Source organism: Spinacia oleracea, chromosome 6 (assembly GCF_020520425.1).
Source record: "Spinacia oleracea cultivar Varoflay chromosome 6, BTI_SOV_V1, whole genome shotgun sequence".
NCBI classification, from domain to species: domain Eukaryota; kingdom Viridiplantae; phylum Streptophyta; class Magnoliopsida; order Caryophyllales; family Amaranthaceae; genus Spinacia; species Spinacia oleracea.
In genome coordinates this window covers 37855832-37927920 of record NC_079492.1, presented here as the reverse complement: position 1 = coordinate 37927920, position 72089 = coordinate 37855832, and the positions used below count along the sequence as shown (strand labels likewise).

At 39.1% G+C, this 72089-nt stretch overlaps 2 protein-coding genes and 1 long non-coding RNA gene across 3 annotated transcripts in view; 1 reads left to right on the top strand and 2 right to left on the bottom strand.

The window, feature by feature from the left end:
* Positions 1 to 7525: 7525 nt before the first annotated feature.
* LOC130463076 (uncharacterized) lies at positions 7526 to 10229 on the bottom strand. The gene is made up of 3 exons (XM_056832107.1): positions 9802 to 10229; positions 8355 to 9378; positions 7526 to 8245 (listed from the first exon to the last, which is right to left on the bottom strand). Exons 1-3 carry the CDS (start codon positions 10227 to 10229, stop codon positions 7526 to 7528), a joined length of 2172 nt encoding a protein of 723 aa, XP_056688085.1.
* Positions 10230 to 43180: 32951 nt separating this feature from the next.
* On the top strand, positions 43181 to 46904 carry LOC110799444 (serine/threonine/tyrosine-protein kinase HT1). Its single transcript, XM_022004715.2, has 4 exons — positions 43181 to 43416; positions 43768 to 44826; positions 45227 to 45682; positions 46348 to 46904. Exons 2-4 carry the CDS (start codon positions 44044 to 44046, stop codon positions 46618 to 46620), a joined length of 1512 nt encoding a protein of 503 aa, XP_021860407.2. The 5' UTR covers positions 43181 to 43416; positions 43768 to 44043; the 3' UTR covers positions 46621 to 46904.
* A 21164-nt stretch (positions 46905 to 68068) lies between these two features.
* LOC130463812 (uncharacterized) overlaps positions 68069 to 72089 on the bottom strand; it is a 5263-nt gene continuing 1242 nt past the window's right edge. The window contains exons 2-3 of the long non-coding RNA XR_008923975.1: positions 70956 to 72089; positions 68069 to 68324 (exon numbers count right to left, since the gene is read on the bottom strand). The exon at positions 70956 to 72089 is cut by the window's right edge and continues 1065 nt beyond it. This is a non-coding gene — a long non-coding RNA (uncharacterized lncRNA). The remainder of the gene's footprint in view (positions 68325 to 70955) is intronic.

The window sequence follows — 72089 nt, the reverse complement described above, 5'->3', positions numbered from 1 at the left end:
CTAACTCGGCGGCATGACGAGGAGTGTGTCATGCGGCAAAGGTTCGGGCGGCATCACCGGTGATTCTTGGGATAGGCGTCTGCTAATGCTCAGAGGGCATCTCCCTTTCTCGGGGTGGCCGCTCCTCTCGAACAGGCCGCCCAGGCTCATTCTCAGGTCGTTGCTCCTCCATACTACCGTACCTCCCCACAGACAGCGCCAAATGTTGTGGGGTTTTTCTGATCAGGTGATGGCTTGGAGGTTACTGGTACAATACGGCATGATCTCTACTCCGACCTGCAAAACAAGAATATTCCTCTCGGAATATTCCTTCTGATGCCTAAGTAAATATATGTTTTTAGAGAGAGAAGGCAGAGCATAATATACTTGTAGTTGTTGGGAATTGAATGTCCTTGTCCTTGGGATTTGGTGCTTTATATAGTATTAGGTTTACAAGGAATGACCTAGAACTCCTCCATGTGATTGGCTGAGTTTGTAGGAGAAGACATGCATGTGTCCTTCTCCTTTTGCATTCATGTAGATTAAGGACATAAATGGGCTTTTTGGGCCTTTGTGCCTGGTGAAAGAGTCCAAAAGACATACATCATTTATAGGATGCAAATAGGGAAGTATTTATCCACGTGTAAAGCAATGAGTGGGATATATTGTTTTTCTCCCGTGGACTGAAGACTGCATACGAGGCATGAATTGTGCCACGTGTTGCCATCTTACTGGTACAAGATGGCACGGTAATTTTGCCTACAACAATTGGTCCTATTTAGTGGTATTGGTAAATTAATACCACACTATTTAGTACTAATACAAAATTAACACGGTTGGTGTCCGTAACCTTACTTACTTTAAAGCATTCCTCGTAAAAGACCGAAAATACCCTTATAGTATTTTCCTTTCTCCTGAAATTGAAACTCTCTCTGAAATTTAAAACTTCCGATATTTTCAACTTCAATTTCATTCTTCAAATTATATAGCAATTACATAGCAATCAGGCGCAAGGTGTGTTTTCCAATCCATCTCTAATTTCAGTCACAAAATTTAGGCGCAAGGTCTGATTATATGAAATTAATAATTATGTTTTGCTCAATTTGTGCGAAATACTTAATGTTGTTATGTTCAATCTATATAAAATGGTTAATTATATTTGCAGAATCAGAATTCAAGCTCTAATAATCAACAAGCTAAGAAAAATCCCAAGCAACAACCTTAGAAGAAAACGGTGGAGACTAGACCAAGAAAACTATAGCGCGTGAGCGCAACTTTCATTTCCTCTTTGATTAAGAGCCGTTTCAAATTCCTGAATAGTGGTTATGACTCAATCTTGACGAAATAGTTAGTCCGATATGTTCAATCTGTACAAAAAAAAATTATGCTATGTTCAATATGTATAAAATGGAAGCATTAATTTCATACAAATTGCATGAAAAGGCTCGAAAAAACAAGAAAAAAACAAAAAATTACCTCAATTCCAAGTTTCCCATTCAAATGTATTCTAATTTGATTAAATGCACGTGACACTAAAAAAATCAAATTATTTAAAGCAAAATGATATAAAAAGGTTGAGAGAAAATAATAAAAGTGAGAACTAGATTTTTTGAGAATGAGAATAATGAAAATAAAAAGGATTGCGTCAAGAAAAATCAGACTGCGTTTAGCACCCAAAAATATTGAGTAAACAAGAGTCACTTGCGCGTATTTTCACGCAAGCCACTTTTTTTTTTGAAGGGAATAGGGAACTTGTCATTAATAAATCGCCATACGGCATCTACAATAATAATTAGCCCTAAATAAAATATAATCTAAAACATCAATATGAAATTCTTCAACCTTTGGAACCGCTTCTTTGATATAGTAGTATTCCAACCATATTCGACTTTCGATGACTCAACATCTTTAATGCCTGATGTTAGCAATTGAAATCTGATCTTCGTCTTGATGTTCTTGATCTTCAACCAATAATGTTTTTCCCTCATACACACGGATCTACGAAATAACCTAAAAACAAATTTCCCTGAAAGAAAAAAAAAAGCTCTGTTTTTCAAGGGAGAAAGATCCTCACACAAGGAGGCACGTTATTATAACCTAAAAACAAGCAGAATTAAATGAATAATCAACGAAAGAACAAAGATTGGGACTTTCCACTAATAAAAATCGATGGAACCCCCTACAATATTTGCTAAAGGAGGCTAGGGTTTGATTGAGAGAGGGGGGAGGCGTGAGGAAAAGGTTTTACTCCGTATGTTAGTTCTGTACATAGTATTGACGCAAGCCACTTTTGATATAAGACTTTCTCGTCAATTGGGCATGCTCTTTACGAAATGGTGTCACGGCCCAACAACTCTTGGTATTTCTGCGAGATTAACTTTGTCTATGCTGGACTAGTGCATCAGATTGGTCAAGTATTCGTTTTACACCCCATGGCCCATGGGCCTGCTTCTAACAGTTAAGCACTTTTACTAGAGGTTTGTTTGATCAATTTAAACATCTATCTATACTAATATATTAAAAGGCGTTTATAAGAACGTATATGTGTCACGTAGGTCTCTCCTTATTACGCCACGTCACTATTAACAAGCATCATGACATGTCATTGACAACCAAAAAGCATGTAGCAAGGTTCGAACACCGCACCTCATGAATTAAAAGTTACTATTCTTACCATCTCAGCTAGATACAATGTATGTTATATATTTCCATGTAAATACAAAATATAATCTTTTTAAATGAATAGTTATAAATTAAATAAAAATGAATTCGAAAAAACAAAAGGGAATAAATTATTGAACTTATAGATGTACAAATTCTTCCGATCCCTTTCCATCTTATGCTTTAAAAACTTGTGGGAATACAGTGTACTTCGTAATTATTAGTGCAGAAGAGAGAAACATTGATGTAGGTATAATAATCAAACTAACCACGACGAAAAGGAATCAACTTTTTTTAAAAAATATTTTTTTCGGATATGAGGCATAGATTGTAAGGTTGTTTATCGGTTGTTGATCTCGCACCACCACCGCAATCCGTTAATGACACCACCTATACGGACACATATTTACAAAAACTAAACCCCATTAAGATAAAATCCGGAGCAACGCCCGGGCCACACACTAGTACTATATATTAAAAGGCGTCTATAAGAAAGCATACGTGACATGTGGCGCTCTGTTTATGGGTCATTCGCTCCATGTAATCTGCATATACATTAAAAAAAATGTCAAACATGATTAGCGTAAGGTTTGAACCACTGACCTTGAGTTTAAACAATAGAGCTTCTACCACTAAGCTATTACATGTTTCATGTTATCATTGCAAAATATATATATATAACTAAATGTGAATGTTGTTAATGTAGTAACCCGGGGCATCGCCCGGGCCCAAAAACTAGTTTGTTTATTTATTCCAAGACTTTCATCAACTAAGATAGTTGGTCATCATTTACTTTGTGGCTCTCTACATAAAAGACAAAAGATTCAATCTTGTCTACATTATTGCTCGTATGGTTCTCTGAGTGTCCGTACCAAAACAAAAAAAAACAATTACAATATTTATGGGGCTTGTTCTTTATCAATTTTCAGTTTTTGGTTTTATAATTTACAAAGTCATATAATTTAGATTGAACTAGTTTTTACCCTGTGCGATGCACAAGTTTATTAAATTTTTTATCCCTATCATGGCCATGTAAAGTTAGAAAATTGACAACAGAAAACTAAAATTTACTTTTTGTGATTTTCCAATTTTCATTTTTAGTTTTTTAAATACAAAAAAGTTTAAACAAAAACAATTATAAACGAGCCATAAACTTTTACTCCTATGATGCATATGCCTAAAAACAAATTGTGAACTTTCCCCCCAACCAACCCTACGTTTGGGCCAAAAGAATTGAACTATTGAAAACAATCTTAATCAAAACATTGTTGGTCCAATAACAACCTTAATACTTTCTCCCTCCAAACCTTTAACAATTGATTATGTGGTGGGATCACATACACATTACTTTGACCCTATAAGTTAAAGTATATTATGAAATTACATAAAACAAAATGGAGTAAACGATTATGCTCTTTTTATTGGTTCATGGTAAAAGTTTGTAAAGTTTGACCTAAAAACGTGAATATGTTGTATTTCTGTTGGGAATTGTAGATTGGTTGAATAAGAGGTGAGTGATAGGGTATATAATCTATGAAGTATTAATTTATTACTATATATATTAAAAGAGACACCAGTAATGATATGAGTCAATTCCTGGTGCGATTTTTTCCCGCCAAAAAACACTTTTCCGAAAAAGTGTATCTGTTGTATTTTATTTTATTCTCTTTCTTTTTATATAAACTATTTATGTATGGAAACAAAATTTAGTTTCTAAATTATGGCAATAATAGATACGACGTAATAATAATTATTCTAAATTGTTAATAATTTAGTCAAATCGCTATATTAAAATGAAAATACATCATTCAATATTTTGGTCAAATTACCAAATTAGCATTTTAATATGTACATTACATGAATAAATTTAAACGAGTATATTAAAAATGTTATAACTATGCAGTAGTTTGGGAGATAATCCGTTAAATATTTTGTGAAAAAAATTATCAAAATCCGTGCGTGCACGAGATCTAATCTAGTTATTAATATATTGGACAATTTTTAGAATTAATTGTGAACGTGAAAGCAGGAGTATATCGATCACTACATCTATATTAATATCAATAATAATGTCTTGGCTTTATAGTTACGGTTAAAGGTCTATATAAAATAGATTATATATATTCAAATTTCTAACCTTTTATCAATTGTCTGTTGGTTCAGTGGTGATTGAGGCTGAACTTGGTAAAAGAACTTGTGTTCGATTTCCCGCAGCAATAATTGGGAGGGGACTGGAACCTATCCACTCAGAACTCGCCCCGAATCCAAATTAGCCCTAAGGATAAACCGATGGTACAACAACAAAAAAAAAAAATCTAACCTTTTACTTATACTTGTAATTCGTATCACCCTTGTAGTTTTAAAGAGCTTTGCCAACTTTATACGAAGAGAAAATTTTAATACACTTATGAGAATGACATAAAGTAAAACAATACGTCCTTAAAAGATTATTACATAGAGAAAACTCCACTTATTAATATTTGGGTATATCTTACATATATGGGTACGTTAGTCAGGACCGGTCCTGACATTTTGAAGGTCCTAGGCGAAATATGGGATTTGGGCCCCTTCCAATAATATCTTTTTTTTTTTTGTGAAATCCATTATATTGTTGAATTCAAATCAATAAAAACTTACTATATCTCCTTTGCATGATCCTAGAATTTCAAAATCCGGATTTAGTCGATTTCTTGAATATTTCAATAAAATAAATACTCATTTAATTACAAGATAATTAATATGCGTAAAGAAATATTTTTTAAAAATAAAGGTTCATTTTGAGCATATAAAAATATTAATTTAAAGAGTTAGTAAGGGGAGTCGAACCCTAGACCTCTAGTAGATATCAAAACTTTAAAAGCTACTTTCTACCAATGAGCCAAGGAAATAACATGGGTATTTAATGCATTGTTCATTACTAGTACTAAATTACTGGATAGATAATTATTTTGGGTCCCTTTCCGCCTTGGGCCCTAGGCGGTCGCACCTCTCGCCTACCCCCTAGGGCCGGGTCTGGCGTTAGTTAATCGGCCCATGAGAAGAAACATGGAGAGAGAGAAAGCAAGTAGAAAAGTTACTATTTAAAGTAGACGGACAAACGTGTTGTGTTTGGTCGCATTCGTGTAATCGTGTTTGTGTTGAATATAAACGAGATAAAAATCTCAACACTAACCCGACCCATTTAATTAAATGTGACGTGTAATGTGTACCCGTTTAATTAATTGTGTTTGGAATCCTTGAACTAACCCGCTTTTTCATATTTGGTTCGTGTCGTGTTTGCTCGTTAATGTTGGCCAGCCTCATTCTATAGGTTATCGTCAAATACATTAAATTACTAGTTGTTTTTTCTTAGGCGGGTGGAGTTATGTCGGCTTCGTGTTGGAAATCTCAATATTAACCCGACCCGTTTAATTAAATGTGTCTTGTCGTGTTGACTCGTTTAATTAAATGTGTCGTAAGCTCTTGACACTACCCGCTCATTTCGTATCCGATTTGTGTTGTGTTGTCGTGTGGTATCAAATTTTGTCACATCTTACTTAAAGTCTATAAAAAATTAAACACAACACCCAAACAAATACTGCATCTGTTTTGAAATAATGGGACACTTACATATTTCACAACAATTAAGATAAATGATTGGAAAGTAAGAAATATGTATGGAAAAGTGGAATGTTGTAAGACAATAATAATAATAATAAAAAATTAGGTTGAGTGGAGTAGCGTAAGAAAAAAAGAGTAGAAAAATAGATTGAGTAGAAAATTATGATAAAAAATAGAATCTCTATTATATAAGGAAAGGACTGAGATTATTTTAGTAATCCACTTTTGGTGTCCCACTTGGATTATTAAAATACCCTCCACTTTATTGAATAGAGAATATAATGACAACCTACCCAATAGGAAAGCTCAAATAAACATTTTAATCAATCTAGCTTCTTAAATAATTTGTTATCATTTTAATCAATCTGTTTATATCTGTTCGGCTCTATCTAACTTATATTTTTCTTATATTCGCACGCATCGCATTTATATTATACTTTTTACATTTATTTCGAGTTTAAATGTAATATTGTAACACAAATCTGTTTCTTATATTTGCACGCATCGCGTGCATATATGACTAGTATAAAAAATAGATTAAGTGAATCGTTGTAAGCAAAGTGGGAAAAAAAATATAACTGCATTAAATATGATGAGTGATCCACCAAAAATAGAATAAAGCACATTATTACTATTATTATGAAATAACTATTTAATTATTTCGAATTCGAAACGAAGGGAAAACCGGATAATTTTTTAGGGTCAGAGGTGGTAGATGTTTATTGCAACATTTATACATACATTAATTCCATGACAACGACATAATCTTGAATCATGATTCACGGAATTTAGAAGAATTGGAATTATTAGAATGCAAGCATTTATACGTCTTTTTCTCCAACTTCATATCTAGGCCTTAGCTTTTTTTGGGGACCGCTTTTCCACTAGTGAATGCCTTTATGGATGAATACATGCAATCGTACAATTGGATATCCCTCTATATCCCCGTTTTTATTTTGTGACATAAATTCCTTAATACGAGAGATAATAATCGGCATATACTTATATAGTTATATCGTCATATACTTATATAGTTTTTTTTTTTTTTTGGGCAATCAAGCAAGAGAAATATATTAATCAAACAGTCAAGCAGTACAACCTAGCTAAGGGGAGAAGTCTTTCACCCCAAAGCATCAGTAAGGCCTAAGTCTAAACAGACAAACTGAAAAAAATAAGCTAAGGGGGAGAAGTCTTTCACCCCAAAGCAACAACAAGACTCAACACTTTGAGTCTGAAAGAAACTAGACTAGCTATAAAGAGTATAACCAGTCCCTATTTTCACTATTTAGTTTATTTCACAGACTTGCTGGATTCTATGCTTTACATCACTTTTTAGAGCTTGAATTATAACAGAAGCTGCAGGTACAGCTCCCTCCCAGACTGAGTTGTTCCTTGCTCTCCAAATTTGGTAAACTAGACCAGCAACAGCAGCAAATATGACTTTCCTCTTGAAAGCATTTCTGCAGTATCTCCTTGTCCAATTAAGAACTTGCAACACATTTTTCCTGGTGTGCTTGATACCTAACCAAGTTAACACCTCAGTCAAACAGTCATAACTGTAAGAACATTCAAAGAATAAGTGGCCATTGGTTTCAGGACGACCACCACAGATAGCACACAGGTTGTCAACCCGTATGCCATACTGGAATAACCTAGCTTTAGTTTTGTGTCTGTCAAGCAAACCTAGCCAAAGAGAAAATCTGTGTTTAGGCATGGTCAGTCTGTTCCAGATGAAGCTGGACCAATGAGTGACATCAGGTTGAGTACACAGTCTAGTGTAGGTGCTTTTGATAGAGTAAGTGGAAGAAGTAAGCCAAGCAGACCCCTGGAACTTGTCATTGCATACACTCTTGACCTTGCAAATAAATTTGACAGGCCAACTAGCAGCTAAAGAAGGGACAAAAAGCTGCCAGTTTTTATTCTTCACATAAAGAGCATGGATCCATTTCACCCACAGATTGTCTTGTTTTTGTTCAATAGCCCAAGCCAGCTTACCAACTGCTGCCTGATTCCAAAGAGCAAGGTTCCTAAAGCCAAGACCACCTTGCTCCTTAGTATTAAACAATTTATCCTAGTTGACACTCCCTTGTCTAGCATAATCATAAGCACCAAACCAAAGAAAAGATCTGCATATTGCATTGATTTTGTTTGATAATGATGGCTGGAATAAGGAACAGCTGAGACCAATAGACACTAATGCTCATAAGCACAAAATTCACCAGTTGCATCCTCCCTGCAAAGGAAAGATGTCTGGAACTCCAAATTTTGATTATTGAAACCATTTTTTCCACCAACAGGTTACAGTCACCTGCTTGAATTTTCTTGGAGATGATTGATACCCCTAAGTATTTAAAAGGAAGACAATCTATAGTGTAACCGTAGAGAGTAGCAAGACAGTTTTTGGTGTGAGTATCTAACCCACTGCAGTAGATAGAGGACTTGCTAGGGTTTATCTGCAGACCAGTGGTAGAAGAGAACAACTTTAAGCCCTCTAACATCAACTGAAAAGAGGTCACATCCCCATTACAGAATAGAAGAAGATCATCTGCAAAGCAGAGATGATTAAGTTTCAGTGTTTTGCATCTGGAATGGAATCTGAAGTTGGGGTGTGAAGCAACCAGTTTCATTGTTCTGGAGAAGTACTCCATGCATGGAGTGAACAGGAGAGGGGAGAGAGGGTCCCCTTGCCTTAGCCCTCTCTTAGGTTGGATAAGTGGAGAAGGAACTCCATTAATGAGAAGAGAGTACTGAGTGGTGGTAAGGCAAGTCATTACCAGTTGGATGAAATGAGAAGGGAAGCCAAATTCATCCATTACTTCTTCAATAAACTTCCATTCTACAGTGCCATAAGCTTTCTTGAGATCTAATTTCATCATACAGCTTGGCCTAGAATTCCCTCTATTATATAACTTAATGATATCTTGACAAATCATCACATTGTGTAGAATAGATCTGCCTGCAACGAAGGCCCCTTGAGTAGGAGAGATTATATCTGGAAGGATTTGGCTGAGTTTAGAGCACATAATCTTGGAGATACACTTGTAAATCACAGAGCAACATGCTATGGGTCTGAAGTCACTCACAAAGTTTGCCACTGTCAGTTTGGGAACAAGAGAGATAGAAGTTACATTCACTTCCCTAAGAATTTTCCCAGTTTTGAAAAAATCAACAATAGCCAAGCATAGATAATCTTTGATAATTGGCCAGGTAGCTTTGAAAAATTGATTGTTGAATCCATCCAGACCAGGAGCCTTGTTATTGGAAATGGTGTTGAGTACTCTTTTAATGTCTTTTTATTCCATGGGAGCTCTTAGTATAGCCAAGTGATCTTCAGTTAATCTAGCCCCTTGATTAATCGCAACTGGTTTTACTACTGTCCTGTTCTCCATGGCTACACCAAAGAGTGAGGTGTAAAACTGAGTGAAAGATTGTTGGACCGCATCACTGGTTTAGACCCAATTCCCTTCTTGGTCATGAATAGAATTGATTTTGTTTTGTTTCCTTCTTTTTTTTATGCTTAGGTGAAAGAGTCTAGAGTTCTCATCCCCCAACTCAAGCCACTTGAGCTTGGCTGTTTGATGAAGATAAGAGAGGTAATTCTGATGAGCCCTTTGATAAGCTTCATTGGCTTCCTTTTCCACAGTGGCTAGATGACTGTCACCAGGTGTTGCATGAAGGGCATTCTGAGCCATGAGGAGATCAGAGTGGGTCTTGATGTCAGTAGCTTCAACTGAATGAAAACATGTTTTATTCAGAAGCTTGAATTCAGCCTTGATCCATTTTAGCCTCTGCAGAACTCTAAACATATGGCATCCATGTACAGGTTTGTTCCAATTTGTCTCAACGAGGGGAATAAAACACTCAGAGTCGATCCACATGTTGTAGAATCTGAATGGTTTCTTCTGTTGAACATTGTAGCAGCTCATAATCATTGGACAGTGATCCAGTTCTCCTTCTGGTAAGTAAGCAGCTTCAGTAGTTAGGAACATGTCTTCCCATTGACTATTGGCAAGTACTCAATCAATTCTGGTGAAAACTCTAGCTGGACCATCTTGTTTGTTGGTCCAGGTACAGTGTCTCCCCACAGTCTTGATTTCATTGAGTTGACAAGTTGCCATACAGGACCTCATTGGTTGGATTTCAGCCATTCTAACAGTTGAACCAATCCTGTCTTCAATTGCCATGAGGGCATTAAAGTCACCCATGATCACCCATGCTGAGGAGATCAAGCTTGCAAGAGAGCACAACTCCTGCCACAAAGACTCCCTCCCCTTTTTATCTGAATGGCCATAGATGAAGGTACAAAAGAAACTATTGCCATTGGGTTTTGCAGTAATATGACAATGAATCAGTTGGGGGCTCATAAAAATAATGTCCACATCAAAGTCATCTGGATCCCAACCTACTATTATTCTCCCATTTTTATGTTGACTAATATTAGTGGTGAAACACCACCCAGGACTCATGTTAAGGTATAGAGAACCCATCTTAGGACCTCTAACCCTAGTTTCAAGGAAACTGAACAACTTTATTTGGTGATAGAGAAGGAACTTCTTCACCTTGTTTTGCTTATCAACGCTGTTCAGTCCCCTCACATTCCAACAAAGGATATTATCCATTAGGCAAAGGGGATCTCACCCCCTGGCCTAATGAACCATCCCCTTCCATCACTTCAGAGTTCACACTATTCAGCTCATGTAAAGCTGCAAAGTTGTTCTTGGTCTGAACTGGTCTTAATTCTTGTCACTTCTTCCAACTGAAACCTGTGGCCTGAATGAAACCTTAATCATGTGTATCAGTAGCTTCATCATGAACAACAACGTACTGCTTCAGTGATGGTCACAGTTAGTGGGGGTGAAGGCTTAATAACTGGTTGCTTAGGAACCCATATTTTCTTTGTGGTAGGCTGTTTGGTGTGGACATTGCAAGCACTAGCCGAATGCCCCATGCCCTTACATTTTGAACAAGTCAGGGGTAGCCAATCATAAGTCACATGTTGGTCAGTTAATACACCTCTTTCATTCAAAAACTGAATGGTGGTAGGGAAAGACTGGTCTAGTTGCACCTCAACCAAAACTTTTGCAAACATGAGCTTATCCCTCTTAAGTGTAGCCTGGTCTACTCTAATCACTTGGCCAATCTGACCAGCAATCTTATTTAAACTCTTCTCACCCCAGTACTTTACATCTAGAGCTGGTAACTTGATCCATATGGGCAAAGTTTTCACAGGTTCTTTAGCAAGGTTGCTATCAGGAGACCATTGCTTAATGATCAAGGGTTTTGAGTCAAAAAATTGGGCATTTCCCTGTAACCCCTTACTACAATTCTCCATTGTAGTAAATCTAACTGTGAGGGGGTCGAAAAAGCACGAGGCTAATGCGTGACCTCGTCCCTCGTGGGCGTGACGTTTCTTTTTGTCAAATCAAGTGTAATTGGATTTCCTGTGAATTTACACCCAATTGACTAGTAATATAGGAGTCGCCATTAAGTTTTTAACGACAATGAGAAAAACTGACAAAACCCGGTTATCGTGACATAAAGGGAGTGCAATTATGTTTGACCACGACGGCCATAGGTTCCCTTGTGATCCCTGGTGTGGGGATCTCTCAACGTACACCCGCAAGGTAGAGATTGAGGGTTCGGGGGACTGTAACTACCGAGAGGAGTACTCGCTCTTCGATAACTCCAGAGGCAGGATATCCTTACTAGCTCAGCATAAATAATTGAAGGGACATGCATTAACTATTAAACTAATCTGAATTGATTTTAACAATATGCAACACATAGTACTAGATCGATCGTGATTATCTTGTTTAGATTGATTTAAGGGACCTAGCATGATAGTTTAATTTCCCAAGATATTATCTTTGTTAGGCGTGATAGAACAATCAGATTTAATAGTTTAACAGTTTTATAAAAGGGCGAGGAAAGCGATTAAATCATGCGAAGGGACACATTACGACGCACCCTTGAGAGGTGTGTCACGGTTCTCAGAAAACTAACCACTTTGGCTTTGCTATTTCTCCTTTTATTTAACGAATCTCAAGTTTTCGAGCTTAATTCTTCAGCTACAAGGGACAGGATACGTTCTGTTCGATTTTTGGATCGATTGCGACAGAACGCGGGATCAATTTCGCAGCGTGAGGCTTAGGCTTAGGGGTTGGAGTCAATACTCAGAATATGAATTGTGTGTTTTCACGTCGAATTCGGGGCTGTATTTATAGGGAAGAGTTTGTGGAAAGATAGAATTTTAGAGCTCTAATCCAAGAAGAATTAGGAGAGAACACGTACCCAGGTAATGTCACCGCCCAGGGCTGGGCGTTAAAGATTTCGGCGCCCAGCTCTGGGCGCTGAAAATGGGATCCAGGCAATTTCAGCACCCAGGGCTGGGCGTTGAAAATGATGTTTGGGCCAAGTTCTTTGTCAGATTTGGACTCTTAGAATCCGGAGTGTTTGAGACTTATCCGAGTCTTTTAGTGCGTATTAACTTTATGAGGGAATGCGTCTGGGCCCGTTACAAACTCTAGATTCGTTAGGATTTTAATCAATACGTAACTCTTATTTTCGAATTATAATAGGAATAGGATTCCTCTTGCAAATTCTATCTCTTTTAGGATTTATGTTGGAGTGCAACACCTAATTCTGACAGGTTTCTATCTTTTATGACTTTCCACTTTTAACAACTACCTATTATGGCAGTTCCTATTTTTAGCAGGTTTCTATAAATAGCAGGTTCGGGTGAAATGAAAAGAGTGATTGAGATTCGTTATTTTATAGGAGATGCGTTGCCAAGTGGAGATTTATGTTCTCATCATCGAACCTTCCCTTTCGGGAATGGGGACAAAAGTAGGTGTCTACAGTTAGCCCCCACTTTGACTGAGTCTCGGGATGAGACGATGGTCAAAGTACTGGACGGAGTGCGTCATACAAGCCATAGTGTAGGTGACTTGTTTTGCGAGGGTCTCACGAGCCCCCGAGTGATAACATTTGACTTAAGGGTCATCACTTGAAGTGTCGACATATCCCTCACGTGTCATTGGGATTTGTCAACGGATAGTATAGAAACTCCCTCACTTTGTCATTGGAAGTATCTAAAGAGGCGTAGAAACTCCCTCACTTTGTCATTGGGAGTAGCTACAGATGTTTTCGAAATCAAAGCTATAAAGTGTAATTGGGCCTGGCCAAGCCCAATCACGAGGTAAAAATGTATTTAAAGATTCTCATTTTCAGGGTTAGCTAAACGAGAAAACCCCCTTGTTTTTTTTGGGACGTAAAACGAAGGAAAATCCAGCACATCGTTCTTTTTTGGAAAAACAGAAAACCAATCCTTTTATTTTTGGAGAAAGGGAAAACTACTCACATCGCTATTTTTTGGAAAAAAACGGAAAACCAATCCTTTAATTTTTGGAAAAAGGGAAAACTACTCACATCGCTCTTTTTTGGGAAAACGGAAAACCAATCCTTTAATATTTGGAAAAAAGGAAAACTACTCACATCGCTCTTTTTTGGAAAAACGGAAAACCAATCCTTTAATTTTTGGAAAAAAGGAAAACTACTCATATCGCTCTTTTTTGGAAAAACGGAAAACCAATCCTTTAATTTTTGGAAAAGGGAAAACCAGAAAAAGTTATAATGCAGCGACTAAGGACCTGCGCGGTTAGTGGCGCAGACCCCACCAGCTAAAGATGGCGAGCTTGTCCGCTAAGGGTGGACGCCCCGTCCGAAAGAAGTGGACGAATCTGTTTTGAAGTTTATTTGCTTTTTTTTTGAAAATAAGGACCTACGCGGTTTGTGACGTAGACCCCGCCGGCTAAAGATGGCGAGCCTATTTTGAATTTGAAGATTTTATTTTTCGAAAACTGAGGACCTGCGCGGCTAGTGACGCAGACCCCACCCGCTGAAGGTGGGTGAGCCCTGTCCGCTGAGCGTGGACGTCCCTGAATTCGTTTTTTTGATTTGGAACTCGCGTGGTTTGTGGCGCGATCTTGCCCGATTGAGGTGGGCAAGTCCCTATCGTGATTTCTTTTGAGAATTTCTTTTATTCATTCTTGTAATAGCGAATTCTTTCGCGGGATGCTCGGATTTAGTTGTAACCTGAATGTGGAATGACAACGTTCTTAGACGGACCATTATTTTGTGGTCATCTTCCTTCATGGTTTTGAGTTAGTTTTTACGGCTCGATTTTGCCACCACTTGGTTTTTTATCAGAGGACCATGTACAAGTATCAACGGCGACCTTTACTCTGAGGTCGAAATCCGTTTTTTCTTTGAGATTATCCAAACATGGGACCGTGTATAGCGTAGTCCGGGAATATGATTTTAACTTCGCACACTCTTCGTTGGAGTATATATTTTCTTTCGAGCCCCCAAGCACTCGTGCTCGACGGTCATTTCTTGCCAAGAGAGGTACGTATTTTATAACATCTTTTAATCATGTTTGGGATCGTGCTCGTATGTGCGAGCGACCTTTATAGTGGTATGCTAGTTTGACGAAGTCGTGGAGTGCGACTTCGTTTTCCGGGCGACAAAGTTTTTTTTTTCAATAATATCAGATTTAGCTTGGCCCGGATTAATCTTTTGACAAACAAACACTTTTTTTTTTGAGAAACCAACGACTTAATAATATTTTTTGGTGTTTCGAAGAATGACCTTGATATTTATTTTGCTTATATTTGTTTTGAAAAAATGTACACGTATATTCTTTGAGACGAGTCTAAGTTTCGACAAGTTTTAACATTTATTTTCACTATTTGGGTGCTAAAGGTGCTTTTGGGCTTGATCTTGATTTCAATAGGGCCTCGTGTCTACCAACACGGTTTTAAGTCCTTTCATGTTCCGCGTTTCGCGAGATCCGGGGCTTGGGCTGCATTTTCGGCGCCCAAGGCTAGGCGTTAATCATTTAGGCGCCCAGCCGTGGGCGCTAAAAGTTTTATCCTGGCAATTTTCGGTTTTCGGATTTCTTAACGCGTTTCCGAATGGGATCAGGATGTCACTTGATGTCTTCAGGTATATATAGGGGTTAGATACGTCCTTCTTTTCCATCACTCTCAATCTTCCTTTCTCTCGTAATTACTTAGCTTTAATTCTTCCTTGCTTTTGTCATGTCGATTCCTCCCTTCTCCCTCCAACGAGCTGTTAGGCGTTGGCTAAGAGCCCTCACTCCTACAGAAAAGGCTTTGTTGAAAGAATACCACTTAGAGGTACTTTTAGACTTACAACAAATTAATATTGATTATAACTTTCTGTATGCAGCCCTGAGCTTTTGGGATTCCGATCACCATGTTTTTGTCTTTCGGGGCAATGAAATATGTCCTTTGCCAGATGAATTTGCTGCGATCCTTGGTTATCCTACTAATGCTACTCCTGCCACCCCTGGCACCATTGAAGAGGGTAAAACAACCATAGGGGCTTTCCTAGGACTAGATGCTAACATGCTTGCTGAGATTGTTGTGGGTGATGAGGTTAATTTGGCAAAGCTTGTAAAACATCACTTTAGACCTAGTAAAAATATGACCGAACAGAAATTGAACATTCGAGCCCTTGTATTTTTCTTGTTGAATCATTATTTGCCGTCGAATAACAATGGCGAGTTCGGTGACATAAGGTTGATCCCCTTGATTAGCCAGATGGAAAGTTGCTATTCTATTATGCCGGTGGTTGTTGCCGAGACTTTGCTGAGTGCGGATGAGTTGAAGAAGGATGCCAAATCTGAATATTTTAAGGGGAGCCCCCTATTGCTGCAGGTAATCGATCTTTCTTTTGTGCACACATATTTTTTATATTTTTTCGTTCGTCCTGCCTGGAGCTGATTTTCAGCGCCCAGGGCTGGGCGTTAGAATTTTTGGTGCCTGGTCCTGGGCGTTGAAACTGCGCCCCAGGTTTCGTTTGCTTATTTGTTATTCTTTGATTTGATCATACCCGTTTTTTGCAGATTTGGCTCATGGAACGACTTAGGCTTTTAGAAATTCCTGCCGATCCTAAACATTATCGCCCTATAGCCTTGGGTAATCGAAAGTATTTGCACCGAGGCCAGGACGAGGCCGAGTGGACCTCCTTTTTCACTCATGGTATTTGTTCTATTAAGTGGGTGGTACCGTGGTGGGGTTTGACTACTATGACGGGGGGTTCTGATGTGTTAGTTTATGTTTCTTTGTTGGGGCTATCTCGGCCCATTTATGTCTTTCCTGACTGAGTCATGCGTCAATACGGCTTAAGGCAGACTATCCCATTTTCTGATACAGTACCACCTAAAGTAGCGGCCTTTTCACAAGCACGGGTTCAGGCATGGGCTAAGTATTATGATGGTCTCCCGCGTTGGGCCGTGGCTACAGATGGCTTTGTGGGTCTTTCTGAAAACTACAAGTTGTGGATGAGTTCCGATGATAAAGCTGTGAGGACCGAGGCTCGAAATGGGGAGCCGGCTGAGCTTTTGATACCTCGTATTCGGGTTAGGTATGAGGGCCGTGACTCTGCCAATCCTCGCACCCATGGTATTAAGACTGTGAAAGCTCGCCCTGATCGAAAGCGAAAGGAAATTCCTCCCCGTTCCAGTTCTAGGCCTAAGAAGATGCCTAACATGAAGGGGCCTGCCGTTGCTAAAAGAAATACAAGCTCTCGCGGAGATCGTCGCCGGAACAATGTATGGGTTAGGAAAGCTCAGCCGCTAGTTGAACCAGTGACTAATCCAGTTGATGTTGATACTCCTTCCCCCACCATTGTTTGTGCCCTCGAGGCTGAGCGGGCTATGACTGTTCAAACTGAGAATGTTTCTGAAGCCTTGGCATCTTTGGAAGTTAGTTTCCAGGAGCCGGTTCTTATGGAGATTGATATAGAGGCAGCGTAGAAACTTGTGGGGGTGGACCTCGCGAACATTGCCCTCTACAAGACTTTATTTGACGATCCGGAACAACTAGAGTAGTGTAGTTCTTGCTAGGTGTAGGTGCCCTTTATTTATTTCAGTTGTGTTTGTTTTTTATTCCTTAGCACTTTTGTTTTCCTTCTTATCATTTTTTAATAAAGGCGTATTTTATTTTTACTTTCATTTTTTGCTTCTCCTCTTTTTTTTTTTTTTTGCTCATGTCTTAACACTTTTGCACAACGTATACATATTTTTTACTTGATTGGACCGAATCCATAAATAGGATTGCCTACGTATCTTTGTTAAATAATTTTAACTTAGAATCAGGTCGCGCGTAGTTCTAGCTAGAATAAATTCTAGGATACCGACTTTTAATAGATACGCTCTGAGGTGGAAACATATTATTTAATCAGTGAAATGAGTGAAGTATTATCATTATTTTAATCTGCTGTTTTTGCCGTAAGCCGTGTATCTGCACACGGAATTCCATGTGTTTTTTTTTCGTTTTTTGTATGGCTATTTTTCGGTACGCATATCTGAATACGTGCTGTACCCCCCCCCCCCCCAAGTGTTCGTTATTTTTCCGTTATGTGCGGATAAAATGACGAGCACTTCTGGAAAAATTAGGCAGGCAGAGAGTTTCAACGCCCAGGCTGGGGCGTCAAAGATTTCGGCGCCCAGCCCTGCATTTATTTCTTTTCTCTTTTTTTTTGTTTTACTTTTTTACTCGTATTGAAATCGATTTTGACGCTATTTCGGAGGCTTTTTTGATTGTTAGCGTGAGACGCATTTTTGTCCGGATTAATTTTTTCTATTCATGACTTGAAACGGTTTTGGGAATGGGGTTAGTGTGCGGAAGATATGAAGATCTTTGTGTAGGCTTTTTGAGTGGGTTGAGGTGCGCGTTGACGTGGGGGGCGGTGTTTATTTTTTTTTGAGCAAAATTTGCATTGTTTGGATTTGATTTCTTTGAGTTGCATGGGTTAGACCCTTATGTTTTGGCAATATGATAGTGTGGTTCATTTTGGGTTTTTTTTTTTTTTTTTTTTTGAATTTCAATGTCACGATTCAAGGCCGAGTTGGCCTTGTTTATTGGGCCTAGAGTGGGCCGCTTCTTTGTGTTTTTTGTATTTGCAAGTACGTTTAGTGCTTATTTAGTGTTAGAATAAAAGTTTTTAGGAGAAATCTTACGCCTTTATTAATTTGGAAAGTAAGGAAAACACACTGAAATAAAATTTGCCTATATTCTAAGGGGTCTTAGGACCATCTAAAACCTTTATTATTATTTTTTCTATCAATCTAAAGAACTACTAGGCGCTTTTTTTTACTAAGGTGCTCTATATGGCTCAAGCCTTGGGTTTAGTCTCGTAAAATTTTGGTCCTTCGCCGGTGCTCATCTTGAATTCCATTCCCTTTGTGTTGACCCACTGACATGTCTTCACCTATGCGTTCTCGGCCTCTTCTAGTGTCGATGCAGGAGAGATTAACCGGGTTGGATCGAAACTTTCATCTTGTAAAGCTAGGGTAGTCATCACAGTCTCGTCCTCCATAGGCCTCGGTTCGTTAAACAATGCCCATAGAGCCTGGTTGTCCAATATTTCAGCTATTTCAGTCTTGGCGAGGTGGGGTGCCTCATCTAAAGTATGACAGTCACGGAAAATTCCAGATCTGGGCCAAGTTTCAGTAAAGAGGTCCTGGCCCGATACTTGAGACAGGTAGACATCTTCAGCATCATCATCCCACACACTGCACACTTCTCTCTCGATTTGATCCATAGGGACCATGGCGAGTGGTGCACCTTGGGGCGTAATATACGTCGTAGGGTCAAAGTTCATATTTTCTGGTTGGTCAAGAGAGATGTGACAAGAACCGAGTGGGCTCTTGTTGTTGTTGGGTTTGCCAACGTTGGGGAGAGGTGTTATTTCATCCTCTATCATGTCCTGGATTGTGTTTTTTAGACTCCAGCAATTTTCAGTGTCATGCTTATTTCCTTGATGGAACTTGCAGTAAGTACCTTCGACCCAATATTTACTTTTGACAGGAGGGTCACGGGTGGGGCCTATAGGCCTCAACTTTCCTTGATTGGTTAGTCTTTCGAAGGCTTGCACCAAAGTCGACCCGAGTGGGGCAAACTTTCGATCTCGGACCCATCTTCCAGGGCTTCTCCGGGCTGGGGTTTCTTCCACAGCATGGACCTCTTGGGCTTGGGGCGTGGGGCCCCTGTAGTAAGTGCTACTCTTGTATGCAGGTTTGCTTTGTACTGTTTGTGTGAGGTTATCCTCGATCTTTATTCCTACATCATAAACCCTCTTGAAGGTATCAAGGCCCAAGTATCTAAGATGTTGTTTGTAAATTGGGTCCAGGTTGTCAATGAATTTTTGGACTAATTCGGTTTCAGGAGGCCACATGACCAGTAATGCAAAATGTTTGGCTTGCGCAGCCGCTAAGGATTCGTTTTCCATTTTCAGTTGGTTCATGAGTAGGGTCATTTGGGCCATCTGGTCTCGCAATTCTTTGATGGACATGTTTGAGGGTGCGAATCGAGGTTGGGGGAGCGGAGATCCTTGAAAGGGGGAATGACGGACGGAGCTTGGAGTTGCTAAACCTTGCGTTGGTGATGTATCTTCGAGACGCACTAACCTTTGATTTTCAGATCGGCACCAAGTGGCAGGACCAGCCCTACGCATAAGATAAGCTAAAGTTTAGGCCCCAAAGTTTTAAGCGTTACTTAGTCTAGACTTTTGACTCTCTCTATTGGGTTTTTTTTTATTCTCTCCATTGTTGGTACACTTTTTGGTTTTTTTTCTTGGTCATTCTTTGGATTTTCGAAACACTTGCCCGTGTGACATTCATAGTTATTAGCACGCTTGGTTTTGGTGCCGAACATTGTCGTCGTAGGAGGCCTATCAAAGACGTAAAGAGTTATATATTATAATTTTTTTAGTAGCTTTTAGAATCGAGTGCCTTTTCAAACGCCCTCGCAACAATTTTTTTACGAAAAGTTTTTTTTTTTGCTACGTATTTTCTCTATGCGCGGGCACCGAGGCTGCTGTGCCTGACCAAAAGGCCAGGCAGCAACTTCAGCGCCCAGCGAAGGGCGTGAGAATTATTGGCGCCCACCCAGGGGCGCTGAAAATGCGTCCCTGACTGGTACTCGTTTTTTTGTTCGCATATATTTTTTGTACATGCGACTTAATTTTGCGTGCTTGCCTAATAACGTCCTTTACGCGTTGTGCAGCGTTTGTGGGATTCGTTACGGGCCATCCCGAGCGTCGCTTTTTTGTGGCGATCGTTCGGGGTTGCAGAACACGTATTTTGGTATAACTCTTTGGCCAATTGGTTTGTGAATGTTTGGGCAGTTTTTAAGGTCGTTGGTTTTCTAGCATTATTTGTCACACACAATCATATAATTCGCTACACATAACTAACATTAGAACATGAGGCAAAATAATAATATGTCATGTAGTTTATGATAGGCTTCTATGGGTAGTATTTGCGCCGGCTTGGTACCGCTTCTATCGCAGATCCAACACATGCCCCGGTCGAGGTAGTGCCTTCAACAGACGAATTTCGCCCAAGAGGCCAATCACGATGTAAGCCAAGGCGGCATGCACCAATGAGAGGGACCTAGTGGGCGAGCGATTGGGTTTGGGAAGGGTGTACTACTAGCGAAAGTGCCGAGTGGACAACATTCAAAGCGTATGCACCCCCCGGTTGGCGATGGGTATCCTTAGTCCCAACTCCCGAGATGAAACATCCAAGGGAGCCAAGATGCGTTATGCAGTTCTGTCCGTTCACATTAATATGATGATTTTCAGGTCGTCCCAACTTGATGGGGAAATAAACGCGGGGTAGGATCGTTTCACCCTTCGGCTATTTTGATTACCTACGAGCACGAGTATTTCCTTCACTATCCCCAGTGGAGTCGCCACTGTGAGGGGGTCGAAAAAGCACGAGGCTAATGCGTGACCTCGTCCCTCGTGGGCGTGACGTTTCTTTTTGTCAAATCAAGTGTAATTGGATTTCCTGTGAATTTACACCCAATTGACTAGTAATATAGGAGTCGCCATTAAGTTTTTAACGACAATGAGAAAAACTGACAAAACCCGGTTATCGTGACATAAAGGGAGTGCAATTATGTTTGACCACGACGGCCATAGGTTCCCTTGTGATCCCTGGTGTGGGGATCTCTCAATGTACACCCGCAAGGTAGAGATTGAGGGTTCGGGGGACTGTAACTACCGAGAGGAGTACTCGCTCTTCGATAACTCCAGAGGCAAGATATCCTTACTAGCTTAGCATAAATAATTGAAGGGACATGCGTTAACTATTAAACTAATCTGAATTAATTTTAACAATATGCAACACATAGTACTAGATCGATCGTGATTATCTTGTTTAGATTGATTTAAGGGATCTAGCATGATAGTTCAATTTCCCAAGATATTATCTTTGTTAGGCGTGATAGAACAATCAGATTTAATAGTTTAACAGTTTTATAAAAGGGCGAGGAAAGCGATTAAATCATGCGAAGGGACACATTACGACGCACCCTTGAGAGGTGCGTCACGGTTCCCAGAAAACTAACCACTTTGGCTTTGCTATTTCTCCTTTTATTTAACGAATCTCAAGTTTCCAGGCTTAATTCTTCAGCTACAAGGGACAGGATACGTTCTGTTCGATTTTTGGATCGATTGCGACAGAACACGGGATCAATTTCGCAGCGTGAGGCTTAGGCTTAGGGGTTGGAGTCAATACTCAGAATATGAATTGTGTGTTTTCACGTCGAATTTGGGGCTGTATTTATAGGGAAGAGTTCGTGGAAAGATAGAATTTTAGAGCTCTAATCCAAGAAGAATTAGGAGAGAACACGTACCCAGGTAATGTCAGCGCCCAGGGCTGGGCGTTAAAGATTTCGGCGCCCAGCTCTGGGCGCTAAAAATGGGATCCAGGCAATTTCAGCGCCCAGGGCTGGGCGTTGAAAATGATGTTTGGGTCGAGTTCTTTGTCAGATTTGGACTCTTAGAATCCGGAGTGTTTGAGACTTATCCGAGTCTTTTAGTGCGTATTAACTTTATGACGGAATGCGTCTGGGCCCGTTACAAACTCTAGGTTCGTTAGGATTTTAATCAATACGTAACTCTTATTTTCGAATTATAATAGGAATAGGATTCCTCTTGCAAATTCTATCTCTTTTAGGATTTATGTTGGAGTGCAACACCTAATTCTGACAGGTTTCTATCTTTTATGACTTGCCACTTTTAACAACTACCTATTATGGCAGTTACTATTTTTAGCAGGTTTCTATAAATAGCAGGTTCAGACGAAATGAAAAGAGTGATCGAGATTCGTTATTTTATAGGTGATGCGTTGCCAAGTGGAGATTTATGTTCTCATCATCGAACCTTCCCTTTCGGGAATGGGGACAAAAGTAGGTGTCTACACTAACTAGGAAGATACCCTTTCCCACAAGTGAGACTTTGTCAACCCCCATTATACTTATATTGTTATATCGTCATATATATTTCCTTCGTTCCGAAATACTCGTACCGTTTTAACTGAACACGCTTGTCAATGCACAACTTTGACCACCAATATCTTTAAATACGTATTATAAAAACTTATAAAATATTAATATTTTGATAAATATATTACGATGAAGCCAACAATATACTTCCTCCGATTTATTTTAGTTTCAACACTTTGTTTTTCACGCTTGCCAATGCATATCTTAAATAATTAATATATTTAATTACGGTAAGTAAAAATTATAAAAAATTGATTTTTGAAAAATATACATCAAGACTAATCTAAAAGATCCTACATGAATATGTTTTTCCTAAAATATAGATTATCAAAAATAAACAAAATAGATTATGTGAACAGCGCAAAAAACAAAGTGTTGCAACTATTTTGAATCAGAAGAAATATTATATTTTAGCATTTGTTTTCATATACTAAAAATAAAATAGGGTCAAAGTGAATTGCATGAATAGTGCAAAAGTAAAAAAGGTGCGAGTATTCCGGAACGCTGGGACTACTTGTATAGTTATACGTGAGTATGTGGCTATAATGTAACAGGTTCGACCCATGTACAGATGATAACCCGGACTTGAGGGTGCAAAAGGTCCCTATATGGCTACACCTTCACCTACGTCTATATGTGAGGTGTATCTAGACCTTAAAAAACTGATACGGACAGCGAGTGTGAGGGGGTCGAAAAAGCACGAGGCTAATGCGTGACCTCGTCCCTCGTGGGTGTGACGCTTCTTTTTGTCAAATCAAGTGTAATTGGATTTCCTGTGAGTTTACACCCAATTGACTAGTAATATAGGAGTCGCCATTCAGTTTTTAACGACAATGAGAAAAACTGACAAAACCCGGTTATCGTGACATAAAGGGAGTGCAATTATGTTTGACCACGACGGCCGTAGGTTCCCTTGTGATCCCTGGTGGTGGGGATCGCTCAACGTACACCCGCAGGGTAGAGATTGAGGGTTCGGGGGACTGTCACTACCGAGAGGAGTACTCGCTCTTCGATAACTCCAGAGGCAGGATATCCTTACTAGCTCAGCATAAATAATTGAAGGGACATGCGTTAACTATTAAACTAATCTGAGTTGATTTTAATAATATGCAACATATAGTACTAGATCGAACGCGATTATCTGATTTAGATTGTTTTAAGGGACCTAGCATGATAATCCAATTTCCCAAAATATCATATTTATTAAGCGTGATCGAACAATCAGATTTTAGTTAGTTTAACAGTTCATAAAAGGGCGAGGAAAGCAATTAAACCATGGAAAAGGGACACATTACGACGCACCCTTGAGAGGTGCGTCACGGTTCTCAGAAAACTAACCACTTTGACTTTGCTATTTCTCCTTTTATTTAACGAATCTCAAACTATGGGACAGGATACGTTCTGTTCGATTTATGGATCGATTGCGACAGAACGCATGATCAGTTTTGCAGCGCGAGGCTTAGGCTTAGGGGTTTAGAGTCAATACTCATAATATAATTGTATGTTGTTGTCGTTGTTGTTGTTCTTTTCACGTCGAACTTAAGGGTCTATATATAGGAAAGAGTTTGTGGAAAGATAGAATTCCAGAACTCTAATCCACCAGGAATTAGGAAAAAACACGTACCAGGTATTTTCAGCGCCCAGGCCTGGGCGCCGAAGATTTCGGCGCCCAAAGCCAGGCGTTGAAAATAGGGTCTGGGCTGTTTTCCTTAGTCAGATTCGGATTCCTAAAATCCGGAGTATTTGAGATTTAATTGAGTCCTTTAGTGCGTATTAACCTTGTGACGGGATGCGTCTGGGCCCGTTACGAACTCTAGGCTCGTTAGGATTTTAATTAATACGTGACTCTTACTTTCGAATCATATTAGGAATAGGATTCTCTCGCAATTTCTATCTCATTTAGGATTTATGTTGGAGTGCAACACCTAATTCTGTCAGGTTTCTATCTTTTATGACTTGCCAATTTTAACAACTACCTATTACGGCAATTACTATTTTTAGCAGGTTTCCATAAATAGCAGAAGTCGGGTGAAATGAAAAGGGGATTTGAGATTCATTATTTTATAGGAGATGTGTTGTCAAGTGGAGATTTATGTTTTCATCATCGAACCTTTCCCTTTCGGGAATGGGGACAAAAGTAGGTGTCTACAGTTAGCCCCCACTTTGACTGAGTCTCGGGATGAGACGATGGTCAAAGTACTGGACGGAGTGCGCCACACAAGCCATGGTGTATGTGACATGTTTTGCGAGGGTCTCACGAGCCCCCGAGTGATAACATTTGACTTAAGGGTCATCACTTGAAATGTCGACATATCCCTCACGTGTCATTGGGATTTGTCAATGGATAGTATAGAATACTCCCTCACTTTGTCATTGGAAGTATCTAAAGAGGCGTAGAAACTCCCTCACTTTGTCATTGGGAGTAGCTACAGATGTTTTCGAAATCAAAGCTATAAAGTGTAATTGGGCCTGGCCAAGCCCAACCACGAGGTAAAAATATTTTTTTTAAAGATTCTCATTTTCAAGGCTAGTTAAACGAGAAAACCCCCTTGTTTTTATGGGACGTAAAACGAAGGAAAATCCAGCACATCGTTCTTTTTTGAAAAAACGGAAAACCAATCCTTTAATTTTTGGAAAAAAAGGGAAAACCAATTTCATCGTTCTTTTTTGGAAAAACGAAAAACCGATCCTTTAATTTTTGGAAAAAGGGAAAACCGATCCTTTAATTTTTGGAAAAAGGGAAAACCGATCCTTTAATTTTTGGAAAAAGGGAAAACTGATCCTTTAATTTTTTGAAAAAGGGAAAACCGAGAAAGGTTATCGCTGCAGCGACTAAGGACCTGCGCGGTTAGTGACGCAGACCCCGCCGGCTAAAGATGGCGAGCCTGTCCGCTAAGGGTGGACACCCCGTCCGATAGAAGTGGACGAATCTGTTTTGAAGTTTGTTTGCTTTTTTTTTTAAAATAAGGACCTACGCGGCTTGTGACGTAGACCCCGCCGGCTAAAGATGGCGAACCTGTCCGCTAAGGGTGGACACCCTGTCCGATAGAAGTGGACGAATCTATTTTGAAATTTGTTTGCGCTTTTTGAAAATAAGGACCTACGTGGTTTGTGACGTAGACCCCGCCGGCTGAAGATGGCGAGCCTATTTTGAAGACTTTATTTTTCGAAAACTGAGGACCTGCGCGGCTAGTGACACAGACCCCGCCCGCTGAAGGTGGGCGAGCCTTGTCCGCTAAGGGTGGACGCCCCGCTCGCTGGAGGTGAACGAACCTGAATTCGTCTTTTTGATTTGGGATTCGCGTGCCGCGGTCTTGCCTGATTGAGGTGGACAAGTCCCTATTTCATTGTTTTCTTGTGATTTCTCTTGAGAATTTCTTTTCATTCATTCTTGCAGGAGCGAATTCATTCGAGGGATGCTCGGATTTAGTTGCAACCTGAATGTGGGTTGACAACGTGCTTAGACGGACCATTGTCTTGTGGTCATCTTCTTTCATGGTTTTGAGCTAGTCTTTATGGCTCAATTTTGCCATTACCTGGGTCCTTGATTAGGGGAGTATGTATAAGTATCAACAGCGACCTTTGTCTTGAGGTCGTAATCCGGTTTTATCTTTTGAGGTTATCCAAACACGGGACTTCGTACAATGTAGTCTGGGAATACCGTTTTAACTTTGCACACTTTCTTTTGAAATATATATTTTCTTTCGAGCCCCCAAGCACTCGTGCTTGACGGTCATTTTTTATCAAAGAGGTTCCTACGCATTTTGTAATGTCTTTGATCGTGTTTGGGATCGTGCTCGTAAGTGCGAGCGATCTTTGTAGTGGTGTGCTACTTTGACAAAGTCGTGAGGTGCGACTTTCGGCAATTTTCAAGTCGAATGAGTATGGCAGGGCCCACTAGAAGTTAGGGCCTTTTTTGAGCCTGGGTACATTTTCGGCGCCCAGGCCTGGGCGTTGAAATAATTCACGCCCAGGTGGGGCGTTGAAAGTGTTGTTTGGGCTGGCCTTTTGATGACACAGTTGGCCTTTTGTTCATTCGTTTATTTCACTTGGAAGTTCTATGTATTCTCTTTTCTTTTTTTTTTTTTCTTTTTTTTAGAACGTGATGATTTTCTTGAGAAGCCGTAGTCGATTGGTGGACTACGGTGCTTGTCGCTTTGGGGCGATTATTTTAAGGAAATGTTGCTTTTAAGGCGTACAGTTATTGTGATAGTTGGGCGAGTCTATATGGCCCGAGGAACATACCTTGAGGCGTAAGACTTTGACCGCTCTTGTTGTTGTATATTTTTCCTTTTGAACGCGTTCGTGAATGTTCGATACTTAGAATGATGATATGTATGTGCGAACGAGCGTTCATAGAATGGCCGTTGCGTAAGGTCCATTAATCAGTTTGCTTGAACCATTTTTTTTGAGCAATGACTGATTTTGAATAGTTTCTTAGAAGCTTGATAGGGTTCAGGCCCATTCATGAAGTGGGCTCAAACATCGTACCCTTTCGATTGTTCAAACATTTGCTTCGAGATTTTTTTTATTTTGCTATGGTTGTTTCGTAGCTTGGAGCCCCCAAGTATGCATGTTGGGATGCTTCCTTGGCGTACGATTTTTGTAGGTTCTTTCGAGAAAGATGCCTTGGGGTTCCGCTCGTGTAGGTGCGAGCTATCCCTTTCATGGTAGGTAATATTTTGCTACCTTTAATCCTTAATGTAGAAGTAGTGTGGCTTGCATTTTGAATTTGGGCGATAAGTAGTTTTTTGCCTCTTTTACACATGCTCTTGGTCGTGCCTACATTAGTGCAATATGCCTTACTCTCCTTTTTTAGACTTGTACCATGGGATGGTTGAACTTATGGTGCGACGAAGGCTTGTGTGGCCTAACCGCATGTATTAGAACATTTCTCCAGGTGTTGAGATATAACATTTTTTTTTTTGCATTGGAGTATTTCGTCATGCCTCGTTCAGGTGTCCGAACAAGTGTAGCACTTTCTGCGTGGGTGTTCATGGCTTATTACTTCGTTCGATGCGAGGATTCATAGATGTTTCTTTCTTATTTTTATATCTGGGCAAAACTTGGCTAGCAGAAATATTCAGCGCCCAGGCTGGGGCGTTAAAGATATCGGCGCCCAGCTCTGGGCGTTGAAAATGATTTCTGGGTATATTTTGACGGTTCTTATCCTTGATTTTTTCTTTCGCTTTTGCTTTGGAACGAGGTAGACTGTGTAACGGGCGCTTGTAGGGCGAGCGTTACGTGCAGTAGTTTGATCGGAGTTTTGGTGACTCGCGATTTTCAGTTACCCTTGTTAGTGGGGTGACTTTATATATTCTAAGTAGTGCTTAGAATTTGGGAGGGGTTGTAGCCATTCTAAGGTCCGTTTCACACGATTAAAGCTTATGATTGTGCCCCTATGATGTATGTACAGCATTAGCGTCGAGAATTTGCGATAAAATCGTCATTTCGGGCATTTTTAGAGTGTTTTTCTCAAGCCCCCAATTGTAGCTACGGGATTGGCTTGGTGCTATAATGCTTGGCATACGTTTTTATGCATTCATGGTGACACGGATCATGAATAGTTTGAACAAGACTTGTTTGGTGCGAGGTACGTTCGAGTAGTGATTTTGCTACTTCTCTTGTAAATGTCGTATTATGCGACATCGACGTGGTCAAGGTATTCACATGTTGAAGTGTGCCTTGACCAAAAGCTAGGTGCCCTTCTTTACCCATAATCATATTTAGAAATCTTTTGACTCACTTGCAACATTGAGATAAACGCATACTTAGCTTAAACCAACGACACTTTATTATGTTCGAAAAGGTCTTTGAAAATTATTTGAAAATTATTTAAAATCCGAATCCTACTGTGTACAATCCGAGGTGTCCTAAGTAGGTTGACTTATAGAAGGGTTCGTACAGGATTACATGAGTGAATCAAAATACTGTTACGATTTTTGGAATGCTGTCTAAGGATTTGCTGGAAGCCAGGGTGCAGGCGTCAAGATATACTTGTGCCCGTTCGGCATATGCTTTAGGCTTTTAGGGCCGTCTTTTCCAGAATTGCGGGAATATAAACCGTTTTCAAATTGACTTAGATTTACTTGGCGTATTTCTGTACAAAAGGTCAAGGTATACTTAGTTCTCTCCCTAGCTCTTCCATTTCAATTTTTTAAGCCCCCAGTTGCTATTATGTCTTCCCATTAATGATGCTTTCAGATTTCGATTTTAGATGTCCGTGTCATATGTCTGAGTAGGGTGAGCCTTGGTTAAGTGCCTAGGAGTGTGAGTGCTCCTTCTGACAAGGGTACGTGCCCTTATTATTTTTCGATGTGTGCTCATTTTGGCATCTTGATGACTTGGATTCTTCTTCGTGCTTTCAATTTTTCTTCCGACTTGGATTGCAAGTAATTAAATTTCAATAAGAGACCTCTATTTTTATTCTTGTTTTTCTATAGGCTTTAATATTGGTTGGACCGAATCATGGATTGCCTACGTATCCGCCTTAAATAGATTTAATTTGGAATCAGGTCTTGCGTAGTTCTTAGCCTAAAAAATGGTTTCTTAGAATGCCGATTTTAAACAAGTACGTTCTGAGGTGGAAACATATTATTTGAAACGGTAGAATAAGTGAAGTTTATTATTATTTCAATCTACTGCTTTGCCGTAAGCCAAAAATTTGTTTTATATATTTTTTGAGTACATGTATTTTTTGGTGGTACGTATATCTGAATACGTGCTGTACCCCTCCAAGTGTTCGTTATTTTTCCGTGCATGTGCGGATAAAATGACGAGCACTTCTGGACAAATTTTAGCAAGCAGAGAGATTCAGCGCCCAGGCTGGGGCGCTAAAGATTTCGGCGCCCAGCTGTGGGCGTTGAAAATTATTTCTGGGCGGATTTTTTGGTGCGCTAAATGCTTCTTTTCCTTTTAGACCAACTTTAGAGGCGCTTTTGCAAAGTTTGCTTTTTTATTATTTATTATTTTTTTGTATTTTTCATTTGTTTTCTTTTTTATTCGTGACTTAAGACGGTTTGAAAGATGGGTTGAATGAGATAGGATAATTTGTATAGGTAAGCACGAGGATTATATCTGCTAGGACTCACAATTTGCAGCCTCAAGCTAGTGTCATGAGTTTACATCAATCAAGGCCAATGAGTAGCATAGGGACGGCTCAAGGGTATATCAACAAGACGTATCCAAACCAGTTATATGGTCATTATGCTAATGGTGGTGTAAGAGCAGGTTTGGACTTTGGAAATGATGGGCATGACGCACGTGTCAATGGCCGTGCGGGGTTTGCGGTTGATAACAAGTTCAAAAACAAGAGTTGAGGTAATGGTTTCTTGGGTTATGGCAATGAGAACATGGAGGGGTTAAATGAGCTGCACAGGGACCCCAGAGCGAAGGCGTCTAAGAGCATAAGGATTGGAAAGGGTAGACATCGTAGAATTTTATGATTTGGATTGGTTGACTCAATTCTTTTCCTTCGTTTACTTGGGTAGATTTCGCACTTTGGGAGGTACGGGCTAAGTATTTCATGGCACTTTTCGCTCTCCCTTTTCTTTTTCTCTTTTTTTCTTTTTGCTTGGGATTTCTCCCCAACATAAATCCTTCAATCAATTTTTTTGGTTTGGGCTAAAAGGTAGATGGTTGTGGTCTTTGAGTCACGAGGCGAGACTGAGTGAGCCTCGTTTGGTAGGCCTATAGTGGACCTTTAATTTTAGTAGGCCTAGGGTGGACCTTTAATTTTGTCTTACTTTGCAAGCGTATTTAGTCGTTTCTTAAAATGTGCAAATAGCGTAGATTCAAAATGTTGTTTTTACCTTATTGAAATTTAACGAAAGAATTACATCGAAAATAATTTTTTTGTTTCTTGTCAGACTCCAGTTTTTGGGATTTAATTGGGAGTTGTGATTTGGACTCGAACTTTCATTAATCTTTATGATTATAACCCGTGTATGAATACAAGGAAGTGGCCTAGACTCAAAATAATGACGTGGTGTAAGCCCATAATACTTGACCAAGCAATTCTCAGACTTAGGCTAATTGGACCATAACTTTCGTTGGTTGACACTTTAGATTATTAACCCTTGGGTGTTCATTTGTCATGCGCCATTTTGCTTAATGTTGGCAAGGTAGTTAGTTGGGGAGATCGAATTTTTATTTTTGCGAGACTAGAATCATTAGTGCGGCTTCCCTCTTAGCGTGTATTGCTTTGCCCCAATGGTAGCCTTACGGTATGCCGATTTGGGTATTTTCATGGTTGGTCATGTTGCATTCATGGAAAATCTTTTAGTCTGTACTTAGTAGTATTTCAAGGAGTGAGTGACTCGAGAGGATTATGATAGTCGTGACCCAACGTGATCATAAGCCTTGAGGCCATTAATTCTTGCTAATGGTATTGACACCTTAGGTTCACTTTGGGGGTTGTGCGACTATGGGGGAATGATTTCCAGAATGTGACTGTTTCTATTTTGCAAATACTATAATATATTATTTTTATTGGTGAGAGAGAGTATTGAGACCGTAGATTCTTAGCAAGGGATGACAATTACATATGGGTGCTTATTGATTTAAATGTTAGGAAGGGAGACTCAATATGTTTTAACCTTTTTATTTGCAGAATGACACCAAGCATTAGGACCGATTCTATAGATAAGACAACTAAGACTTAGGATTTAGATTGTACTTTGGCATAGCCTAGTCTAGACTCGGATTTATTTATTTTTTTGAACATTATTTTTTCTTGAAGACTTTATTCGAAAATCATTTTTTGAATTCTTTGCCCATGTGACATTCAAAGTTTTTTTTTTAAAATTAGCATGCTCGGTTTTGGTGCCGAACATTGTCGTCATAGGAGGCCTAACAACGACACAAAGAGTTATTTTTTTTTGAGTCGCTTTTGAAATCGAGTGCTTTTCTTACACCCTCGTAGCAATTCTTTTTTACGAACGCTTTTTTGTGCTACGTATTTTCCTTTTGTGCGGGCACCGAGGCTGCTGCGCCTGACCAGAAGGCCAAGCAGCAACTTCAGCGCCCAACCTAGGGCGTGAGAAATTCTGGCGCCCAGCCAGGGGCGTTGAAAATGCATCCCTGGCTGGTTCTCGTTTTCTGTTTGCGTCTACTTTTGTTTACGCGACTTCGATTTTGCGTGCTTGCCTAATAACGTCCTTTACGCGTTGTGCAGCGTTTGTGGGATTCGTTACAGGCCATCCCGAGCGTCGCTTATTTTTGTGGCGATCGTTTGGGTTTGCGGAACACGTGTTTCGGTATAACTCTTTGGCAAATTGGTTTATGAATGTTTGGGCAATTTTTAAGTTCGTTGGTTTTTCTAGGACAGTTTGTCACACACAATCATATATTTCGCTACACATAACTAACATTCCATCATGAGGCAATAATAATATGTCATGTAGTTTATGATAGGCTTCTATTGGTAGTTATTCGCGCCTGGCTTGGTACTGCTTCTATAGCAGATCCAACACATGCCCCGGTCGAGGTAGTGTCTTCAGCAGACGAATTTCGCTCAAGAGGCCAACCCGCAAGTGCAAGCCAAGGGGGCATGCAGGCGAGAGGGACCTAATGGGCGAGCGATTGGGTTTGGGACGGGTGTACTACTAGCGAAAGTGCCGAGTGGACAACATTCGAAGCGTATGCACCCCCCGGTTGGCGATGGGTATCCTTAGTCCCAACTCCTAAGATGAAACACCAAGGGAGCCAAGATTCGTTATGCGGTTCTGTCCGTTCACATTAATATGCTGATTTTCAGGTCGTCCCAACTTGATTGGGAAATAAACGCGGGGTAGGATCGTTTCACCCTTCGGCTATTTTGATTACCTACAAGCACGAGTATTTCCTTCACTATCCCCAGTGGAGTCGCCACTGTGAGGGGGTCGAAAAAGCACGAGGCTAATGCGTGACCTCGTCCCTCGTGGGTGTGACGCTTCTTTTTGTCAAATCAAGTGTAATTGGATTTCCTGTGAGTTTACACCCAATTGACTAGTAATATAGGAGTCGCCATTCAGTTTTTAACGACAATGAGAAAAACTGACAAAACCCGGTTATCGTGACATAAAGGGAGTGCAATTATGTTTGACCACGACGGCCGTAGGTTCCCTTGTGATCCCTGGTGGTGGGGATCGCTCAACGTACACCCGCAGGGTAGAGATTGAGGGTTCGGGGGACTATAACTACCGAGAGGAGTACTCGCTCTTCGATAACTCCAGAGGCAGGATATCCTTACTAGCTCAGCATAAATAATTGAAGGGACATGCGTTAACTATTAAACTAATCTAAGTTGATTTTAATAATATGCAACATATAGTACTAGATCGAACGCGATTATCTGATTTAGATTGTTTTAAGGGACCTAGCATGATAATCCAATTTCCCAAAAATATCATATTTATTAAGCATGATCGAACAATCAGATTTTAGTTAGTTTAACAGTTCATAAAAGGGCGAGGAAAGCAATTAAACCATGGAAAAGGGACACATTACGACGCACCCTTGAGAGGTGCGTCACGGTTCTCAGAAAACTAACCACTTTGACTTTGCTATTTCTCCTTTTATTTAACGAATCTCAAACTATGGGACAGGATACGTTCTGTTCGATTTATGGATCGATTGCGACAGAACGCGTGATCAGTTTTGCAGCGTGAGGCTTAGGCTTAGGGGTTTAGAGTCAATACTCAGAATATAATTGTATGTTGTTGTCGTTGTTGTTGTTCTTTTCACGTCGAACTTAAGGGTCTATTTATAGGAAAGAGTTCGTGGAAAGATAGAATTGCAGAACTCTAATCCACCAGGAATTAGGAAAAAACACGTACCAGGTATTTTCAGCGCCCAGGCCTGGGCGCCGAAGATTTCGTCGCCCAGAGCCAGGCGTTGAAAATAGGGTCTGGGCTGTTTTCCTTAGTCAGATTCGGATTCCTAGAATCTGGAGTATTTGAGATTTAATTGAGTCCTTTAGTGCGTATTAACCTTGTGACGGGATGCGTCTGGGCCCGTTACGAACTCTAAGCTCGTTAGGATTTTAATTAATACGTGACTCTTACTTTCGAATCATATTAGGAATAGGATTCTCTCGCAATTTCTATCTCATTTAGGATTTATATTGGAGTGCAACACCTAATTCTGACAGGTTTCTATCTTTTATGACTTGCCACTTTTAACAACTACCTATTACGGCAGTTACTATTTTTAGCAGGTTTCCATAAATAGCAGGTTTCGGGTGAAATGAAAAGGGGATTTGAGATTCATTATTTTATAGGAGATGCGTTGTCAAGTGGAGATTTATGTTTTCATCATCGAACCTTTCCCTTTCGGGAATGGGGACAAAAGTAGGTGTCTACAGCGAGGCCCAAGGCCCACAGCTGCGTGTGGCTGCGCGCATGCTTGTGGGCTTGTGCGAGATGCTGGCCGGCTTAAGGCCTTGTGCTTTGGCCGGTTGTGTTATAACCTTAGGGTTATAACACCACCTCTCCTATTATGTTTTTCCAACTTACAACTTTACGTAATTCAGTTTAACCAAAATCAAAAGAGAAACCCTAATCTCTTTTGAGCCTCCGTTCAAACTGTTCTTCCCTAAATGCTAAAATATCTTGAGTGACTTCTAAGCCATTAATCTCAAGACGGATCTGAATGTGTCGGTGAACTAAGTAGAGGAACGACATCTGGAGTTCTTGTTCGTGTTCGTGGTACGTTGAATCTAGGGAAAACACGCTACAAACGTAAGTCTGCTTGATCTGTACTTTATGCATGGTTCCTGGACAACTTTTTTCAAGCAAATTAGCTTGGCCAAGCTAATTTTTTTAGTCAAACTAATTTTTTTAAATCACTCAAATGGTTAAATAAGTAGGTAGAAACTTTTGCAAATTGCATGACTTCTATGTCTTGGCGGCCACTGTGTCGCTAACACATTTTATGTGCGGCAACACCATGTTGGCCGCAAAATTGTTTTGCGACACCGTGCATTCAAAAATTAAATAAAAAAACACCTTCTCTTTCACCGTTCACCACGAAGGAAGGTCGCATAATTTAAGCAGAGATCGCCATATTCTTCCAAGGGAATGCTGAAGAGAGGGGATGGGGGGAGGGGGGTTGATTTTTCGTTTAGAAGGTTAAAATATTATTTTTTATGATATATGTGAACGATTTTAGCTAATACAGGAGTTAAGCAAATAAATGGGGTCTAACCTTTTGAACTTTTCACCGTTTAGGACCTATACCTTTTTTTTTCACCGTTTGGGACCTCATTTCTCTTTTCCGGCCAAATTTAACTAGAGTCATTAAAAGGTTAGGTACTTGGGTTAAAAGGTTAAAGTAAATCAAAAGTTTGAGGACTAACCTTTTCGTTTTTTCACCTTTCAGGACCTGAACTTTCTTTTTTCACCTTTTGAGACCTCATTCAAGTTTTCATGTAATTCCAATTCAATTATTAAAATTTCTAACCATTAACATATAATAAGCTCAAATTAAAATAATATGTAACGTAATTCATAAACTTAGACCATATATAAATTGATTTGGGTATCAAATAATCTAATGAATAAAGAAGCAAATAATTACTTACAAGCTGATCATATTTTATACATTCGGTTATGGTGTCCAATGACAATAGAAGAGTTAAGCAATTTATATAGTAGAGTACGATATTCATACAATTATACTCAAAAGTTTACGGGGATGGTGGAACTAAAAATACACTACAGAATTTTTCGCCCGGGACCCAAGTTGTTAGGAAGATCTGCCATTGATGGTATATCCTCACAATTGTTTGTGGTTTGTTTGAAGAACATTAATAATGTCCACACAAAAACGTAAAATTAATAAAAATAGGTTATTTTTAAACGAATTTTGATTTTGATCACAAGTTAATATATCATACTAGTTCTTGATTATTTTATGAGAGTAAAGACAATTGGTTTATTGATGCTCATATTTGATGAGGTACTTAAATGATTTATGCTTAACTCGATCAAAATTAATCAGCAATCTCCGAATTAAAATTTACGACCTCAAATTTTCTATAAACATATTTAAATAAGTTGTTATTGGATTACGTAAATTAAGTTTCAACTATTAAAGGTCTTATGAATGAGTAAATATTATCTATGATGTTTGGAGAAGAGTACTATGTAGTTTTAATTGTATGATGGGGTTTGGAAAAGATGAATTATTATTATTATTATTATTATTATTATGAGAAAACACCGAAATGCTACAAGCTTAACAAGCTCCAAAGATCAAGTGAACTACAAGAAGTTGGAGGGTAGCCGAGATACAATCTGGGCCCCCACTCCTCTAGCTATGGCGAACCCGATCCTGCTGAAAATGTGGGCAGCTGCCCGCGCCCCAATGTCTTGAGCCCTGGAGTACGTCTGGACCCGCTTCAGGAAAGAAACAGCCCCTTTCTCTAATTCCCCAAAAGAAGAGAAGGAAAAAGGAAAGAAACCGTAACCCAAAGCCCTACAACGTGCCGCATACTTATCCACCTTCCGCTGCGCTGCAACCGCCACACCCGACCCGGAACGAAGCCTGACAACCCCGATTGCGTCATAGGGGAAGACCCAGTCAAGTCAACACACACATCTAGGCCGCCATCCCATGAATAAAGCAATATATCTGCAGGACGAAGAGCTCCTCACCCTCACTAGTCAGCCCAACATCAACCTCCTTGCGAGCAGAAATCCCCGACCGATAGCAAATATCCAAAAGGGTATCACGAACAACATTATGTCGATGTTTGATACCCACAATCCCAGCACAAGACACGGCATGATCCCCATAAATGTCCCCATCAAAAACCCGAGAGCAAGCAGAACACGGCGTCGAATCAGAGAACAACGGAATACCCAACCGATAGCAAAGAACCGAACGATAAGTCTTACCGTTCATAGTCTGGCCTAAACCTGAGATGGGGACTGCCCGCAACCAAGCTGAGGAGTGATCCCCCTGCTGCGATTTCCATAAGGCAACATGACGCGAAGATAAGGAGTAGGCGGATACCGCATCAGCAGTAACCTTCGTGAAATATATGTCTGCCAATTTCTTCATGAGTGTGGGGGCAGCGATCTCACTAGGGCTACTCATAAGGTCGGTATCCACGGTCCTATTGAAAAGACCAAAAGCATCATCAAAGGCCGATCCCCGACCATCAACACCTGAAAGCCGAAGAAGCGAATCCTGCAAACCAGAAGACTGCAAACGGGATGCAAGAAAAGCATAATGCCGAACATCACCAGCTGAATAAACACCCAATCCTCCATAAGAATAAGGCAAGGTGGCAAGACGCCATTGCCAGTCACCGAACCCAGGTCCCGAAGCAGTCACGATACGCTCTAAAGAAGCCCGAAGAGCCACATCAAAGGATAATTGGGCTGCTTCGAAAAGATGAGGCGGACAAGTGCGCATAGCAAAGTAGAGTTTAGAGACTCCAGTACACGCACGAAGAAGCAACAACTCACACTGGGGATCATTGAGCTTAGCTACAGCATCCATCAACACAACAGTCTTTGACACACGCTGCGAAACCAACTCCTTACAAAAAGAGGAATCCGTACTGACTGGACCACCAAGCAACTTAACACCAAGCGCAGGACGAGCAATATCTGAAGGAAAGACACCCTCTAGATGACTGCGTGGGTCCTCCGAAGGCCAGAAAACCTCTGTCTTCTCAACATTAACATGGAGACCTAAATGAGGACCCTCCTCCAAAATCAACTCCAAGACCTCTCCAACCACCAAAGTGTCACCAACAATAGTGCCATCGTCCAAGTACCAAGCCTGAAGAGATAGATCAAAAGAGTCTCTGATTCGACACACCAGAGGATGTAGAACCAGAGAGAAAAGCAAAGGGCCGAGAGGATCCCCTTGCTGCACACCTTGACAAGACCACAAGGTATGCTCCCCATAATACAGCCGCGCTGGAGAAGAGTAGCAGAATTCAACCCAACGCGAAAGAGCAGGACAATGTAGCCTAACCTCACGCAACAAAGCCGATCGATCAACTAAATTGAACGCATTCCGAAAATCCACCAATAACATAGAGAGGCCAACATCAGCCCCATGAGCCTCAACCAAGCGATTGACAGCATGGAGAATAGCCTCACCACCTGCTGGAACCCCAACTCCAAACTGAAGCCCTCCGAAGTAGTTTCCTAAACGCGGACCAATCAAAGCAGCCCCGACCTTAGAAACAAGGCGCCTCCAAATAGTGCCCACAGCAATAGGCCGAATACCACCACCAGGCTTAACAAGTGGCGTAAGAGGAGCACTAGCAATATATCCCCCAAGCTCACCAGGACACTTGCCAGCAAGAAAGAGATTAACTACCTGAGTAATAGCATCCACCAACTCATCAGAAACAGCTACAGCAGCACCACCCAAGCAATCCAAAAGGTGTTGAGCACGCAAGCCATCTCTACCGCACGAAGTACCCCGCGGAAAGCCCCTAATCTGCTCCAACACAACAACGGAGGTAGCAGTCAGGTGATGATCAACAGGGATATCCGGTAAGGTAGGGACCGGAAAGGAAGGGTGTTTTGCTTGCAAATCTGCCAGAGTAGCATCACTGTAAGGGGCAAGACCTGAGGACGAAAGAATTCTAACCGCAGCAGTGTAGTGACCGTCAGAAATCTTTCTCTTGCATTGCTTAATATTACGCTCCGCCAAATCATGGTCTTCGTCAACATCCAATGGAGACACGCTGGCCAATGTGTCGATAACAAGTTGCTCAGAACCACCAGGATCACCCCAAGAACGAATAGCAGAGGTGATACTCTCTTCTTGTCGTCGCCGCCTAACACCAGAGGAACACTCACGATTACTTCGCGGAGAAAAAGTCGAGAGCACACAAAGAGGCAACACGAGCAACTGAACCCAACAAGCGATGTCATCTGGTCTGCAAATCACCTTATCAAGCGCCCCTTTTAGAACTCGCGAAAAACCCAAACGACATTTGGGAGGGATGGATTTCACAGAACGCAACCGCTTAGACAATAAAGTGTCTAGAAGAGCAACATCAAATGAAAAATGATGTTCTCGAGGCGCATCAGAAGAAGACAGCTCGACAGTAGGAACTTGAGGCTTTTGAATACCGTAGAGAATAAAACGAATAATACCATCCCCAGAATTAGGTGGGTCCACAAATACAGTACTAGAACCACTGCCATGTCGACACCTAGTACGATGAGTATGTGTCTTGAAACAATCTCCACACAGCCAAATTCCCATACGACGAAAGGTCACCTCAGCCGTAGAAAAAACCTGCGGATTGGTAGTAAGGGAATGACGGGTTACATCCCGCACACCAGAGCAACAATGACGATCCCGTAAGTGAGTGATCAGAGAACTCCTTACCATACCACGCCCACCTCCATCCTGGCACCCGCTAAGACCCACAAAAGGGCAATGAAATTTCTCCACGGACGCTGCCATATGAAGGCACTTCAACCGCACTGAACCTGAAACCTCCACCAAGAAACGCAACCTCACAACGCACCAACCACACAATGCCAACAAACACAATGCCAACAAACACAATGCGGCACTAAAATAACACTGAAACAATACACCCTCTGACCTCAACAATATCAACAGACCACCACGCTGAAACGAACATCAACAATCACACTGCCTTGAACACTGCCGCAACAATCACACCAAACACGAACAGTCAACCCCAGCACCAATATGAAATCCACAAAATCTACACCACACTGCCTGAAAACGAACACGAAAACGGACACTGTTTGCAACACGCCGCCACAAACTCTACGCCACGCCACCGGAAACCGATCAACAACCACCCAAATAATTCACCTGAAACCTCCCTGAAATGGACACAATTATGCCGTCTTAATCCGGCTGTTGAACGACCGGGAAAACGCCTGAAAGCTGACCCAATAACGCTGAGAAAACAGACCCAATACTTCCACCAAAAACTACCGAAAACCGCACCTATAAAACGGATTAACCGCCTGTGACCAACCTGAAATACCTCCTGAAAAACACTAGAACCATCGACGCCGGAAAACTGCACCAGAAACACCGGGAAAACCGACCAGAAATTGCACCAAAACGTCGAGTTAACTGCCTGAAAAACCACCTGAAACCACCGCTTGAACACCAACTGCCCAGACCCGCCGCGGAGACTACGCCGTCGTGCCTTAAAACGCCGGAAAAACCACCGGAATCAAACGTCGAGCCTGCCCTAAACGGCCATAAACCTGGTCGCCCCTTTCGAGATATTATTATTATTATTATTATTATTATTATTATGAGAAAACACCGAAATGCTACAAGCTTAACAAGCTCCAAAGATCAAGTGAACTACAAGAAGTTGGAGGGTAGCCGAGATACAATCTGGGCCCCCACTCCTCTAGCTATGGCGAACCCGATCCTGCTGAAAATGTGGGCAGCTGCCCGCGCCCCAATGTCTTGAGCCCTGGAGTACGTCTGGACCCGCTTCAGCAAAGAAACAGCCCCTTTCTCTAATTCCCCAAAAGAAGAGAAGGAAAAAGGAAAGAAACCGTAACCCAAAGCCCTACAACGTGCCGCATACTTATCCACCTTCCGCTGCGCTGCAACCGCCACAACCCGACCCGGAACGAAGCCTGACAACCCCGATTGCGTCATAGGGGAAGACCCAGTCAAGTCAACACACACATCTAGGCCGCCATCCCATGAATAAAGCAATATATCTGCAGGACGAAGAGCTCCATCACCCTCACTAGTCAGCCCAACATCAACCTCCTTGCGAGCAGAAATCCCCGACCGATAGCAAATATCCAAAAGGGTATCACGAACAACATTATGTCGATGTTTGATACCCACAATCCCAGCACAAGACACGGCATGATCCCCATAAATGTCCCCATCAAAAACCCGAGAGCAAGCAGAACACGGCGTCGAATCAGAGAACAACGGAATACCCAACCGATAGCAAAGAACCGAACGATAAGTCTTACCGTTCATAGTCTGGCCTAAACCTGAGATGGGGACTGCCCGCAACCAAGCTGAGGAGTGATCCCCCTGCTGCGATTTCCATAAGGCAACATGACGCGAAGATAAGGAGTAGGCGGATACCGGATCAGCAGTAACCTTCGTGAAATATATGTCTGCCAATTTCTTCATGAGTGTGGGGGCAGCGATCTCACTAGGGCTACTCATAAGGTCGGTATCCACGGTCCTATTGAAAAGACCAAGAGCATCATCAAAGGCCGATCCCCGACCATCAACACCTGAAAGCCGAAGAAGCGAATCCTGCAAACCAGAAGACTGCAAACGGGATGCAAGAAAAGCATAATGCCGAACATCACCAGCTGAATAAACACCCAATCCTCCATAAGAATAAGGCAAGGTGGCAAGACGCCATTGCCAGTCACCGAACCCAGGTCCCGAAGCAGTCACGATACGCTCTAAAGAAGCCCGAAGAGCCACATCAAAGGATAATTGAGCTGCTTCGAAAAGATGAGGCGGACAAGTGCGCATAGCAAAGTAGAGTTTAGAGACTCCAGTACACGCACGAAGAAGCAACAACTCACACTGGGGATCATTGAGCTTAGCTACAGCATCCATCAACACAACAGTCTTCGACACACGCTGCGAAACCAACTCCTTACAAAAAGAGGAATCCGTACTGACTGGACCACCAAGCAACTTAACACCAAGCGCAGGACGAGCAATATCTGAAGGAAAGACACCCTCTAGATGACTGCGTGGGTCCTCCGAAGGCCAGAAAACCTCTGTCTTCTCAACATTAACATGGAGACCTAAATGAGGACCCTCCTCCAAAATCAACTCCAAGACCTCTCCAACCACCAAAGTGTCACCAACAATAGTGCCATCGTCCAAGTACCAAGCCTGAAGAGATAGATCAAAAGAGTCTCTGATTCGACACACCAGAGGATGTAGAACCAGAGAGAAAAGCAAAGGGCCGAGAGGATCCCCTTGCTGCACACCTTGACAAGACCACAAGGTATGCTCCCCATAATACAGCCGCGCTGGAGAAGAGTAGCAGAATTCAACCCAACGCGAAAGAGCAGGACAATGTAGCCTAACCTCACGCAACAAAGCCGATCGATCAACTAAATTGAACGCATTCCGAAAATCCACCAATAACATAGAGAGGCCAACATCAGCCCCATGAGCCTCAACCAAGCGATTGACAGCATGGAGAATAGCCTCACCACCTGCTGGAACCCCAACTCCAAACTGAAGCCCTCCGAAGTAGTTTCCTAAACGCGGACCAATCAAAGCAGCCCCGACCTTAGAAACAAGGCGCCTCCAAATAGTGCCCACAGCAATAGGCCGAATACCACCACCAGGCTTAACAAGTGGCGTAAGAGGAGCACTAGCAATATATCCCCCAAGCTCACCAGGACACTTGCCAGCAAGAAAGAGATTAACTACCTGAGTAATAGCATCCACCAACTCATCAGAAACAGCTACAGCAGCACCACCCAAGCAATCCAAAAGGTGTTGAGCACGCAAGCCATCTCTACCGCACGAAGTACCCCGCGGAAAGCCCCTAATCTGCTCCAACACAACAACGGAGGTAGCAGTCAGGTGATGATCAACAGGGATATCCGGTAAGGTAGGGACCGGAAAGGAAGGGTGTTTTGCTTGCAAATCTGCCAGAGTAGCATCACTGTAAGGGGCAAGACCTGAGGACGAAAGAATTCTAACCGCAGCAGTGTAGTGACCGTCAGAAATCTTTCTCTTGCATTGCTTAATATTACGCTCCGCCAAATCATGGTCTTCGTCAACATCCAATGGAGACACGCTGGCCAATGTGTCGATAACAAGTTGCTCAGAACCACCAGGCTCACCCCAAGAACGAATAGCAGAGGTGATACTCTCTTCTTGTCGTCGCCGCCTAACACCAGAGGAACACTCACGATTACTTCGCGGAGAAAAAGTCGAGAGCACACAAAGAGGCAACACGAGCAACTGAACCCAATAATTATATTATTATTGTTAAATATATTAATAACAATTATTACATAATAATTAATAAAAATAAAAATATTAATAACTATTATTATAATTGTTAATTTGAGCGCTAACTTTTTTTTTTGCATTTTCTGATTTTGTTTTTTTATAGTAAATAATGTTGGTATACAAAAAATGGATATGAGGTCCCAAAAGGTGAAAAAAATATTCGGGTTCTAAACGGTGAAAAAATCAAAAAGTTGGACCCTAACCTTTGTCTTAATTTATTATTTGAGTGATAGTATGGTTAACGGTGAATTAAACTATGGTTAACTGGCCGGAAAATAAATATGAGTCCCCAAAAGGTGAAAAAAAAAAGTTGAGGTCCTAAAGAGTGAAAAAATCAAAAGGTTGAACCCCAACCTTTAGCTTAACTCGCTAATACAGGGTTATATAAAAACTCCCTAAAATTGGACATTTTAATCTTTTTATATACCAATCTGGCAATTCGACCAACCAACCTTAGCCACATGGGTATCCAAAAATACAAAGTACGGAGTACTCCGAAGTACTTTCCCCATTTCTCACTATTGTCGCTTTCTTTTAGCTTCGTATACAATTCGTATACGAGTACTTTTTAAAGGACACATTGCGCATACTTTTCAGATTTTTAGGGGATTAATTTCTCCTCTCCATTCTTCCATGCCCCTGAAATGATAGATAGATCCTGTCCTTCCGCCCCTCTGATTACTGTTTTGATGGCCCAAGAACAACATTAATTTAAAAAGCACCAAAACTTGTCAAACTTCAAAAACATCATGCTTTTGACCTTCTCCTAATCTGCCTACCATATATTACCCTTCTGGTATGTTTTTTTAATCGAATTCTGGTCAAATTTTGTTAATTTAATCTTATATACGCTTCTGAGTATTTTTTATTTTTGGTAATAATGCATTATTATTATTGTACGTTTTGTTGTTGTTTTCATTGATTTCTGGCAATCATTTGTCATTTTTTATTGTTGTTTATTGTTTGTTTAATGTTCTATGGCTGTCGTTTCTGGGGTTTGATTGAATTGTTTTATGCATCTTATCTTAGTTGGGATTTTCAAGGGCCTTTTAGGATGGTGTTATTTGACTATTTCTTTGATTTTTGCTTATGAAAGTCTCCTCTTTTCTGGTGTGAAAATGGGTTTTTCTTTTGCTTTTTTTGGCAGGATTCGGATTTCTTTGTTAATTTGACTACCATAAGAGGAGGGTTTGATTGATTGAAATTCGATCTCCGGCGATTAGTTGGTTTCTGGGTTTAATTTTGGATGTGCAAATAACATGGTGTAATTAAGGTTCATGGTCGTGCTGCGGTGCTGATAGTTTGTTATTCTTGGTGTTTATGTTTTGATTGATGGAGGATTATGTGTATCTGGGTGCAAGTAGTTTTTTTGATCATCAAGAATTTTTGTAGTTTTTAGGGTGTTTAAATTTGTGGGAGGCCAATGGATGAGGAGTCTAATTCTTGGATTAGAAGGGCAAAGTTCTCGCACACCGTTTGCCATCGACTTGACTCGTCTAGATTGGCCTCCGTTCCATTAAAGTATCGGACGGGTGAAATTCCAAAATTTAAGCCTAGGCAGCCTGAAGTGGCTGATGTTCGTAAGGTTGGAGAGCCTTATCAGCCTCAAATTCAAAAAAATCCAGCTGGGATACGTAAGGTTGGGGAGCCTTATCAGCCTCAAATTCAAAAAAATCCATTGACGAACAAGCAAAGATCTGTATCTCCTCTCCCGGAAACATTCTTTCCAGATACCTTTAAGCAAGCTCGGTTGGAGAAAAAAAGATCTTCGACGCCTCTCCCTAGAAGGAAAGAGCCTGATAAGAAAACAGATGACTTTTCTTTTCATTCTGATTCTTCAGACACCAGGAAACCAAATACAAGTCCATTAAGAAATTTCTCCCCATTGAGAAGTTTTGGAAAATCGAAGCCCAAAAAGGATTCTGGTTGGGCGAAGTACTTTGATCATGGAGGAGTAAAGGTTACCTCTGTAGAAGCCGCTGACGATTACATGGTCGATCTTTCGCAGTTGTTTCTTGGGGTTAGATTTGCTTACGGGGCTAACAGTCGGCTTTACCATGGAATATACAAGGACGAAGCTGTTGCTGTGAAAATTATTCGAGTACCAGATGATGACGAAAATGGAAACTTGACAGCTCGATTGGAGAAACAATTTAATCGAGAAGTTTCTCTTCTATCGCGCCTCCACCATACTAATGTAATCAAGGTATTTTTGCTTCGCTCCACTTGCTGAGGGATAGCAATCATAACATGTCACTGTTTGAAAACCACTTTTTGTTATTTAAATGTCAGGATCTTTGTTGTATAATCCCATAAATTGCAGCTGATTCTCCCTGATCCTGTAATTACGACCTTAGGTTTGCAGTATTAATTCTGTCATCTCTTGGTTATGCGTTCAGTGGGTCATTTTCATCAAATATTGTTGGTACTGTCCTATGCATATTTTTTATGGAAGTGGTATGAGGCTTTGGTTGCTGAATTGAATTTTATTTGCAAACCGTTTTTATCCTTGTTGTTACATCTTTTATAGAAATTGTGGTAATCACAACATTTATGGGATTATACGGAGTACATCATTAACTTCTACTTGCACTTTTTTCTGCCAGTTTGTGGCAGCATGCAGACAACCACCCGTCTTTTGCATCGTAACTGAGTACTTGTCAGAGGGTTCTTTGAGGGCGTATTTACACAAGCTTGAACATGAAATACTCCCTTTACAGAAATTAATCCCAATAGCACTTGATATTGCTCGTGGAATGGAATATGTGCACTCACAAGGTGTCATTCATCGAGATCTTAAACCTGAAAATATTCTGATTGATCACGATTTTCACATGAAACTCGCTGATTTTGGGATTGCCTGTGAGGAAGTACACTGTGATCCTTTTGCTGATGACCCTGGAACATACCGCTGGATGGCTCCTGAGATGATTAGGCATAAACCTTATGGAAGGAAAGTTGATGTATACAGCTTTGGACTCATATTGTGGGAGATGGTATCTGGAAACATTCCTTATGAGGACATGACTCCAATCCAGGCCGCTTATGCTGTTGTTAATAAGGTTGGTTTATGTATACCTTGTTTCCAGGATTTTGAAATATTGATTTTGGTCTTAATTTCTTTGTTGTTGTCTCCTTATTAACAAGGATGTTGATTATGCTAGTGTGTGTCTTCTCGATATACAACTGAGATGTTAAAACTTACATGTCTTTTCTAATGCGTGAGCTTCAATTTGATGGATCCAAAATTGCCTATTTTGTTCTTATCTCATTTGAGTTCGAGCTATTAAATTGGATGTTTTTAAGTTTGATCAGCTTTGCTGAGTTTCATTCTTGAGTGGTCTCAGTCATGGTAAGCCTTTTAAGCCGCTTGGTACCTGAATTTGAATGTACTATGTACAACTTGGTTGCAAATGGTGCAGATGTAACGAATTAACACTTTTATTCCGATTATGCATCACATATTAGATTCAGGAGGCAAGTTTTGCCGGTGTTTAACTAAAATGAAAAGCTATCTCGGACCGAGGATAGTGTCTGTCATCTTTATGAAACATATGATGAATAATATAAAGCTGTTTGTAGAGTTGTATACTAGAGAAGTATACTAGAGAAGTACAACTTGTAATCAATGGTTTTTAAATAATATAAAGCTGTTTTCTTTCTAAAATCTTGAAAATAAAATGCAAAATCAGTTAATTTCTGATCCAAAAATCTTTTGAGATTGCAGAATTTGCGGCCTTCTTTCCCAAAGAGCTGTCCTCCTGCCATGAAAGCTTTGATTGAACAATGTTGGTCTTTGCAGCCAGAGAAGAGGCCTGATTTTTGGCAGGTTGTGAAAGTTCTTGAACAGTTTGAATCTTCACTTGCCCATGATGGGACCTTGAAGCTGGTACAGTATTCTATATTCCAGGACCAAAAAAAGGGATTTCTTCATTGGATTCAAAAGCTTGGTCCCCCTCATTCTCAATCCAAGTCTATGCCTAAGCCCAAGTTCAATTGACTCTCCTTGCAATAATGCTTTCATAGTTGAATTAGATTACATTGTAATTAATAGGCTTGTTTTTGGTGTCTGTTATGGTTGTATTACTATTTAAGGTCTATTCGAGTGGAGTCTTAGAATATTGGGCATGCTCTGAGTTTGAGTGCTTCTTTTACACATCTACATGCGCAGCAGTATACATTCTGATGTTGGAAAAGAAATTGTTGGTTTTGTTTGCAATACTGCTAACCTTTCTGGGGCCTAAATTTTGATGGATTTAATATAGCATTTTATTTTCTTCTGAACCTTTATTTCTTACTTTGGAGATTAGAAATTAAATTATCAGCTTTCATTGTGAATGCTGGACTCTCAATAGGCAACATATCTGAGGGCATCTGAGAATATTGTTGTTCGGGTACATCCCAATGTTTGTGGATGTTGAAGCTCAACACTTTTCTCAATTATGTACAAAAGCATGGTTGATGAAAGCTTTGTGATCTCAGAAGAGTTGAGTTGACAGGAGCTATTCGAAAGCTGTTGTGTTTGTTTGTGTTTTGTTGAAAGGTTTCAAGTACTTGTGCTTATAAAAGTTGTCACGCCGTTAATTTTTGTTACATTGAAATCATGTCTATTTGATTTGAATGTAATATTTGCCAGAGGAGAAGCAGTTACTTACAACTGAAGGCGCTTGATGAGCGAGCACCTGCATTTGAAGAGTCACTTGCATAGTGCATGTGTAACTAAATCAGGTAAAAACCTCTTTTCTTTATGAGCTATTTTGTTTGATTAGAAATTCTCTTGCTTGATAAGACTGCCTTGTGTATGACTGGGATGTTTATCTATTTGGTTCCATTTATTCTGTCTGACCTGCAGACTTTACTGACCTAGTGATCTTTGTTCTTCCTCATGCTCAAGTTTACTCAGGTGAATCTTAAAAAAGATGGGCAGGGGATCAGTTATTAGTTCTTACTAGTAGTTTTAAACTTTGTGCTCTGAAATTCCTTTGTAGTTACTGGCGTCCACCATTGTCAATTTGTACACATAAAGGTCTTAAATATAGGGGAGCTGAATCAAATTCTCACAAAGGGGGATGATCTTATGGTAGAAGATGAACTTTTCATTGAATTAATTTCAAAAACAGAAAATCCTAGGAATGTCCTAGATCTTGCAAAGGATATGAAGGAGGCAGGAAACCTTCTTTTCAAACAAGGGAATATATAAGATGGTCTAGAAAAGTATGCTTATGTTGGAATTATTCTTGGTTATTTTCAGTTTGAGGAGAACGATGATAAAGCTGATTTTTTTGATCTGGCTAATTGTATTCTTCTGAATTCAGCAGCATGTGTTAGTAGAAAAAGAGATTTTGGGAAAGTAGGTAAATTTTTTCGATTATGCTGAAATTCAACCCGACGTGAAAGCGTCGTATAGAAGAGCCATGGCTGCTATAGAATTAGGGAGAAGTGACTTGGCCTACTTGTACTTGTTAATGGCCTCTCATAATGATCCTAAAAATACAGGTTCGTAAGAAGCTTCAGGAGGTAAAACAGTCCCGAGGAGGTGTTAGGAAAACATTCCCTAGATGATGTCCCAATTGGGTTAGGACTTGGCATATATCCATCGAAGAAGAAGTCTAAAGGGGAATTGGTGAAGGAACATACCATTAATCAAGTTCTGCTTCATGAGAAGGATCATATTATTTCTGAAAAAATTGTGTGCGATGTTCGCTCGGGGTTGAATAATACAGTAACTGAGCCAGTTTTATCTATCATGAAAGACAAGTGTTTGTCAGAATGTTCTAGTATTGTTGAGGAAAACCTCATGTCTATAGTGTTGGAAGGGGTAAAGGAGGAGATGATGGAAGATGTTACAAGTGTTTCAAACCCTGAGAATTCTAAGTTAGTGGAACCCAATTATCGGTTTGTTAACCGAAGGAGGCCGGGTTCATCATTGTCTAAAGAAAGACTATTAGTTGTTGTTGAGAGGTAAATCTATTTAATATTTCAACTCTAAGGTAGCATCTCCTATTACCATTAGAGTAATAGGTGGTGGTCTAGACAATACTATGAAGAGGAATTATGAATTCCATGAGAAAAATTTGGATGATTCCTCTAAAGTGGATATACCAAAACAGAGTTCAATTGTTAGTGGCACAAGCGAGGAGTTAAAAAGTCAAAGAGAAGAGTGCTTGAAATTGGATGGTCAATACAATTTATTTGATTCCAAGGAAGAGGAGTAGAGTGAGTCCCTAAGCATCATTACAGATGACTATCACCATATAGGAGATGCGAGTGAGCACATGAACGATGCTTGCTTCAAGTCAACGCCAGTATCCAACAAGATGAGAAACTTGAACCAGGAGCTAGAGTAAGAAAGAAGGCAAGTCGTTGCATCGGGAAGAAGGCTATGAGAAAGCATGTGGATAAGAAGAATAATGGTATTATAACTAACTCTTACCCTTTTTTTGTAGGAAAAGAAGAGAAAGGTTGCTGCCCCGCCATCTATTGTATACAACGTCCAAGTAAGAAGTCTTTATATGCGTCTCTTTGCAATAATGTCGAGTCTTATGCTAACAGCGTCAAGTCTTGTGTTAGTTGTACAAAGTCTTGTAATAATAAGGTCATATGTGTATCTCATAAAATGGTCAGTGGCCAAGAGTAGTGGGTGTTTTGGTAACTTTGCCTGTTTTTGGACTTGGTAGACCCAAACATAGTTGAAACTACATAATTTCCAATAACAAATAACCTGCCCAAATGAACATGACTCAAGATAGGCCTATCCGAAATTGACCTCATACCTCCAAAAAGTTTCATGAGCCGATAAAACTAGATCCAACCCTAGAGCTGTCAAAACAGGTCATTGGGTCGGGTTTGGGTCGTGTCATCCCGGGTCTCGGGTCACGATCAGGTCGGGTCGTGTGGGGTCAATATTCCATCTGGGTTGTTAGGAATGCCTTCTTACTCTTGGAGCATCAACTGATAGTTTTTTTAACATTCAATTGTTTTGGTGCTAGAATTTTGTAATGCCAAAGAAAGTTATAAGGGAAATTCAGAGGATTTGTAGGAACTTCCTCTAGCCTGGATGTTAGGTTATGATACATATAAACGAATATAAATCATGCGGAAAAACCATAAACGCCAGGATTCCAAATTAATTGCCACATAACAATTAGCATAATTAGGATGCATACTCTTTGTAGCGTGCCCTCCCTTGCTGCGCCCGAACTGAACAAGAACAAGTCTTTAGGACTCCAAGTGTCGTCCCTCCGTAGAAAGTCCACAGCACGTCCGGATCCGCCTTAAGATTGACCAACTAAAATCGCCCTTAAGGTACTAAAATATTCGGCTATTATGGGCAAGTGTATGACTGAATTTTTGCTCAAATTCTTACCTTTGAATACTTCAAAAACTCGTTATAAATTATGAGCCTAGATCTCATATTTATAGGCCATGGAATAAGCAATCGAATCCTACTAGGATACGAATTAATTAAATTAGAATCCTAGCAGAACCCTTTAATTAATTAATTTATCTTTTAGGATTAGGAAATTTAATCATCAAATGAATCCTATATGCTTTAGGTTTCGTATGTGAACACAAACACACACGCACGGACAACAGCCCAAGAGGGGCGCCATGCGTGCGCGCGCGAAGCCCGAGCGACGGAGCCCACTCGGCCACGAAGCCCACGAGCTACCTGCCCCTTTGGCGCGCGCTGGGCCTGCCTTGCGGTGGGCCTGGCGCAGCCTTGGGCTGGGCGTGTGTGGCGCGCTATTGCCTTGCTGGACGCGGGCCTGGCTTCGTGCTGGGCCTTCGTCTAGCAAGCTCGTCTGATGGTAATTCGTACTACGCGCTTCCGATTAATTTCCCGATTCCGGAATTCATTTCCGATACACACAATATTTAACATTTCCTATTCCGGAATTAATTTCCGTCTCGAACAAAAATTTAATATTTCCGTTTCAGGAATTATTTTCTGATTCCGATAATATTTCCGATTCTGACAATATTTCCGTTTCCGGCAATATTTTCCGATTCCGACAATATTTCCATTTCCGATAATATTTTCCGATACGTACCATGTTTCCGTTTCCGGCACCATCTACGACTTGGATAATATTTATGTTTCCGATACGATCCATATTTCCGTTTCCGGCAATATCATCGTTTCCGGAGTATTCATTTACTTGCCTTTGACGATCTCAGCTCCCACTGAAACCAAGATCTGTCGATTCCGAATATTGATTAGATAGAGTATTTAATGCCATTAAATACTTGATCCATTTACGTACTATTTGTGTGACCCTACGGGTTCAGTCAAGAGTAAGCTGTGGATAAATATCATTAATCCACTTGAACTGAAGCGGCCTCTAGCTAGGCATACAGTTCACTTGATCTCACTGAATTATTAACTTGCTTAATTAATACCGAACCGCATTTATTAGACTTATCATTAAATGCATACTTGGAACAAGGGCATTATTTCCTTCAGTCTCCCACTTGTCCTTAGGGACAAGTGTGCATTTCCTAATTCCTTTGTCGCTTGATGCTTGCTCTTGAACATAAGGTAAGAGTTGTCATCCTTATTATGTCCAGAGGTGTTTCTCGGTTTTAGAGTTCAACTGATCAAATAAACAGATAATCATAGCCTATGATTCATCTTTGCACGACCATGCATTTTACAGTTTCTAGCTCTCCGAGTGGCCTTGTACAACTTTCAGCATCTCATCCCGATTTATGCGAGGACAATCCCAATCTTTCTATCTTGAGATTAGACTTCGTTTGATAGGTGATTAACCGAGCGTTTCCTTTATAGCCTCCTTTTACGGTGCGACGGTTGACAACGTCAAAGTAAGCAGTTCTCAAACAAGTAATCTCAAATCACTCAGGTATTGAGGATTAGTGTCTAATAATGAAATTTACTTTGGACAGATTTTCATCTCTTACAGTAAAGTTTCACAGGTCTGTCCGATACTAGTCTTCTCAAAGTAAGAATTTATGAAAATGATTGCGACATTTCCATGTCCACATAGTTCAAGAAACACAACTACTAGTCATCTTGCATTCTAGTCGTCTAGAGTTTTCTATGCGTCCATCTTTATAGAAAACTTCCGACCAGGGACCATTTTCAACTTTTGACATTCAAGTTCACTTGATAGACATTTCTTAGTCACAGGACTGGTCCTGACAGTCTATCTTGAATATATCGTCAAATTGAAGGGACTCATCATTTAATACTAAACCAAGATTAAATGGAATATGAAAAATACATTTCATATATGATAAATGTTCAACCCCAATGTTTTACAACCATGGGCCTCTAACCCATCTTCAAAACAGCTCATGGAATTCAAAAGTTATGCTTGATTTCCAGTGCCACAATGTGACTGTTGTTTCTCAGTTGTTGCATAGGTTTAGTTATCATGCTTTACCAATCTTAATATCCTTTTCATCGAGTATTCTTCGAGATAGGATGATAAGATCTTTTTAGTTTGTTTATTATGTGATCTAGTCTTTCTTACTTCAATATTGGTTCTACGCATTTTGCAATGAAGAACCATCAAGTGAGCAGACATGTGATCCACCCAAGTACAGTGAAGAACTCTTTATTGTAAACAACTCTGTTTTATTGCTTCTTAGGCAATAATTACTTTTACTTCAACTGTTTAGGTTGCTAGTGATGCTTTGTTTGGATTTACTTATCCAAGCAGTTCACAGATATGCGTAAGACTTTCCAACTATATCTTAGAACATAGAAATTAATATTTAATTTCCCACGCAACAACTCATGATCTTTAATCCATGTTGTCATTTCAAAACACGATTCTCTATAGCTCATCCTTGCCAATGGTTAACTCCAAAGGGATCTTGCTTGATCCTTTGCCAGTGTTTATGCGTGTAGCATCAATATTTAGCATATCTTTATTTCCTTGAATCAAGAACTATTCTTATGTACCTTTTCAAGTACTATAAGTTTTTCTTGATATCAATCTAGTTGATCTTCACTTAGATCAATAGAGATTGGTTTATGTTTGTCATGCCTAAAGCCATACGATACGTTTTTGGCGATCCTCATATTATATCATACATGATAAATTCTTTTGCAGAATAATTCCCAATTGAATTCTATTTATGTAACTTTAGCTCATCTAGTTTCAGTAGATACTAATTCCAGCTAAATTCTTTGACATATAATATAGGTTAAGAATCTCATTTAGACTCTTTGATCTTTAACTTATTAATGCTTATACATAGTTCAAACATTCATTACTTAGATTTATTCACATGGGTCGAATATCTCCAATGGAGTCTTTTGTGTTTGATTTAGTAAATACCATTACTCAATCTAAAACAATATTATAAGATCCTTATAAATAGATCTTAATACCCAATATGTACTAAGTTTCGCCTTGGTCCATCATTGATGAATAATTTCAAATCTAAGTCATTAGCATTTGAATGTTATTTCACAATAGAGAGATATGTGTGTGATACACATAGGACCAATTAAGTTTTATGTACTCCCACTAAACTTCTTATATATCTATAAGAATCATGTACATTTTATGAAACTAAAATACTTATTAGTTTCACTAAAATACATTTCCAATTCCCAATTGCTTGCTTAAATCCATACTTAGATTTCATAAGCTAGCTTTCCTTTTCAAGCATTTATTTGGATCCACAAATCCTATGACATACCATGTACATAGTTTATTCCAACATTTGATTGAGGAATACGTTTTGTCATCCAATTTCCATATGTACCAATATGCAATCATTGCTTGGTTTATAGACTTGAGCATTACGATTATGCATGAGGTTTCAACACAATCCATGCCATGAATTTGCTTGTAACCTTTTAGCAACTAATCTAGCTTTGTGTGTGAACACAATTCCATGTTTTGATGGTTTTTATCCATAAAACCAATTTGCAACCAATAGAAGTAAATCATTCTTGCAAATCAACAAAATTTCAATTTTGTCATCAAAACATTTGTTATGTTTTATGGCCTTTAACCATCTAAAACATTTGAGTCTATATATGGCCTCTAACCATTTTAGGGAATCTGGGTTTCGTCATAGCTTTCTTACAAGTCACAAACTCATTAATCTACATGATAATAGTTTGACTGCAAGTTGTAGGTTTCTTCACTATCTGATAGAAGAATCTCATAGTTTCATTGACCTGAACTCCATGTTTCTTCACTATCTAATAGAAGAATCTCATAGTTTCAGTGACTTGTAGTCTATTCCTACTTGGGTATAGAACATCAAACAATAGAATATCAATAGCCACTTGAAAGTCCTTTGAATATTCCGTTCTCCTTGAAGCACTTGTAAAGTCTTCTAAGAGATGTCTATTCTTTAAAGCCACTTCTAAAGTCCTTAAAGAATACGTGTTCGGATTTTCTAAAGAACTTCGAGAAGCCTCCAGAATGTCCGTTTATGTTTGTTGTTCGCCTCGAATACTTTCGAGGTCTATTTTCTCCCACTTGTCATTTTGGAAACGAATCTCCAAAAGGACATTATTTCGAGCAAACAAACATTATGTTCTCAAAAATTCGTGGTAGAAATAATACCCTTGTGCCTCATTTGAATAAATCACAATGGAACATATATCTATACTTGGGCCTTAGTTTGTTGAATAACAAACACTAAGCTCCGACTGAGTTTTGCAACTCTTTAGATATATATATTGTTGAAAAGATATTCTGAAATTACTTTTCAAATAGCTTTGACGAATTTGGTTTAGTTTGGTGGTAGTTGAGCATTTTGTTTAGAAATTATAGGAAAAATCTTTATGATTCATCATTGATCGAATCAAGTACTAATTGACTTCGATTATTCCAACGTAGATATGCCATATCTTATGGAGCTAGATCGTGAAATTAAACACACAATCATTGATGAACATTTTTGGTCTTAAAGTAATCATCGTCATGATCTAACCTAGATCTTTATGATTTCTTGCCAAGTAGACGTTTTTATACTTTTCTATGAATATTTGAACTAGCCAAACAGATTCAAGCTTATATCACTTTGAGTAAATAAATCCATATTCACTCAAAATCATGTGAAATAATAAAGTCATAAAATCTCTTTAGCTTTGAATTCTATTGTCTAGGCGTTCTAACAATAGTTCATATCTTTTGTTACTTTCAACAAGTAAGACCAGCTTGTCTTGAATGATCTAGAAATCAATCAACTTTCAAAAGTCCATCAAAATAGATCTTTAGAACGTTAACTTGTTGATTTTGTCTAAGCAACAATGCCAAAGATTAGTGGAACTCAAATCAAGGGGTTGATTTGAACCTAGTAAAGTTTTTATTGTTAAAGAGTTGTTTGTTTTAATCAAGCATATTGACTCAACCCGTAAATGACCATTTCATTCAAATAACAAACAAACATTGTTTTTGTCTTTCTTGAATGTGAGTCTTTCTGTGTTTGAAGCAGAAATTTAGGTATGATGATTATGGAACAAAATAGCCATTAAGTTCCAGCCCTTGAAAGGACTTAAAACAAACTAGATGACCCTAAAACTAATGTAGCATTGCCATGCTTCATTTCCCACTTGTAGTCCATTAGTGTAACCTAGCTTCCATTGTTTGAGTTATTACCGAACTAAGAACCTCAAGCGGTATATGATACCAAGGAAGTTTGATTGCTAGGTCACTTCTCTTTAAACATAAACTTATAGGTAGAAACAGAATAGTAAATTCCTTTTATTTGTTCCTTGTTTTTCCTATTTCTTGTACCCTTTCTTATAGTCTTAAGAATTGAATTCTCTAGTGTTGACTCTTATACTTTGACATGTCCAATGTCACTCCAACAAATCTCTTACCATTTTATTTATGTTGAATATTCTGTTTCAACTAGATGATCTTACCAGAAGCTTCTAAAGTTCTCTAAGCATCGATCTATTCGAATGTCTAGGGACTAGACTCATTCGAGAAATAAATGGACAAAGATATTAGGTTGTTAACCATTGGTAAAGTTGAGCGTTTAAACTCAATGCTTTATGATCTCAAAACTACATTGTATTTTGAATTCACAAGCACCAATCGGTTTTCCATTCGACTTTAATACTCGAAAACAACCATAAAAGTTTCTAAATGAAACGTAAATTTTAAATTGCTCATTTTCTCTCCTTTCCGTGAATCGTTCTTGGATTCACTACCAATCGAGGAAATTTACTGTTACCTTTCTAAAAGGATTTATTGCAGTGCAAGATATTTAATTATAAACATTAATTAAAACATACATTGAAGCATGCAAAGTCTAAACATTTATCATGAGTAATAACTTGAAAATTAAAGCAATCATGCAATTTAAACAAGTTATTAGCATTTTATTCGAATTTATTGTTCCGGCAGGTGTGAATAAAATGATTCCAAGATCCTAAAAATCATTGAAGAATTAAGCACATTATGTATTTAGACTCAATTCTAAAATATTTTAGGTAAGCAAAGCCTTTGCTAATAGTCTAGAAACTACTCTTGGTTGATAGGTACGTCTAAGAACTTATTAGGTAAACCTATCCCGTTTGCCACGACATAAAAGGACTCCTTACTTATATCGTTGAGTTTCACCAAAACTAACATGTACTCACAATTATTTGTGTACCTTACCCCTTTAGAATCAATAAGTAACACCTCGCTATGGCGGAAAACTATTACTAAGATTGATGTAAAGGTTATCCAAGTAAGTGTTACTTTGTCATGGCACCTTTTAACTCAATTTTTAAGTTTGGAACTTAAGGCTCTTACTATGTTGGTTAGATTTTAAATGAACTAAAATCCTTAATCATGCAACATAATCATGCCATAATCTCATGCATAATTAAGACATATTTAAAGCAATAAATAACTTAAAACATGCATAAGATATAAATGTGATCTAGTATGGCCCAACTTCATCTTGAAGCTTCAACTTCAAAGTCCGTCTTGAAAATGGATTGGAAACTTCGTCTTGAATTCTCCATGAGAGGCGCCATTTTCTTCAAATAGGATCATCTATAATTAAACTAATTACAACTATTTGATGGTACGTAGACCATATTTAAATTGAAAAACTTTGGTGCATTAGACCAATATTACATTCAAATTAATGGTACGCAGACCATATTTTCTATCCTATTTGGGCCATACTAGTCACTTTTCAATAACCTGCAAAACAGTACATATACAATATATACCATTCACCCATTCATTATCATGAATGGCCCACATAGCTGGTTAGTAGAACATGTTATGCATCACATAAATATTTGCAGCAATTAATCAAGGGCACCAATAATCTACCAATTATTCAGTCCATATTAATTCTAATCAAGCTGTTTAACCTTAAAGGAATGTAGACCTAATCAAGAGTTTATGACTAAAATGCTCCCACTTAAACCAATAAATTCACATGCTTTACTAATTTTAAACATAAAAATGTATTTCCTAGTCTAACCGGAAACATACAAATTTAATTAAAATTTAAAGCTCATATAAATTTATAATTGAACCCATTTAATTTATTTTCAATTGAATTAAATTGAATTTAAATTAATTCAAGGTTTTAATTTTAGTAAAATATAGTATAATTAAAATTTATAATAATTAGATTATTCAAAATTAAATTCCGAGTAAACAATTTAAATTACGAATTTTAAAATTAATTAAAATCATTTCCGAACTGAAAATTTAAAATTAAAGTCAAAACGCATCAATCATAACAAGACGAGGCACTTGGGCTTGCGCCCAATCCCCGTCGAGTGCACGAGGCAGCAGCGCCCCTCGACTGATCGTACGGCATCACAGGAGCAGGCCACACGCAACGCAGCAAGCCCAGGCCACGCTGCGCGCAGCCTGCCTCACTTGACGCGTCTGGTTGCTTCTCTGGGCGCGGCAGCGTGCGCTGTGGCGCAGCACGCTCGCTGCCCACACGCGACTGCTCGCCTGGATTGCGCCAATGCCCTCGCCCATCGCCCACTCGCTCACGCTGCACACAACACTAGACACAAGGGCAGCGTGCTGCCTTGTGCTCGTGTGCTATGGCCCTTGCTCGCTGCATTGTACCGCATGGGTGACGAGCTCCCTTGCTCGTCGTCGCATGCCCGCACTATACAACACCCCTTAAGGGTAACACGAAGCGTCCATTGCTTTGTGCGTGCAAGTTTTATGAGCGAATTTCATAAAAATTAAAATTTTTATTTCAAAATTAATGACAAATTAATAAAACCTATGAATTTCATAATTTTAGGGGGAAAAATCGAAAATTTATTAATCAATTAATTTCCGATTATCATGGATTCAAATCTAGGTCATAAAAATTTAAAATTTATCATAAATTAACAATTTTTATGGTGGTTTTTAATTATGGATACCTAGTTAAATCGTTAATTAATTATGAAAATCAAATCAATTCTAAATTATTCGAATTTCAACAAATTAATTACAATTACAAATTAGGTTGTATAATTAACAAGCTTAGGCATTCAAATTTGTTAAACATATACAGTAGGTCAATAAAAAATTCAAGATTTAACAACAAGAATCGCAAATATTCAATTTAACATCTTAAAATTACAAACTTTTGCGTTCGAAAAACTAAAACCTCCGAAAAGTTATAGTTAGGCTTCGAGTTTGGGAATTCTGGGTTCGGCCGAAAAATAATATTTTTGTCAAAATTTTAGAATGCCTTTTACATGCGGTATTGACACAAAAATCACTCGATTTCGTTGAGTAACGAAGAAACTGCCGAAAAACTGCGTACATATAATTAAATAAACGCAATTTGTAATTAATTAACAATTACGAAAATTAATTACCCCTTTTAATTCTTTGCAAATTTGTAAAATTTAACCATGTTAAGCAATTATTATGGAATTAACTAGATGCTCGTGATACCACTGTTAGGTTATGATACATATAAACGAATATAAATCATGCGGAAAAACCATAAACGCCAGGATTCCAAATTAATTGCCACATAACAATTAGCATAATTAGGATGCATACTCTTTGTAGCGTTCCCTCCCTTGCTGCACCCGAACCGAACAAGAACAAGTCTTTAGGACTCCAAGTGTCGTCCCTCCGTAGAAAGTCCACAGCACGTCCGGATCCGCCTTAAGATTGACCAACTAGAATCTCCCTTAAGGTACTAAAATATTCGGCTATTATGGGCAAGTGTATGACTGAATTTTTGCTCAAATTCTTAACTTTGAATACTTCAAAAACTCGTTATAAATTATTAGCCTAAATCTCATATTTATAGGCCATGGAATAAGCAATCGAATCCTACTAGGAAACGAATTAATTAAATTAGAATCCTAGCAGAACTCTTTAATTAATTAATTTATCTTTTAGGATTAAGAAATTTAATCATCAAATGAATCCTATATGCTTTAGGTTTCGTATGTGAACACAAACACACACGCACGCACAACAGCCCATGAGGGGCGCCATGCGCGCGCGCGCGAAGCCCGAGCGACGCAATCCACGAGCTACCTGCCCCTTTGGCGCGCGCTGGGCCTGCCTTGCGGTGGGCCTGGCGCAAACTTGGGCTGGGCGTGTGTGGCGCGCTATTGCCTTGCTAGACGCGGGCCTGGCTTCGTGCTGGGCCTTCGTCTAGCAAGCTCGTCCGATGCTAATTCGTATGACGCGCTTCCGATTAATTTCTCGATTCCGGAATTCATTTCCGATACGAACAATATTTAACATTTCCGATTCCGGAATTAATTTTCGTCTCGAACAAATATTTAATATTTCCGTTTCCGAAATTATTTTCAAATTCCGATAATATTTCCGATTCTGACAATATTTCCGTTTCCGGCAATATTTCCGATTCGGGCAATATTTCCATTTCCGATAATATTTTCCGATACGTACCATTTTTCCGTTTTCGGCAACATCTACGACTTGGATAATATTTATATTTCCGATACGATCCATATTTCCGTTTCCGGCAATATCATCGTTTCCGGAGTATTCATTTACTTGCCTTTGACGATCTCAGCTCCCACTGAAACCAAGATCCCTCGATTCCGAATATTGATTAGATAGATTTTTTAATGCCATTAAATACTTGATCCGTTTACGTACTATTTGTGTGACCCTACGGGTTCAGTCAAGAGTAAGCTGTGGATAAATATCATTAATCCACTTGAACTGAAGCGGCCTCTAGTTAGGCATACAGTTCACTTGACCTCACTCAATTATTAACTTGCATAATTAATATTGAACCGCATTTATTATACTTATCATTAAATGAATACTTGGACCAAGGGCATTATTTCCTTCACTGGAACTGATGCAGGCTCAAAGAAGGCTTCTATTGCTTAGGAATCTCTTTGTTTACCTAAGATTTGTGGTGGTTGGAACCTGAAGGACCTAACTATGTGGAATAAGGCAGCAGTGATCAAGCATTGTTGGGCTTTATCCATGAAGCAAGATAGGCTTTGGGTCAAATTGATCCATGTGTATTATGTGAAAAATAGAGACTTTTGGACAATGGAAGTACCTACTGGTTTGACCTGGTCTTTGAGGAAAATTTGGGCTAGTAGAGAAGCTGTTTTGAATGCTGGAGGTTTTGATTAGTTCATGTATGCTGACAAGTATAACGTACATTCAGAAAATGTATATACATTTGAGGCACCACAACAGTATAGTTCAGAGGAAGAGAATAACTTGTAATAGCAAAGCAAGTCCTAAAGCTACCTTTGTCATCTAGTTAGCTCTATTGAACAGATTAGCTACAAAAGACAGACAGTTAAAATGGAATCTGAATATTGATAAGATGTGTGTGTTGTGTTAGGAGAAGGAGGAAACTGTGTATCACTTGTTTTTTGAGTGCAGTTATTCCGGTTCAGTCTGGATGGTAGTTCTACAGAGGATAGGTGAAGTTAATATGAGGAATTCCTGGGAGGAAGAGATATTATGGGCAGCTAAGAAGAGCAGGGGTACAAGTGAAGGAAATAATGCCCTTGGTCCAAGTATGTATTCAATGCTAAGTCTAATAAATGCAGTTCAGTATTAATTAACAAGTTAATAAATTCAGTGAGATCAAGTGAACTGAATGCCTGGCTAGAGGCCGCTTCAGTTCAAGTGGAATTAATAATATTAATCCACAACTTACTCTTGACTATACCCGTAGGGTCACACAAATAGTACGTGAACGGATCAAGTATTTAAGTGAATATATTATTCATTAAGTACTCCATTTATGAACATTCGGAAACGACGGATCTCGGTTCCAGTGGGAGCTGAAATCGTCAAAACGCAGAATAAAGAATCTCCGAAAATGATGATATTGCCGGAAACGGAATATGGTTCATGACGGAAATATAAAATATTATACAAGTCGTAGATGTTGCCGGAAACGGAAACATGGTTCGTATCGGAAATAGAAATATTTCCGAAATCGGAAATATTGCCGGAAACGGAAATATTACCGGAATCGGAAATATTGTCGGAAAAGGAATTTATTTCCGGAATCGGAAATATTAACGGAAATGTAAATAGTTTTTCGAAATGGAAATGAATTCCGTAATCGGAAAACGAATCGGAAGCTCGACGAGCAACTAGCCGACAAGCGACCCAACCCATCGCTCGACAAGCAAAGGCAGCAGCCAAATGGGGCCGCTCCCTGCGAGCAAGGCCGCAGCCATGAGGCCGCGCTAAACTACAAGAAAGGCAGCAACCCCATGGGCCGCGCCAAGCTACAGGCAAGGCAGCAGGTCATGGGTCGCGCCAAAGCCTGCGGCTCAGCAACTGCGAGGCCTGCCGAGGCGTGGGCCGACGCAGCTCGTGCAACCCATGTGGGCCATTGCGGCTGCGTGGGGTTCTTCGTCTTGGGCTACAAGAAATATCCGACTTAAAGAGGTGATTAATTTCGTAATTGTAATTAATTGCAAATTCGTGCGATTATTTAATTATATGTTTGCAAGATTTTTCGGCAGTTTTGTCAATAATGGTCGAAATCTTATGTTTTTATAGTGAATTTCGCATGTAAACGACGTTTTAAAAATTTGACAAAAATCTTAGATTTGATGCCGAACCCAGAATTCCCGAATTCGAAACCTAAATATGACTTGTCGGAGGTTTTAGTTTTTCGAATGCAAAATTTGTAATTTTTATGATGTTAAATTAAATATTTGCGAATCTTGTATGTAAATCTTGAATCTATGATTGACCTACTGTATATGTTTAACAATTTTAAGGTCTAATTTTGTTAATTATACAACCTAATTTGTAATTATAATTAATTTGTTGAATTTCAAAAAATTTAGAATTTGTTTTGATTTTCATAATTAATTGATAATTTAATTAGGATCCTATGATTAAAAACCACCATTAAATTTGTTAAAATTGAAAAGTTTTAAAATTTTATGACCTAGATTTTAATCCCTAAGAATATATGTAATCGGAAATTAATTTGAATAAGAAATTTTCGATTTTTCGCCTATATTTAGTGAAATTAATATGGATTATTAATTTGTCCTTAAATTTAAATATAAAAGTTATTAATTTTTTTAAATCGGTCACAAATCTTGCACGCACAAAGCAATAGAAACTAAGTGTTACCCTTAAGGGGTGTTGCATAGTGCGGGCATGCGACGACAAGCAAGGGAGCTCATCGCCCATGCGGTACGAGGCAGCGAGCAAGCACGAGCATGCGCGCGCGGGCACGGGCCTGTGCGGTGTGTACTGTGCGGGTGATCGAGCAAGGCGACGATACATCGTAGCGCGAGGCAAGGCAACAACACAACGAGCAAGAGAGCTCGCGTGCCGCTGCGCCAAGCCCCCTGCCCAACGCGCAGCATCAAGCACATCAAGTGCTGGTGCGTTGCTTCCTATGGTGCGTCACTCGGCTAACAACAAAGCAGGCCATGGGCGCTGCACTTGTGCACGCGGCCAATGGGCGCTGCGGCGTGGCTTGCTTGGGCGAGGCGTGGGCTTCGACCTACGGCCTTGCCTGGGCACTTTGGGCCGTTTTGTTTATATTTCGGTAGAAAACGATTTTAATTAAATTTAATTTCGTAATTTAATTTTGATTAATTTAATTATTATAAATTATTTTATACTAATTATTTTAATAAAATTAAAACCTTGATAAAATTATAATTAATTAATTTTAATCAACTGAAAATAATATTAAGGGATTTAAAATTATTTTATATGAGCTTTAAATTTTAATTAAATTTGAGTTAAAAGGTGTCATGCCAAAATAACACTTACTTAAATAACCTTTACATCAATCTAAGTAATAGTTTTCCGCCATAGCGAGGTGTTACTTGTTGATTCTAAAGGGGTAAGGTACACAAATAATTGTGAGTACTTGTTAGTTTTGGTGAAACTCAACGATATAAGTAAGGAGTCCTTTTATGTCGTGGCAAAAGAGATAGGTTTACCTAATAAGTTCTTAGACGTAACTATCAACCAAGAGTAGTTTCTAGACGTACCTATCAATGGATTTGCTTACGTAAAATATTTTAGAATTGAGTCTAAATACATAAAGTGCTTAATTCTTCAATTATTTAAGTGTCTTGGATTCATATTATTCACACCTGTCGGAACACAAAACTCGAATAAAATGCTTAATAAATATTGAATTATGCATGAATGCTAGAATCTAAGTTTATTAAGAGAAAATGTGAATGGTTATTTATTTGTTTGTTCTTTTCAATTGTAGTTATAACTATGGCAAACAACAATGAGAACATCATCAAGGGTTCTGAACTTATGATCAAGTTAAACCTAACAATTTTTCTTGAATGGCAAGATAGGCTGGTTGAAGTAGTGAAACTCAATGGCATTGAGTATGCAATGTTCTACCCCATGCCAAGCTACTATGCAAGAGACATGACTCCTGAAAGACACGCCGCCTGGGAAGCGGATCTCCAAAAGGTCATGAGTCTCATGCTGAGCAACATCCCTGACGATTGGCATAGAAGGTTTGTAGCGTACGAACCATATATGCTTCTCGGGGATCTAAGGGATATCTGTCGTGGAAGCACGGAAGAAAGAGACCTAAATGTCCATGAGTTTATTGAATCGATGAAAGGGCTGAAGGTTGATCTTCATAACATATGTTTCAGGCAAGAAGTCCAGGAAACACATGCTCAAGTCCTTCGCAGCAAACAAAGAGTTGGTAAACCACTTAGGGATCATGTGAACTACATGTTATCATTGTTTGATCACTTGAGTCTGCTAGGTTCACCAATAAGCGAAAGGATGGTTGTCTCCGTTTTACTCAATTCACTTCATGAAGGATTTAGACTCTTCAAGCAATACTACATGAGTGAACCAAGAGAAGAAACAATCGGTGAGTTTATTCGGCTAGTCAAAAATGCTGAAATAGTACTCCACTGTGAAGCCAAAGATTTACTCAAGGCTAAAGGGAGACCTTTCAAGAAAGGTGGAAAGTCCAAGGGCAATGTTGAGTCAGTTCCCAAAAAGAAGACAAAGCAGGACAAGTCCACATCAAGCTGTCTTTATTGTAATGGAATCGACCATTACAAAAGAGAATGTCCTAAATATAAGTAAGATCAGAAGAACGGAACTGTCGTTCCATCTTCAGGTATTTCCGTTATAGACCGTATACTTGAAAATTTAAGTTCTTGGGTATTAGATACAGGTTATGACTTACACTTACGTTCCAATTCACAGGGACTAAGAAGAAGTAGAAGGTTAAGCAAGGGTGAAGTCGACCTACGAGTGGGAAATGGAGCAAGGATTGCTGCATTAGCTGTAGGAACTTATTATTTGTCGTTTCCCTCTAGGCTAGTTTTGGAACTGGAAGAGTGTTTTCATGTTCCAAGTCTTACTAAAAACATCATTTCTATTTCTTGCTTAGATGCTAAGGGATTTAGCTTTTTAATAAAAGACAATAGTTGCTCGTTTTATTTTAAAGAGATGTTTTATGGATCTGCTAAATTAGTCAATGGACTTTATGTGCTAGATCACGACAAACAAGTTTATAACATAAATACCAAAAAGGCCATAAAGAATGATTCATATCTCACCTCTCCGTGGCATTGTCGATTAAGGCATATTAACATGAAACGCATAGAAAAACTTCAAAAGGAAGGAATTCTAGAACCATTTGACTTAGAGGATTATGGTAAATGCGAATCATGCTTACTTGGCAAAATGACAAAGCAACCTTTCTCTAAAGTTGGAGAAAGAGCAACTGATCTATTAGGTTTAATCCATACAGATGTATGTGGACAAATGAGTTCAAATGCTAGAGGTGGTTTCAGCTACTTTATCACTTTCACTGATGACTTCAGTAGATATGGTTATGTCTACTTAATGAAGCATAAGTCTGAATCCTTTGACAAATTCAAGGAGTTTCAAAGTGAAGTAGAGAATCAATTAGGCAAGAAGATTAAAGAGCTGCGGTCTGAAAGAGGCGGTGAATATCTGAGCTATGAATTTGATGACCATCTGAAAGAATGTGGAATCTTGTCAGAATTGACTCCTCCCAGAACACCTCAGTGGAATGGTGTGTCAGAACGGAGAAACATGACCTTGCTAGACATGGGTCGATCAATGATGGGTCAGGCCGAACTTCCAATTGAATTTTGGGGACATGCACTAAACACAGCTGCACTCACACTAAATTGAGCTCCGTATAAAGCTGTCAAAAAGACTCCATAAGAGTTATGGTTTGGAAAGCCTCCAAATGTGTATTTTCTTAAGATTTGGGGTTGTGAAGTATACGTCAAACGATTAATTTCAGACAAACTTCAACCGAAATCTGACAAATGTATCCTTGTGGGCTACCCAAAGGAAACAGAGGGGTATTACTTCTACAAAACATCTGAGAACAAGGTGTTTGTTGCTCGAGATGGTATCTTTTTGGAAAGAGATCACATTTCCAAAATGACAAGTGGGAGAAAAGTAGACCTCGAACAAATTCGAGTCGAACAACAAACTATAGAGAATGCTCAAGATGACATTCAGATTGAAACTCAGAGATCTTTAGAAGTATCTGGTGAGAATCAAGAACCAACTAGAAATGTAACCCCGCGTAGATGGACCGGAAAGATACATAGGTATTTTGACTAACAAGAGAAATGAAATTCTATTGCTGGAAAGCGATGAACCTGCGACTTACAAACAAGCCATGACGAGCCCTAGCGCCAAGCAGTGGCAAGAATTGAAGCCATGCAATCTTAATTATACTCCATGTCTGAAAACCAAGTTTGGGTTTGGTCGATTTGCCAGATGGCTACCAAGCCATAGGAAGAAAATGGGTTTTCAAACTGAAACAGGACAAGGATGTGAAACTAGAAGTTTTCAGAGCTAGATTGGTTGCAAAAGGATACAGGCAAGTCCACGGTGTGGATTATGATGAAACCTTTTCACCAGTTGCAATGCTAAAGTCTATTCGGATAATGTTAGAAATTGCTGCATATTACGATTACGAAATACGGCAGATGGATGTCAAAACCGCTTTCTTAAACGGAGTTTTAACAGAAACTGTGTTTATGACGCAGCCTGAGGGTTTTGAGGATCCAAAGAAAGCTAAAAAGGTATGCAAGCTTAAGAAATCCATTTATTGATTGAAGCAAGCATCAAGGAGCTGTAATATACGTTTTGATGAAGCAGTCAGTGACTTTGTCTTCGTCAAGAACGCAGACGAATCTTGTGTATACAAGAAGGTCAGTGGGAGCAAAACTTCTTTTCTAGTATTATATGTCGACGACATATTATTTATCGAAAATGACATTCCTATGTTGAACTCAGTCAAGATTTGGCTTGGGAAATGTTTTTCGATGAAGGATCTAGGAGAAGCACAGTACATACTCGGCATCAAGATCTACAAAGATAGATCTAAAAGGATGATTGGACTTAGTCAAAGCACTTATATCAATAAGGTGCTTGAAAGGTTCAATGTGGCTGACTCCAAGCGAAGCTACCTACCCATGTCTCATAAAATGACTCTAAGCAAGACTCAGTGCCCAAAAACACTTGATGAGCATAGACGAATGAGTGGGATTCCATATGCATCATTGATTGGTTCAATAATGTATGCTATGATATGTACACGCCCGGATGTTGGGTACGCACTTAGTGCTATGAGAAGATACCGGTCAAACCCAGGAGAGGCACATTGGTATGCTACAAAGAATATTCTGAAGTACCTGAAAAGGCACAAAGATGACTTCCTGGTCTATGGTGGAGATGATGAATTAATTGTTAAAGGCTATACGGACGCAAGTTTCCAAATCGACAAAGATGATTTCAGATCACAGTTTGGGTTTGTCTTAGCCTCAAGGGAGGTGCAGTAAGCAGGAAAAGTGCTAAACTGAGCACCATTGCGGATTCTACAACTGAAGCGGAGTACATTGCTACACACGAAGCAGCAAAGGAAGCTATTTGGCTAAGGAAGTTCATAGGTGAACTTGGTGTAGTCCCCTCCATTAAGGGACCAATAGCTCTATATTGTGACAATAATGGAGCTATTGCACAGGCAAAGGAGCCTAGACACCACTAGAGAGTCAAGCATGTACTTCGTAGATTTCACCTTCTATGAGAGTTCGTTGAAAGAAAAGAAGTCGAGATAAGAAAGATTGGAACTGATGACAACATCTCAGATCCATTAACTAAACCTCTGCCGCAAGCGAAGCACAACTCGCACACTGCAGCTATGGGAATCAAGCTTGTTGGAGAATGGCTTTGATATCCTAAATGAATGTTATAAAGTTTTAGAGTTTAATACTTTGTAAAACGTTTTGGTTAACCATTCATATAAATGAATATAACTCATTTTTCCATTTAATTTTGTGGTTTATTAAATGATGAGTACTTTCAATATGACGATATATTCAAGATAGACTGTCAGGACCAGTCCTGTGACTAAGAAATGTCTATCAAGTGAACTTGAATGTCAAAAGTTGAAAATGGTCCCTGGTCGAAGTTTTCTATAAAGGTGGACGCATAGAAAATGCTAGACAACTAGATTGAAAGATGACTAGTAGTTCTGTTTCTTGAACTACGTGGACATGGCAATGTCGCAATCATTTGCATAGATACTTACTTGAGAAAATTAGTATCGGACAGACATATGAAACTTTACTGTAAGAGATGAAAATCTGTCATAAGTAAATTTCATTACATTATTCACTAGAGGAAAAAACATCACAAGTTGCCCTTAAAATAGGCTTATAAGTTGCCCTTTATAAGGGCAACATATGGCTGGGTCACTTTTGGCAAATTATCAAAAGTTGCCCTTAACAAGGGAAACTTATAAGCTTATAAGTTGCCCTTGTTGCAACTTATAAGCTTCACATAAGTTGCTCTTGTTTGCAACAAGGGCAACTTATAAGCTTTACATAAGTTGCTCTTGTTGCAAACAAGGGCAACTTTTGAGAGATTTTTTTATTTTTTTTAAAATCTGCATTATAATTCCTTATTCTGCAATATAATTTATGATTTTGCAATTTAAAATTCTGCATTATAATTTATAGAATACTGTTTCACCAAACATCAGCTTGACATTCCTCAAAAATGATATAAATTTCAAATTTCCAATAATATAACCGAATTAATTCAAATGTGATTAATTAAATCAATAAATAACAAAGTAATGTAAGAGTCACGGATAACTACAAGCCTGCTCTATTTATTACACTGAGGGTACTTCACAATCGTTGAAATAAGTAGCCCACTTGTCTCGAACTTCATCCAACCCCTCTTTGGTAAAGGGCCCCTTCCTTGGAGTTTTGAAAACCTTTAAAAGAACAATGTACATGCAAACCAATAAATTAAATTAAGTTTCATATGCAAAAACAAAAATTATATTGGTAGAGAAAACAACTTTCTGAGTTTACTAAGATTCATTTCAAGTTCTTTATGCACATCTAAGGCTCATTTGGCTCGATATAGATCATATTTGGCCAAAAATGGCATTTTCAATCCCAAATATCAACAAATGAACCTAATGAAACTTTCTAAATCTTTTTCATGATTCATATGATTAGTTATATGATTATAAGACTCATTTCAAGTTTGTTATGCACGCCTATGGGTCATTTGGGTCGATATAGGTCATTTATGGCCAAAAATGGCATTTTCGATCCCAACTACCAACAAAAGAACCTATATCCACATTATAAACCTTTTTCATGATTCTTATGATAATTTATATGATTATAATACTCATTTCAAGTTCGTTATGCACGCCTATGGGTCATTTGGGTCAATATAGGTCATTTATGGCCAAAAATGGCATTTTCGATCCCAGCTACCAACAAACGAACCTATATCCACATTATAAACATTTTTTATGATTCATATGATTAGTTATATGTTTATGAAACTCATTTCAAGTTCGTTATGCACGCCTATGGATCATTTGGGTCGATGTAGGTCATTTATGGCCAAAAATGGCATTTTCGACCCCAACTACCAACAAACGAACCTATTTCCACATTCTAACCATTTTTCATGATTCTTATGATAATTTATATGATTATAATACTCATTTCAAGTTCGTTATGCACGCCTATGGGTCATTTGGGTCAATATAGGTGATTTATGGCCAAAAATGGCATTTTCGATCCCAACTACCAGCAAACGAACCTATATCCACATTCTAAACCTTTTTCATGATTCATATGATTATTTATATGTTTATGAAACTCATTTCAAGTTTATTATGCACGCCTATGGGTCATTTGGGTCGATATAAGTCATTTATGGACAAAAATGGCATTTTCGATCCCAACTACCAACAAACGAACTTATATTCAAATTCTAAACCTTTTTCATGATTCATATAATTAGTTATATGTTTATAAGACTCATTTCAAGTTCGTTATGCATGCCTATGGGTCATTTGGGTCGATATAGGTCATTTACGGCCAAAAATGGCATTTTCGATCCCAACTACCAACAAACGAACCTATTTCCATAGTCTAAACGTTTTTCATGATTAGTTATATTTTTATGAAACTCATTTTAAGTTCTTTATGCACATCTAAAGCTCCTCTGGGAACGATAAAACGTGTAAAGGGTTAATAATTCCTATGACATAGAACGATCAAACGAGCCTTAAATGTGCATAAATTGACCAAAGTATATGAGAATGAGGATTAGAAACCTAATAATAAGTATTTTGAACATGTAAAGGGTTAATAATTCCTATTTTGGTTCATTAGTTGAGAGTTGAGAGCGAAAACGGCTATTTTAGTCAAAATATGAGATGTAGGGATTGAATGAGCCTTAAATGTGCATAAATTGACCAAAGTAGATGAAAATAAGGATTGGCAACCTAATAATAAGTATTTTAAACAAGTAAAGGGTTAATAATTCATATTTTGGTTCATTAGTAGAGAGTTGGGAGCAAAAGCGGCTTTTTTAGTCAAAATATGACATGGAAGGATTGAAAGAGCCTTAAATGTGCATAAATTGACCAAACTAGATGAGAGTGGGGATTGGAAACCTAATACTAAGTATTTTAAACATGTAAAGGGTTAAGAATTCCTATTTTGGTTCATTAGTTGAGAGTTGGGAGCGAAAATGGCTGTTTTAGTTAAAATATGACATATAACGATCACACGAGCCTTAAATGTGCATAAATTGGCCAAAGTAGATGATAATGAGGATTTGAAACCTAATACTAAGTGTATTTTACATGCAAAGGGTTTAGAATTTCTATTTTGGTTCATTAGTTGAGAGTTGGGAGCGAAAACGACTATTTTATTCAAAATATGACATATATCGATCAAACGAGCCTTAAATGTGCATATATTGACCAAAGTAGATGAGAATGAGGACTGGTAACCTAATACTACGTGTATTAAACATGAACATTGTTTAGAGTTCCTATTGTGGTTCATTAGTTGAGAGTTGGGAGCGAAAACGCTTATTTTAGTCAAAATATGACATATAACGATCAAACGAGCCTTAAATGTGCATTAATTGACCAAAGTAGATGAGAAGGAGGATTGGAAACCTAATACTAAGTGTATTTTACATGCAAAGGGTTTAGAATTTCTATTTTGGTTCATTATTTGAGAGTTGGGAGCGAAAACGACTATTCTAGTCAAAATATGACATATATCGATCAATAATCGAGCCTTAAATGTGCATAAATTGACTAAAGTATATGAGATTGAGTATAAGAAACCCAATACTAAGTATATTGAACATGCATAGGGCTTAGAATGGATCAATGTGATTCAACCTCAGCTAGATGGCCTTGAGTTTGATATTTTAGTCGTAACAAACATATCACTATATTTATTTTTAATTATATTGAAGAGAGGCAGAAAAAGAGATAAATGAGGCTTGTCTAATCTCATGCCACTAAAAATTAGATTAGGAACATTCTAGGAAAGCATTTTCCAGCTATGCGTACCTGACAGATTGACTAGATCAGTCAAACTCAATCTTTAGCGCCAAAAATCTTGTCATATCATCTATGATATTAGGCCCGACGTCTGATATTGCAGAAACATTCCATCTCGCCTATTAGTCGGCATCCGAATATGCTGTCCTCCACCTTATTATCAGAATTTACACTTTACAAAATGTAAACGACCAAGAAAAAGTGTATGTGTGTGTGTATGCGCGCACAAGAAATAGAAGGGTGGGTTAATAATACATAGATTGATAGGGAGAGAGTCTGGCATGCAGTCAGAATGAAACTTCTACGATCAGCCAACTAGTCATAAATCTGAAACTCGGGTGGGACGACCAAGCACCAAATGATATTGACTACAGAATTTTATCCAATAGATGCTTCTATTAAAAGATGAATCATAGTATTCATTCTTATGGAAAACAAAGTATTTGTGGCAAGAATAATGGGATTAATGTTTGAAAAATGCCAAATTGATGAAACAAGAAATCAAAACTCCTTAACTGATAGCATTTTCTGATTAAACCAGAGTAGAATCAAACATTAAAACTGTCAGAAACTGCATCATAGACTACGAGACTGAAGTTTATCTTTGTTTATCATCAGTAAAAATAGCACTACCAAATAATTTCACCATTCAGTCTCTTTCTCAAACCTCTAAACAGTAGCTAAGCCGTGAAACGACAGATTTCAAACCTGCCTTAGCTCATGGTTAATGAGGTTTAACTACCTTCAAGTTTATCAGAAACAGTAAAAAACTGGCTACTGCTACTTTAATTTGAGTGATAATTAAACTTGTATAAGGTTGACAGAAATATAATACATACAGCAAAGAATACTTTGAATTGAGTTAGCTTGTTCAAGTAGACAAAGTTATTATAATGTGATTAACATACATACAAACATAACAAGGGACTATTTTTTTTATTCTCCTATCTTATCCAATTTCAGGAATTCTCAAGCTTACCGGAAAATGGAGTGAAAAATAAAAAATTCTTATGATGTAACAATCAACCCTAACAAAACATTAAACAACACAGGCAGTCAAACAAATTCTCTAACCTAGTCAGAATAATAGTACTAGTCATAATCTATACATATCAGCCATTTTAGCAAAGCATAATAAATAAT

Bases quoted from the DNA above. Each gene is read 5' to 3' on its own strand.
- LOC130463076 (XM_056832107.1), bottom strand. From the start codon at position 10,229: ATGTTCCTAACTACTGAAGCTGCTTACTTACCAGAAGGAGAACTGGAT. The intron at 9,379-9,801 runs GTGGCTTGAGTT...GAAAATTCTTAG, and splicing joins CATCAAACAGCCAAGCTCAA to GGAAGTGAATGTAACTTCTA. The intron at 8,246-8,354 runs GTTTGGTGCTTA...CTTTGGAATCAG, and splicing joins ATATGCAGATCTTTTCTTTG to GCAGCAGTTGGTAAGCTGGC.
- LOC110799444 (XM_022004715.2), top strand. From the start codon at position 44,044: ATGGATGAGGAGTCTAATTCTTGGATTAGAAGGGCAAAGTTCTCGCAC. The intron at 44,827-45,226 runs GTATTTTTGCTT...TTTTTCTGCCAG, and splicing joins ACCATACTAATGTAATCAAG to TTTGTGGCAGCATGCAGACA. The intron at 45,683-46,347 runs GTTGGTTTATGT...TTGAGATTGCAG, and splicing joins CTTATGCTGTTGTTAATAAG to AATTTGCGGCCTTCTTTCCC.